The following is a 68,549-nucleotide window of genomic DNA, read 5'->3' as shown; positions in this document are numbered from 1 at the left end:
ACAAGCAGAAAGTGGAATTTATTCATTATTTATAGTTGGGGGATGATATTAATTGCAGAGAATTATCTTGCTTGATCAAGCATGATGTGAGTTTTTCTTTTTTTTTTTGAACATTTCAGTTTATTCATTATTTATTGTCTCATTCTGTCTCATTGTCTCATTTCATAACTCACCCATTTACAAACAGTAATATATATATATGTGTGTGTGTGTGTGTGTCCATATACAGTTCAGTTTCCAATGTTAGGCATACTGAGAAAATGCGCTAAATACATCTGTGATGTGATATGAGCTCTTATAATGATATTTTATTCAGGAAGAGGCATCCATAAGTGATTTCATGTGCAAATGCAATGGGCTTCGGCTTCTTCCCCTGGGCTACGTCTCATTATACTTGTAATTGGCAGAATCCAGAGAAGGGAAATGCTTTGAATCGGGTCATTAAATCCACGATCAAAGAGGTGTGTGTGTTTTTCTCACTGACGTGCTCACAGGTACCTTGGTCACTAAAAACAGGACTATCCTCAAAAATTCAAGGTGCGACCAATGACACAAACTTAAGAAACCATTTTAAGTGCGGCAGTCTCTGCTGAGTAAGCATCGTTTTGTCCAAGAAGAGGCAGAAGTCCCAATTAAATTTTAATTGCATTTGTATCCTAATAGCAGCAGGTATGGTAATTGGCTTTGGAGAAAATTTCATTTCCAATTAAAACTGTGTGTTTGTGTGTGCATGCGTGCGTGTGTGTGTTTGTATATGTGCATCCTTGTGTATGTGTTATTTTGTGTGTGTGTGTGTGTGTACGCGTGTGCATGTGTGTATGTGAATGTATGTTTAGTACACTACAATGTACCGTGCTGTTTTTATACACTCTCCTAACCCTTCAGAGGAACGCCACAGTTAGCTGTTGCTAAACATCCACCAAAAAAGTGAATTTAAATGAGGGCTTGTATTACGGCATGGAGTCATTACATTATATACACATCCCACCCCAGTGGCTGATAATGCAGTTTGACATAAAGCAAGAGACAGCCAAAGTATTTAGTCGAAAAATAAATGAGGATTTGGCCTCTGGTTCTGTATGGTAATACTCTTTCAGTACATGTATGTAAATTGCCAAGAACCTGTCCAATGCATTTAAGAGGATGCATTAATTTTTGTGGACACATTGCCTCAACAAGTTCAGATGCTTTGCAGAGTGCTTCTGCATGATCTGGAAAACCATAAAACATTTAAAAAAATAAAAAACTTACTTTATTGTTTGAGTCCACCACCAGAGGGCAGTGTTTCCAATGTATTAAGTTTAGTCAGGAGGTTGATTTCATGTGATAATGCAGCTCCCTTGTCCAGCTTCAATACAAAGAGAGAAAAAAATATTTGAGCAGTTGTGATATGGCATTAATTTAGAAGGAAATACAAATATGGAAAGAAAATCTGTCAGGATCAGTCCACGTTGGGAATCTAATTTCAAAATAAAATATTCTACATGGGCTCCCAAGGTGCACTTAATGGGCTCACTGAAAATGTGCAGTTTACCTCACCATTAAGGCTTAACTTGTACATCTTGAAAAATGATGTTAATCTTAATCTCAATGCATGTATCTTAATCAAAACTGTACAACATCAACATCATTAATCCAGCCACAAACTTGTGTTCTGTTTTCACACACTGAACCAAGCTAGGTTCGCTTCAGGCCAAATCAATCTAATATGGCAAGATAATTATGATGAACAAGCAGCAAACTGCTAAGATCTCTCTTTTTACTCTTTAGTAAAAAAAAAAGATGCTGGTCATCTGTTATGAACAGGCAGTTTATTGTCTTTCAGTGTCGATGTTTGAGATGTGGAGCATAACCAGTACAGAAAATCCATGCAGAGGTGCAGTGACCGTGCTCTTCAATTGAACATCAATCCTGTTCAAATTTCCCTTTCTATTCCAATAAAGCAGTTCTTGTGAGTTCACTGCGTTCGCCGTGTGTACCAATGGAAATATGCAATTCGTGACAGTTTAACCAGATATCAAATTACAGAGATGAGCACGTGACAATGCTAACGGGCACCAACGTACAGTATTGCGGACAGCGTTAACAGGTGCAAGATTATTGTGGAGAAAATAAACTGAAACTATGGAGCATACTTCATAGCTTAAAATGGCACTGACCCATTCTCTTTTATAATCAACTCACAGTCCCAAATTTTCATGTCGCTTTCTTTATGAGGGGTACGAAGTGGCAAAACCATTTCCGAGTTAGTCAACCAACTAATTATGTGTCTGCTATGTTAACCAATGGGGCCATGTTTATCTGACATTATGTGTGATGCTGTATGGTTTTAGAATGGGCACATGCAAGTTTAAAGCATTATTTGATGACACATAATTTTTCATGGGTGCATTTTAACACATGCTTTGTTAACGTGTTCTTTCTTTATGATATATCTGAGCGTTATGTAAAAATAAAGTTAATGATTTCAAGAGATTCAAATAACTGGTAGAGGAGGGGTGAGTTGACCGTTAATTTTAAAGAGTAATCCTACTCTTTATGATGTATTTTTGGCAAAGAATCAGATCTATTGACATTCTGGAATTTATTATTATTATTTTTTGTTAGCTATTATAATTCAACAGCATTAGCCCAAACACATGGATTTTATGAGGCCACTAGGATGCACTAAACATGGAACTATGCTACTTCCATTCTAAAGAGAGAGACCCCGAAAATACTTTTGATGTGCAATTAGAGAAGGTTAGTAATTTAAACAGAGGTGTGTGTACAAAAATATAAAGATTCTTTTCTGCTAATGTCACACAAGTTCATGGTGAAAATTTCCAAGGACAGCATAATTTTACTTGGTGAGAGATCATATTCAGTTCATAGCATTTTAAAAACATCAAGCCTGTAACAGGCATTGGTAATGAAAACTTCACAGATTTGCACAGTCCACCGGAAATCGAGAATTACAGTATATAAAAATTATTATGTTAACTCGGAAGCCTGTGAAATCATTCCATGTTTTGGTACATAGCCTACAGTATAATTAGATTTTTAACCAAATCTACATGTTTTTTTTTTTTGTTTTTTTTTTTGAGTTTCTATAAAGTTCTAAATTGAAATCCTTTTATGCTCTTCATTAAACTAAGCGGCAGCGAATTGTTCTTGTCAATTTGACAAATCGGCCTGTGTGAGAGTTTGATTCCAGATTAATCATGATGTACATCATATGAAGTCTGCTTAATGGAAGGTTAAATGTGTCTATGTTCCCACAAGGTAGATCAAAAAGGGCCTTTGTTTCACAGAGGAATAGGAACGATTTGCGAGAGTTTTTGGGGTTTAGTTTTGTTCATTTAAGCAAAGCATTAACTGTGACCTTTGATGATGTGGAAATAGTCATTCATGACTCATTTGTGTAACACTTTACGGACCTGCCGTACTGAAAAGAACACAACAACACAGAATGACCCAATGAACAGTCTGGGAAGTTGTGATATACTGTACTCTATAAAAACAAAATCCTGACAAGAAACAGAAGAATGGGCTTGGAATTAAAATACAAGCTTAATCAATTCATTGCTAACTATAAGAAGATCACTTGTTACTTAGCCAACCACCCTCCATCTAATCAAGTACCAAGCATTGTTTTTTTACCTTATACAGGCGCAAGTTGAACAGATGCTGTGAACAGCTACAGGTGCGGATGCGATGGAACCAACATTGACCAGTTTGGGTTCACACACATTGCTGGGGCCGGCATCATGTCGGATGCAGACTGCCCCGTTGGCTATGAGCAATAGCATGTCCTTTAACTAATTAAGAGCTTCCTTCTCCGCATATTTTTAATATAATGTGCAAGACCTACAGAATCTATATGACTGGCATTGGCACCATCTGGACCTTGTGGGCGGCGTGTGTATTATTATTATTATTATTATCATTAATAATAATTTATTTTTGGGAGCATTAAGCAGTGTGTGAACATTATCTTTTTTCTTGGGACTTATCCTTGATCCAGAACCTGCCAAGAGATTTTGTGCAGATGTGTGCTTTCTAAGCTTTTCTTGTGTGTGACAGTGGCCAGTTGTGGAGCCTTGAATGAGCATAGAGCTGCCTTTTTCTGTTCCATCACAAAGCTCAGGTTCATTTATTCCACTGCTCCTTGTGCTGTTGACCGTTCACCCCTCATTAGCCCTCGGCATGTTTGTGTGTGTGTGTGTGCGCATGTGTGTGTGCATGCATGAATGTGAAGGCGTGAGTGTGTGCATGTGTATGCATGAGTATTTCTGTGAGTGTGAGTTCATATATGTGTGTGTGTGTGTGCGAGTACTTATGTGAGTTTGTGTGTGAGTGTGTATAAGTGTGCGTATGTATGTGTGAGTGTGTATGTGTTAGTGGATGAGTGTGTGTGTGTGAGCGTGCATGTGCGTTAGTGAGTGTGTGTGTGAGAGTGTGTGTGTGTGTGTAAGTGAGTGTGTACGTGCGTGAGTTTGAGCGATGTAGACATTGACTGACTGACCATGTTGGTCACCAATCTACACCCTGAGCCAACCAAAGGAGGATGGGTTTCCCCCTTGAGCCTGGTCCCTTCTGAGGTTTCTTCCCATCTGCCACAGGGAGTTTTTCCTTGCCACTGTTGCTTTAGGCTTGCTCCTGTGGGGGTTTAGGCCAGGGTTGTCTGTGAAGCATATTGTGACAATTGCTTTATAAATAAAATTTGATTGATTGATTGATTGATTGAGTGCATGAATGTGTTAGTGTGTGTGTGTGTGTGTGTGTGTGTGTGTGAATGTACGTGAGTTTATGTGCCAGTCTGCTGCCTCAGTGACTTCTCCTGTGCTCATTTATCGTTCATAATCTCCTATCTTCGAATTTCTGTCTGGCACTGGTAACACTCCACCACAGTGCAAAGGACGGGCATACAAACAGCGCATGAAGACACAGGCAGACGGCCACAAATTAACACACCAGCGTTTCGTTTAATGCTTTCTCATCGCAGTCATTCTCATGCAGCATGCGGCGCTCAGTTACGGCCTCCATCGTCATCTCAGGAGGGCGCAGACTGAGACGAGCACCGCGAGCTCTAACCCAGGGCAGACACTGTGCGCCACACTGTGCACCACACTGTGCCACACTGTGCCGCCGCAGGCTGCTCTGGCACGGTACGTATTTGGTGCGGCCAATCCACGTTCTAGAACATTGACTAAACAGTGCCCCCACAGCATTGGCATCACGAGCAGACAGTAAGTCTAGCCCTGCTTTAAAATTTTAATTACATATTTTTTTACACCTTTGTACCTTGCTGCAAGTAGGCCACCCCATCCCTGCGCAATTACCATAAACACATCCAGAATCTAATAATCGACCAATTCGATTGTGAACTGGATTTCACACTTTCATTGATGTTTTATGTGATTGTTATGTACTGTTCAGATCTCATGGCCCGTGTTTCTATTTATTTGGACTGTATTCGTTTTTGAACATGTGCTCCCACATTTCATGTCATACCATGCATATATTGAGCTTCTGCACCAACTCTGAGCATCGATCAGTTTCCAAAGTTAACATTATGAAATGAAATTATGAATTTTGAATATGGATTTCATTTGTGAAGTGTGTTATTCAGTTTAAAAAAAAATTATTATTCAGCCAAGCGCAGGTGACCCTACTGCGTTCATCTTCCTACTTAGAAAAAATCTATAAACTGGGTACCCCTCTAAATGTTAGTTAAAATTCAAAGGCCCACATACGACATTATCTTTTTTAATGATGAGTGCAATTCAGGGAGTTCCACATAATCACAGATGGCTTTTGGATTAAATGAGGCTTGTCTTTCTCTTTGCACTCTATTGTTTGATGAGTCAAACTGGGACAGTCTCACATTGTTTAAATAATGCGGTCATTTTAAATTGGGGGGGTCAGGGGGTTTGGAATTAATCCATTTATAAATAAGGAGTACGCATTTCTGATTTGAAATATGTTCTTTATTTTTTTAATATAATTTGATATAGTCAAATAGTGAAATCCCTTCAAAGGACAATGGGCCTCATTTACAAAACTTTCCTTAAATTATTCTTACTTTTGTTCTTAAAAATGTTCCCACGAAAAACCAATTTAGGATTCATGAAACATGTGCAGACCTTTGTTTTTGTGCATATCCCAGGTGTATGAGATGATGAATGCTGACTGTCTGTAAATTTTAGGCACAATCCTATTCATGTGATTAAGGAAAAAAAAGGAAACAGCCAGGAACAAACACAAATAAGAAAACTAAAATGTCGAATGAATGCTGAAATGTTCCTGGAAAAGTTCTTACACGCAGTTTACGAATGTGATCGTACACATGTTCCCTGATTGTGTGAACTGGGCACTCCAACAGCAATACATTGTAACGTGAAAGCTCATCACTCATTGCAGTTGCTGTATCTCAGAGTTTTGTTCAATTACATTGATTTTCATTTGCTTTCGCCCCGAGATTACATTCAGTGCTTTCTGCTGTGCCTTTTTGCAGAGCTCAAATGATAGGTTGTGGCTTTAAGACACAGAGAGCAGGAACACATCATCAAGTTGTTTGAGCCCTTGTCAAGACCATTTGCTCCATTTTCGGTGGTTGGTGTTGCTTGAAGCTTATGTGAGGTAATTACCTGAACAGGTTTCCGATTTAGAATTTTTGTGCAGCCATCTTTTGGCTATGATTAACGAGCAGAACTGAAATACTTGTAGGTCGCGGTTTACAAAAGCTTCAAATCTAGGATCTTACTGCAGTCTGAAGAGCCTGTTTGGCTTTTTATTAGCACCCTGTAAACATTTAACAATCTTACCTTACACATTTTACAATTCTCCATAATCCAGGTGTGTGCTTTTTGTGAAGATTTGTTCCGTTCATTCAGAGCCATTCACACAAAGTACAAATCAGGTCCCAAGTTTCACACGGTCAGATGTTCCATCAACTTGCCATCAACGTGGTACTTAAAAACTACAACTACAGCCAAACCATCACAATGGAAGTTACTGTCATAATAATAGCTGCTTGTAAAAATATATATAAAAAAAAATATTAAAAAGTTGCTTCCCTATCTAGAGCAGAAGTGTGGGATGCATAGAGTATAGCTGTATGTGCTCTAGAAGTGAAATTGACCATTTGTTAGAATATTACCTTTTAAAGGAAGGTTTTCTTTCTTTCCAAGAATCTTAAAAGATTACAGTAAGAGCAGGAGTCACAAAGAGAGCTTTGGTTTTATGCTTCATTCAAAACTTTTAACATTCATACAGTATTTATTTATTCACGGGGAAAAAATGGAGGACCTCTCTTTCTAAATTAAAGATGGTGATTATAATACTGTACCACCAGAGTAACTCACTGTAAGGACAGAGGAGTACCCGCAATTGACTAAAGCTTTCGATGTGGGCGCACAGCTTCGGCAGAGTGCCACCAAAGGTTCAGTGTTTGCTGGTCTACATGCCTCAGCAGATGAGCAGGATGTTTGGTGTTTGCCGAAATTAGCATGGATACCAGGAGCGCCTCCCCTGTGCAGACGGCCAAAGCAGCCCCAGTAAGGTCAAAAGACGTTTGTTTGAGGTCAAACTACAAGAAGCCTCAAAGTTCTGTTCCTCTTCTGTTCTGTTCTAATAAAGAATATTAGCATCATCCTAAATGGATTCTTAGCATACAAATGATCCACAATGAGCTGATTCCTTGGGGAAAAAAAGTACTACTTTGGCCTTATTTTAAAATTGTTTAATTTATTTTTTTTGTTAAGACCTATGATGTTTTGTTGTATCAACAAACAAGTAAAGCTGTGCAAATTTGCCATGTAGAAGCTGTGAAAATCCTCCAAAACACCCCCAAGGGTGAATTTCACAGGGTCAAAAAACAAAACAAATCATTAATCTCAATTTCCTCACAGACCCTTGATAATCAAATTGATATTTTCGTTTTTTTTATACAGTAGAGCACCGGTTTATACGGCTGAATTATGCTACCGATGATGATTATAACAACAACAACCCCCAGCCTCACGGTTACCACAGCTGTGTGCCACCTGGGATTTGAACCTTTTGGCCTCGGGTCATAAATCCAGAGCTGCAGTCAGTCCTCACACCGCTCGCTTTGAGCTCGAGTGTACAGAGCGCGGCCATATGCTGGCCTGATAAGGTCTAGACCCCTCGGTGAGGTGGGAGCGCACGTGTCTGCGTCGCATGAGGCCCGCGTTTGTTCTCTCCTGGCCGGCCGTACCTTCCCGGCCCCTTGGATACTCCGGGCTCCGCAATCGCATTAGCTTCCCGACCGCACGCGTTCTCACCGAGCCTCACGCTCGCATAGTACTGTAGCTCCTCCTTGCCTTTGTCTGCCCTTCCTTCTGATTCTTCTGCTTGTGACACTAGGAAATTAGGGACACCATACGTCGGGTCATCACTTAAATGGCTGCAAATTTAGCGTAGAAGCAGCACGCTTCTTCGGTAAAGGGCTTAATATAATTTCCGTTATTTCAGATCTTTATTCAGTTAAATGCACGTTAATAGCACACCTGAAAATAGAGGCTCTGATTGGCAGTTCCTCTGTAATTAACTTTTACACCTGTGGTGACATTTTAGAGTTGGAGTATAAAAGGTTGCAATCAGCATATCACACCATTCCCTGCTGAAGGCAATATGGCAAAACCTTTTAATCTTTAGCCCCATATTCAGTTAAAAAAAATATTGGCAGTGGCTCATTTATGAACGTGGCTACTGTAAACCTGTAATAAATGTAAGCTTTGTTTATGTGGCCATCCATGACTGGTCAGCAGGTAAAGTATATTTGATTGAGCTGATGACATGAAATTACTACTTTTCCATTATGCACAAGTTTTGTACAACAAACAACAATTTTACTGCACATACTGTATAACAAATTAGCTTATTTTTAAACTAATTTTATCCTGTTTCCTGAGAACTCAGTTCTCATGCTGCCATTTTTAAATCAAAATGGAGGTAATAGAGGCTTTAGCCTGTTTTTGCAGCCCATCCAAAAAATGGTCTTCCAGATCTCTTGCAGTGAGGCATTTTTGCAGAGGCCAGCAATCAAGAAGACCTTGTAGCCCTGTTCCAGTGACCACCCATCAGTTATCCTGACTGGAGTCCAATTTCGAACCTTATTACAAATGTCAAGTAACAGAGGTCATCAGAACACATTTCAGTCAAATGTGTTTAGCATATAAATGAAGAGCATTCATTGCACGATTGGAATATACCACTTGGAGTGGCCGCTTTATTAGGTACACCTATATAGTATTGGGTAGGACCCCTTTTGCCCCCAGAACAGCCTCACTTCTACACATAATGGATGCAACCAGGTGCTGAAAACCATGCTAACGCATTAGCATCATGCACTTACTGTACATTTTTCGGCAACACGTTCATGCTGCAAACCACCTATTCCACCACATCCCAAAGGAGCTCTATTGTATTGACATTGATTGGATCGAGCTAAAAGTACCTATTTGAAAACTAGAGACTGTGGCCATAAATGGATCCCCATGGACAGCAATGATGCTTAGGCATGCTGTGACATTGAAATGATGCAGAATTGCTCTCAAGAGGCCTAATGTGTTTCGGTGATCACGTGCCCTCAGAAGCCTCATCTTCCTGTTCTTAGCTGTAGGCCATCCGCTTCAAGGTTCGATGTTTTATGCATTCGGAGATGTCCTTGTGCACACTACTGTTGGAAACAGCTGTTATTTGAGCATTTGTGGCCTTTCTGCTAGCTTGAATGATTCTGCCCATTCTCTTCTGAGCTCTCTCATTAACAAAATATATTTGCCCACACACCATTCTCTGTAACTTCTAGAAAATTTAATGTGTAAAGAATTGCATGAGACATACTGAACACATTCCAAAAGGTTGTGATGTTTGTCTAGAAATAGCTATGACCTACATGGTAGGGAACTGTCAATGAGCCAATAATTTTATGACTTGGCTTTATTTGAAATATATCAAAAAGTAAAAATGTCCAAAATGTCTCTGTCACAAGCAAGCAAGTTCTGTTAAACACTTCACAAACATTTAGGCTTGCTTTTAAGATGCTACTGTGGCTAAATCAGACACTAGAACATGTGCAAGCGATTTAGCCTGCTAAAGAGATAAGAATAGGAAGTATGAGAATGTTTTGAGAGGTTGCAGATGGACCAAGCTTTAGATGCAGCAGTTTGGTTACACAAGCAGGGAGGTCAGCCAACAGAAAGCTGCAAGATCGTATTAAAAGAGCCTGGACCAAAGGCTGGGAGGATTAATTGGTGATTGATATAATAATAATTATAATATTAATTGGTGATTGGTATAATAATAATAATAATAATAATAATAATAATAATAATAATAATGATAATAATAAAAATAAAAATAATAAAAATAATAATAATAATAATAATTATTATTATTATTATTATTGTTATTGTTATTATTATTATTATTATTATTGTTATTATTTATTATTTATTATTTATTTTTTATTATTCTTTAGAGGAAGGACTTGAAGGATTACTTGCCTACACATTCTTATCCCTGGACCATTTTCTTTTATCGCTTATCCAGGTTGCATTCAGCAGCAGAATGCTGGGAAAGAGGCATGGGTAGAGTCCCTATCCTAGGCAACATGGTGCAGGTAAGTCCCATCTCTCTCTTTGATCTTGGGTTGCTTCCTGGTGTGGGCGAATCAGAGTTGGTGCTTCGGAGGGAGGTCAAAGAGTCACAGCTGTGTCCTGTTAATCAATCACTGCTACCCAGGTAATTACATGGACGGTGTTCGCAGCAAATATGTCTGAATGCGTTGAATCAATTAGTTGCCGCACAAGACAAACCACAACCCATGCCAAGGGAATATTGCACTGGAAACCACTCGCCTTAACACAATAATTGCAAATGTGCTGATTCTGAACACGGTAATTTCCCCTTTAAAATTAATCAGTGATGTTACATGTGACAATAGCTTTTTGAACCCAAGCCACAACAGTATAGAGTTTCACAGCAATACTTTATTAAGCTATGCCACAATGAAACACCTTCCACACAGCTTTCGCTCATTGGTCTCACATTGGACGCATTCAGCAGACAGGAGCTACAAGTGTATACATGGCATTGGCCATGGCTGTAAGTGCTAATCTATGAATTAGACTGGCCAATACAATCAATGATACCACTCTCCCTATACGTGGTGGCTTCAGATTATCTAAAAACCATTCTTGCATCAGATTCATCACTGTTTCCAGATGTGCACTTTGCCATACTGTACCTCAAATCATCAGCAGGGAAGCCTCGACTCCCCAGTTGTGCATCTTGTGACATTTGTTTTGTTTTAATCCTGGCTGTGCAGTCAGAATGGTCCAGGAGACCACGTAATTATCTGTTATGATGCTATATTACTCCATCTTTAACCATTGTTTTGTCTACCCTACTGTATCTACTCTTACGCTTATGAATTATGGAATGTTCTTGTGGATAGCCATATACGTAAATAGTGCTCTCCGCCAGCAAGGTGTAGGGTATAGCTTATTATTTTTATGTTTATTTTGTATAAATATTAAATTGTACATTTCATTTTATTATTTTATTTTGGGTATATGGGGCAGGACAACAGTAACTAAGCATCACAATCCTTAAAGTACTGCATTCATCCACCCATCAATCCATTTCTTAAACTGCTCATTTTTGGTCAGGGTAATGTGGAGCGGTGGGGGAGTTAGAATCAGTGGGCGAGAGCCAGGAATATACCCTGGACAGATCGCCAATCCATCGCAGGACTCACACACTGTTCTCTCACACATTCATACTAACGGGCAATGTACAGTCTCCAGTTAGCCTACTCCATGTCTTTGGACCGTAGGAGGAAACTGCAATACCTACAGAAACCCATGTGGACTCCACACAGAAAGGCCCTCGGTCGGGATTCAAACTCGGTACCTTCTTGCTGTGAGGCAGCAGTGCTTTTCACTGCACAACCATGCTCCCCTATGTTACAGCACTGCATAAAAGCTTTAATTTCTTTACATGCTGAGTCTTGTGTGTGGGTAATGTTTCCCTCACTTGAGAATTGTGTGTAATATCAGTGAAATATGCACCACTGGCCTGCTGAAGTATAATAACTTGCGAAATGTTTTTTAGAAATTGTTAAAACAGTTGTAAGCATTTCTTATTTGCCCAGTGATGCTGTTATATAAAATTAGCATTTTTAAATTGTTTTTAAGTGAACTATTCAAACATGGATGGGTTTTATAAACTAATGTAAGTAATGGACGGGCAATAAATGGCATTGCATAACACATGATATAATGATATGACTGATATAATTAACTAGAAATTTGATATAACAACTGGAAAGCTTATTTGTTCAGGAAAGAGATTTGTAATGTGCATAGCTTGCTGTCTAAGAGGTTTAGCCAAAGTATATTATTGTGATATCTCAACAAATGACAGCATGATTTTCCATATTGATACTGAAATAAACTTGTTAAACACATTAATTTCAAACTCTGTTTGAGCAGTACTGCAATATTGCATTGCATAATATCACTATCCTATACACAGTACAGTACCTGATTAAGCTGATTACACTATTATTACAGTTCCTTCTTCTCTTTGATTGCTCATAACTATGGCCCGGCTGAAAATAAAGGATGTGCTTCAGAAACTTCTAAAACGTGGAAAAGTAACATGCAGTGCTCACAGTGTACTGCGTACGAACCGTGAAGTCAGCTAAGCAAAGACGTAATTGTTTGTGCTCAGTATACGCTGATGTGTATCTTCGGGGAATCTTTGGGATAGGTTGAGGAGGCTGGCTTCAGGGTTATATCCTGTTCATCATGTTAACTGTGCAAGGTTGACAGGTCCTAGGACTGCACGGACAGAGGGAACAGAGCTGAGAATAGTGTAGTGCATTGTGATCTTGATCATTGTAACTCTCTTTAGAGGTAGATACACCATAAGTGCCAAAGTTGAGCTGGATTCTTTATTATTGCCCACGCTGCGTTAAATACAGAGATCTCGTCTAGCTTCATCGAATGCCTGAGGTGTGCATTCAGAACCTCTTCCCAAGTGTACAATATTTTTCCGTCGTTGAACAGATTTTGTAACAATAACATTTTATTGGAAAAAACTCATATCCTTGCTTGTATACATTCATAAAACCAAAGAGTCTTCGTTGTGGCTTGCATTCTTCAGGGTCAAGGAGATCCCTCACCTTCACCACCACCGTGCACAATGACATGTTACGCAGCATTCATGGGCATTGCTTTTGTATCCTGCTGTCCTCAGACAATAGCAGTTACTTGTGTATAACCTCCTTGGGCCATATAACGCTGAAGACAATTCATGGCATTGGATGTAATCACTGAAGAAGGGATTGAAGAGTATAATTAGTTGACCCACAAGAGATCTATTAGATAAGACATTGATATTGCACCACCTTTTTCCTTCTGATTGGTATCAAATTCTAATTTTGAAAGTTAATCTCTTTTAACTATTCTATACTTAAAATTAGGACAATTATGCATTTTATTCATTTTTTTATAATTACTATTTTATTTCATTTATGTATTTGCTGTTTTCCCCTATCTACAGTGTTTTTTTCATTATAATAAGGTAGCTACATTGATGATAGGATAGGGTATTATTGGTAAATATTTAATTTAAATCTTATACATTACTTTAAAAAAAATATTTACTTAAAAAATATATTTCTATATCTAATATCATAAATCTAAGTTTTCCAAAACCAAGATTTTAGATTTAATTATTTTTTAAATATTTTTGAACGTTAAATATCTAGCAAAACAATACATATTTATTTATATCTGAAACATTGGGTTCCAAATTAAATATTTAGCTTATAAACTCTTGTGTTCTGTAACACTTGTGTTGTGTTACACAGCTTCATTAGAAGACTCTCAAGTGGCCCCATCACTAAAGCCAACCATTTCTCCTCCCCTCTCCATTGGATGCCAGACATCAAGAGGTGGGCCTCATTCTTTTGAAAGATAGTCTGTTCGGCATAGACTATTTAGATACACACAGAGAGTGTCTGTTATAATCTTGCAACATGCCTGATGTGGCTAAGCATGTCGCTATATAGTATCTATGAATGCTGCTGTAGGTTACCAAGCTAGCTAACTAACTAGCTGACATACCGATTTGCATGTATATTTGTCAAATATATTCTAATGTCGACAACAGACAATTATGGCCAGCCTGACACGCCTGGGATGTTTTGGGAATTTGGCTAACTGTTACTTTTAGTGTCCTTGACTTTTGTAGTGAAGTTAATAGTGACAGCCAGCCGAGCCAAATAACACACTGGCTGCTTGATTCAACAGACTGTTAGTGAGCTAGCTAGCTAAGCTACCTGTTGCTAACTTAATAATATAGCATGATTACTGAAACAAACTTGATCCATTAAAACTAGCCCTTTATTTGTTGCTAGGTTATTGAGATAGGAAGCCACCTGGGTACCAGAAGCAGTGGTCTGACGAGATTACTATACTTGCGAGTGTCTGGCTAATAGGGGGTAACCTGCTTATACGTCTACATTACACATAGTCATGGTTATAATGTTGCAAATACAATAATTATTTAGCAAAGTTTGCGTTCTGTCAAGTTAATATGAGACTCCATTTGTTCCGCATTTTTTCTTCTTTGGCAGTGTCTCAACATGGGCACTACCAGGCACTGATGGACTAGGGAGGTAAGAGGGGGGCATTTCATTCCAAACTTCAACTGAATACAAGATCTGGGGAATGACTGTCAATGTCAATGTGTAATGCAGATGTATAAGCAGGCTTGTCAGACTGCTGCATCCGGTCCTCAGGTTGTTAATGTTAGCTGGCTTCCTATCCCAATGAGCTAGCAACAAACAAATAGCTAGTTTTAATTGATCAAGTTTATTTCAATAACCATGCTATCTTATGAAGTTAACGACAGTTTAGCTAGCTAGTCCGCTGACCATCTATTGAATCAAGCAGCCCTCTTGTTGTTTGGTTTGGCTGGCTATCAATATAGAATTTCAGAACAAAATGAGTCAATGATACCTGATGTAACAGTAGCCGATATGCCCAAAAATTCATTCATCCATTCATGGATGTGGATTATATCTGTCCAGTGTAAATCAGTATGCTAGTTAATTAGCTAGATATGTGGCATGCGGCTATATAATATCTATGAATGTCAGTCACCTAGCCAGCTAGCTTTGTGGTGTGATAAAATAAGTATCAAATTAAATGTTAAATCTTGGTTTTAACAAAAATAACATAAATAAATATACATGTTTGCTAAATATTTCTCTTTTAAACAGTTTTGTGCAACACAAATACATTAATTAAATCTTAAATTGTGGTTTGAAAATCTTAAGATTTAAGATATAAGCTAAATGCATGTTTTTAAATATATTTGTTTTTTGAAACAAAGGTTTATATAACTTAAATATTTTAATTTGACTAAATATTTGCTTCAGAAACAGAGATATTACATATTAGGTAAATATTTACTTTTTATTACATTTTTGTATTTAGCCTATATATTTTGAGGTTTGGCAATTAAATCTGAAAATATGAGTTTGTATAGCATCACTGTTAAACCTGAGGAAAAAAATGTTTTTTTTTAGCCAAAATCTTGAAGAAAATTCCATATTAAGGCTAAATCTGAAAAGAAAAACAGGACACACTTAAGCTCATGCATTTGTTTACACACACAACATGCATACACACAATATGCAAATTCAAGTACAGTAAAGTAAAAACACAGGAACATGCATGCAAGCAAACACATATAAATACATGCGCACATGCCCACACATACATACACACACAGACCGACACACACACACACCCACATGCATATGCACACACATGCGCGCACACACACACACACATCAGATGGACTCCATCAGTGTGCCCATACCACCCAGCCCCCTTGCGCATGTGCCTCATGACCTTACTCTCCCCAAAGATCTTATTTCCATCGTCAGATTGGCTTCACTTCCATCTGCCACAGTGGTTATTAATTACTCCTTGGAGTTCAGTTAAAATCCGGAGAGAGGGGGGAAAGGGAGCAGGGAAGAGGCACGCAGCCAGAAACAAAGGCAGTTGTGCGGGGCCAGTTCTGGGCACTTTCTGCAATGCATACTCCCGCAGCTTGCCAAGGAGGTTAAAGACCACCTAGGTGGATTTCCCAGGAGGGACGGATGCCCATGCGATAAAACGTTTTTCGTTCGGTGAAGCTTACCCAGTTCCCCAATGTGCAAATGCACAGTGTCTGACACTGCAGGCAAAATGTGCATGGAGGCAACACAGCGCCAACACGTCCATCCCTCTTGCCTGTGAATTAACTGAGAATAAATTGTTTCCCCCAGAGATTCTTTCACCATCTCTCTCTCTCTCTCTCTCTCTCTCCCTCTCTCTCTCTCTCTCTAATATAATTACACAAATGGTAATACTGTAGGTTGGCTTTTGCAGAATGTCTCATCAGGGCCACAATCTTTAAAATAATAATAATAATAATTACATGCACAGTAAAATACATCATTAATGACTTTTCCCCATCAAAATACTTCACTGGGGAAAGCAAAATACTAGCTTTTTGGTACAAAACAACCATTTACAAAGGAGTATTTATTGTTTAGTGCACACTGAAGCATCAATCAGTCATTTATTACCGTAATAACAAACCTCCTTCATTCAATAACTTTTTCTGATATGCCTACTGTAAACTCGATAATAGCATTAACCTATTTAATGCCTGTCACCTTGAACACTGTAAGACCATGATGCAGTTCTGTTCGACATTACTTACAGTTTAACAAACTATTAAAATTATCTTGTCATTCCTACTAGGGAGATGATAATGCACAAGTATTCCTACAATGTACAGACATACATTATAAGAAATTGTGTGATAGCTTGTTTATAGTAGGTACTGTTCTAAGAACAGTTCTTGATAAACATCTGAATCCGCATTGAGGTTTGTTTTTAAGGCCAGGTTTATTTCAAATATTAATGCATTTATTAATCTTGCTTCGTTTAGGAGGTTAGTATTACACAGATCGCCGCAGCTATTGTGTTTTGGACACATTAAACTACATCTTGCGTGTTTAGGCTTGGGACAATGCGTACAAAAAATAACTTTGGCTATTTGTAACGCATATGCTATGTCCTTTTTAAAGCTTGTGTCTTTTTACAGAACAGATATATTTAAAATATTGTTTCTGATTTTTAAAAATGTATAGTTCTGTAAATCCACACGACATATACATCACAAATATCTAGATTCGAGCCTACAGACATGCCTGGCCATCGGGAAGAATTTATAATAATGATGAATCCCCGCGGTCGTGCACGCAGGTCTCCGTAATTATGGCTGTCTTTCTCCTGAAAAAAAGAGCACACCACCCTGGTTGGAGCGTTTTATCTTAATCACCGCTTGCTTCAATTCTAATTAATTTTGCAAGTTTTTTTCTCAACGAACCACAAAACCCCTATTAGGAGACGTATCCTTAAAATGCCAAGCCTCTCTAAATGCTTCGTCATGTGTCCGAATTAAAAAAAAAAAAAAAATAGCTAGAGAAAGAAACGGGGAAAAAGGTTAAGACGCAGCTTCCTATTGCTATTTCCCATCAGAGAGCCCTAAGCCATCCCCCTCCCAAGTGCTCCTCATGTTTCTATAGTAATTTCCAGCCAATGATCAGTAGGTGTCCACATCCCAGCTTCCTCACCTCAGCACCAATCAGCCACACACAGCGACAGGAGACACGGACCGAGCTAACACTCGGCTGCGACACAATACACCCCGGACCAAGAGGAAACACCTAACCTTCCATATTTCACCTTCGCTTCCGAGGTATATTGCTAGCCGCTCTTTATCCCCCTTTCGTTCCACTTCTCTTCTTTTCCTACTTTTCTTTAGAGAGAAGTCGGTAAAATGCGCCCTTTGTTTTGAACGCGAACTGTGTGTTCTTCAATCTTGCGTTATTTTCCACATCTCGCCGTGCAGTAATGCGCTGCTATATATTGGCAGACTGGTAGCGTCTGGAATCTCTTCTCATCAGGAACCTGGTAGGTGATGTGTTGCTCTTCCATTTTCCTTCCTGACATCATATTTGCATGCTTTCTAACAACCCGATTTTAGCTTGGTTATGCTGGTGCCAAAGTCGTTCAGGCGCGTGCGAATTAATTCCTTAGTTTAATTGCGCCGTTCAGACCCCTCCTCGGATTTTCTATGCATGACCTTTGATCTGAGTGTCTCCGACAGACCAGACGGCGAGTAATTAATGACACAGTACTGCAGCGGCAGAATGCTCGGAATCGGACGTACTTTACTTTCCCCCTCTCTCACTAAGTATTGAGTATTTCTGTTTCACTAAACTTTGTTTACAGGTTGAAAATCAATAGCCGTGACTTGATTGCCTTTGGCTTCGGGTTTTTTAAAATTTATTTTCCCCCCCAGGGATGGATTGATTAAGTAATTATGACACTAAAAAGGCTGATTAGTTAAAAAAAATATTTTTTTAGTTGTTTGTCTTTATGTTATATTTGCGCAATAGCGTCAGTATATCTTTTCATTCATGTGTTTTCCATATTTGAATAATGCATGTGTAAGCTGTCTTGGTTACCTAGTTTTGTGACAACAAAAGACACAAAGCAAAGGGTATATTGTGTACTGTCCTGCTTTGCTGTAGGTTTAAAAATGCATAATTAATTTGCCTAGCTGACTGCTTAATTTGGGGCAGCTTACGTTGGTTGCGTCTGACCTATTATCCAATTATATAGTTAAATAATTAGGTTAAATGCTTTTATTAAAGGGTAGGCCAGGAGTGCATTCAGTGGGACTTGAACCTGAAACCACTTGGTTACTAGTCCCATACCTTCATAATGTACATTAAAATTCACTGAAACTGGATTAAGTAAGGGTAGCCTATGCGGCACCATACAGAGAGACAGGTAGCTATTACAGATATTGTTATAAATGCATTCTTCTAAGTGGTACAAAGTACACTTGTGGAGTTTAAGCAGAAAAAAGCTAATTACTTCTCAGAAAGTAAGCAATCATACCGGTTCATTTACAATACATTATTTAGAAGGTAGATAAAGGCCACGGAATATTGTGTATCTGGTCCTTGTGTCCATGGTTGGTATCCAAGGTTTAAAATTCCTTTTTTTCCCCCCAGTATGCTTCAAGGTTTTATTCTCGAAATGATTGGGAATGCATTCGTGCTCGTGAAACGTTATCGGGTTTGGCAATTAAAAAGGCTAGCCCATAACAGGTAATGGAGTCAGAGATGTGTCTAATGGGCTTTTATCTGTGGAAACAAAATCCAGACGGACTTGAGAGAGGAAATGGAGTCCCCCAAGGCAGCTGACACTACAGCTGTTGGGTCTGTGGATTGGCTGGGTTGAAGCTCACCAGTGGCTATCTTACTGTCATTGAGTAAATGTAATGAGGCTGGAAATGAATGAGTACCAGGTGCTCTTAAAAGGCTGGACCGAGGTGCATTGTGTGAAACTACTTATGGCATTAGGATTGTATCATTTATTGAAAATACCCACCTTGCCCTTGCTAATGCACATACGCAGTGCATATTGTGTTTGTAGCCATTGTACGCACATGGACTCAAGCATGTTTTTAAATGGTTAATTAAATAAAACAACAATGTTTTTCTTATGCTGTGAAGAAGATATTGTGCTTTAACCTTGGTATTCGTGGTCATTTCATTGTAGGCCTGGTTTGTCTGTTGTTGTTTTTTTTTTTTTTTAAATGTGCAACATAATAATACACACGTGACAATACTTTTTTCACTCTTATCTGGACAAGAGAAAATAGGTAATGGAAAAATTAATTTGTCTGAATCTCCTTTGATATTTTTTATTGCTGCTAATATCATTTCCTATCAAAATACTGACAGTGAAATCTGTGTCGAACATAGTTGGTTGTTTTGTAATTATCTGTCTTTTAAAATGTTGATTTAGAGTTCCTGCAGCCTGTCTTGTCAGGCATGTTAATGTTTGTTTCCTATTATAATGACATGTAAGTGTGTCATACCTATCATATAATTGTCAACAGACAGGAATCAGCTCTGAAAATGTGAGATAAGTTTCATTAGAAAGCTGTCAGATAGTAAATGAAATGCCAGCCGGTTTCTCAAATGCTGTGGTTTTATCTTTTTATATAAGTTGGTAGGGGGAAATTGATTACGAAGTGGATGTTTGCCCATTGTATCAGTAATTGTTGTTTTCTTGTTTTAGCGCTTGAGAAGATAAACCAGGATGGTAACATATTGTTTGTAACCAACTTGATCTTGACAAAGGCGATTCCAACCCCAGACTTTTTTGTGAAACCTCAAGACGATTGCAGCCATGTCTAATATAAACAATGCTCTTTGTATTGAGAACGGACAGAATGCTGATGTGTCTCTCTTGCAAAAGGATAATCTTCAGGAAAGTGGATTAAGTCAGATTTTGGATTATAATGCAGAAATGGAAAGGTACAGGTCTTTTGCAAACTTTTACAAAACGAACGGGGCATTTCCACAGACTGCGAAGATTGCTCGCATAACGACGCCGATTTTTCCCAGCGCCAGAATCGGCGTGTCCCCTTGGAACTGCGATAACGCCATGCTCTGGGGAAGGAAATCAGCGGCAATGAACCCTAATAGGACCAGCATGCATAGAAATGACTCCCAGAGGCCGGGGAAGCCTGGCGTGCCGCCAGAGACGTTGCAAATGGCAAATAATAATTTCCTCACTACCTTATCCCCCGAACACTGCAGACCTTTAGCAGGAGAATGCATGAACAAGCTGAAATGCGGCTCTGCTGAAGCAGAGATAATGAATCTCCCGGAACGCGTTGGAACTTTTTCCGCTATTCCGGCTTTAGGGGGCATCTCATTACCTCCCGGGGTCATCGTCATGACAGCCCTTCACTCCCCCGCAGCCTCGGCAGCCGTTACAGACAGTGCGTTTCAAATTGCCAATCTGGCAGACTGCCCGCAGAATAATTCTTCGGCGTCCAGCGGAAACCCGGCGAAGAAGAAGAGGAAAAGGTGCGGGGTCTGCGCGCCCTGCAGGAGGCTAATCAACTGCGGGGTGTGCAGCAGTTGTCGGAACCGCAAAACCGGGCACCAGATCTGCAAATTTAGGAAATGCGAGGAGTTGAAGAAAAAGCCAGGCACGTCGCTCGAGGTGAGAATGCCCCCGCCCCTGCCCCCCCCCCCCCCCCAACAACCGCCCCCCCACACACACACACACACACACACACACATTCTCCCCCCCTCCCCTCCCCATCTCTCTTTTTATTATTATCTCTGCACTCCAAAGCATTAACCTTTTCATTTAGTCATGTTTAAGCCCTTGAAAATTGTTTCCATGCCCACCCATGCCTGAACATCCCCGGCTTCTCAAATCTGCCTACCCGCCTAGCCTAATTGGCAGTAATTAGGGGTGTTTGCGCGGAGCACAAGCTGAGCTTGGCTCAGACACCCCTAATTGCTGCCAGTCAGGCTGGGGCTGGAACACATCCGAACAACCCCGGGCTTGGCTGGGCTCCAAGCTGAGCTGGGAAAAGGTTTTCAGCAGTGAGCCATCCCTCTCTACACTTGGTCATTTTAACCAATTACGTGAACTGGCTCTGGATGGCGAATCAATACCCCACAAGTTCCAGCCTCTGCAAAATGCAGAGTGATGCAGATGCCTTTTCAGAAGCGCCACCAAGTTATGGGTCAGAAGCAGTCGGCTTTCCTGTTGGTGATTTTGTTTGAATTGATTGTTGTTAAACCCCAGGGTTGTATTTTTTAAATTATTATTCTTGTTTAACCCATTATGGAATAATTCCCTCCCACCCTGGCAAACAATAATGTATTGCCTTCTACCCTTGTAGAACTCTCTGATTCCCTGAGAATTTTTGTGCCAGCCTTGCAGTGTTTCCATGTGATTATAGTCATTTGGCTGTAATGCAATGAAGAATTGAACTGGAGGGCCAATGGCTTGATGCAATCGTGTTTGGATGGTTTCACAGCTATACAAGGAGTGGCACATGATAAACAGGGGGTTTTAGTATAACCCTTTAGCTAAGTAAAAGAACTCCAGGAAAGCGACTTAGTGGTTTTTGTCTTAACTGAATTGTGCTGGATGTGATGTTTTTCACATATCAACATCGACCAGGAGGAAAAGGAGGCATGTTTATGAATTTTACTTTTCTTCTTGAAGATTCTTCGGGAAGCCTGCTTTAAGGGGTCACATAAATACAAAGGTGGATAATTAGTTTGAAAAAGAGAGACCTGATGGTACTTTGGAGGTAGCAGGCCCATTGGGTTAATTTTGCACAACAATCCCTTTTTTTAAATGGAATGCTGGTGGATTCTGCATTAGTTAAAGTAATGCAAAAATGGTGCTAGTAGGGACCAACAGAAAGGACAGAGAATTAACACACCATTTAAATATTTCTTCCTGTCACATAGGCACAGAGGTTGGCATTCATTGACATGACATGAGTTTTTATGTCTAAAATGCTGTATCTTCGATATGTGTTTTTTTTTTTTTTTAATGTATCTGACTATCCGTAATTTTAACTGTACAGATTATCGTCTTTTTAAAAAAATGAGAAAATGCCTGTCCAATCAGCTTTCAAGAGTTGTGGCACTAAAGGGCAAACATCAAATAAATGTTCCCTGTGATTGTGATCCAACTGTTTTCATCATGGTGTTTCTCATTAAGAGATTCCTGTTAAAGAGCACATTCTAATATTAGCAAATATCCCAGACCAGGAAGTATGATAAGTGGGTGTGCCTAAATGGAATATGACATTGCGTGGCTTCCAACGCAATGATAAGTGTGCAGCTGAGATTGCAATGCAATTAAGCAACCGTAGTTTTGCATTTATTCAGTCAGTGCCAGTGGTGGCCATATTTTGAGGATTGATTGTATTTCTCTTTTTTGACTGTTCTGTTCAACTGAGCACCTGTTCAGTTAAGATATGCCCCCCTCCACCATAAGTGTGTCATGGCAGTTGAATCAAACATTCAAATTTTCCCTGCCCAATAATTTGATATTTGCCAAAATGACTGTGGTTACTGTAGTCATTTAGTCAAGTCTGTTGTAGGAAGCCCTCTCTCTCGACATTATTTCGCTATATGGACTTTGGTGTGTTTCATTACACTCTGGAGAGCTGAAGACTGCCAGTGCCACAGACAACAATTTCTATTCTGTCTTTCATAGAAATATGAAGAATATGTTTGCATAGTAACAGTAGTCAAGTCGAGCATTGTAGCTGAGACCTCTGCATGAAGTTGGAGTCAGTTCTAGGTCATCAGTGAGTCCAGACCAGCCATACATTTGCATTTATAAATATTTGTATGTATATGGCACTCACACATGTTCATGTTTAGAATTGTCTGAAGTAGTAATTATGAATATTATTTAATTATTATTTTCAAATTGATATTTTATTTTACTTTACTTTCTCCCTTATTTGTCTATTCTAATCAATGTGTTTTTGTGCAGGGTTTCTAATACAAAAAGAACAGCTTACAGCATAAGACAATGGATCAAAGTAAAATATCCCATGCACATGGTTGGATCTAAGTTATGAATGTGGTCATGCATATTTAAATAACAGTCATGAAAATCAGGCTTCAAGTCTTGATTTGAAACCCAGGACATGATCTTAGGTTTGTAGTTTTAATTTAATTTCACAAACGACTTCCTGTAAACTTATAGCCTATGCCGTAGCATTGGAGATCTGTTCGTTTCAGGCTTATCATTTGAAACGTTGCTATCGTGTGCGATGTAAAAGTTACAGGTGGTCTACTCTAGTTAATGGAATTCTTGCCAGGGGGACTAATGGGGAACTCATTTGAGCCCCCACCCCCTCCCGTCCAACCCGTGTGTCTTCTGCTAACAGGTGTCTCAAGCAGGTGTCCAGGAAGGACCGTGCGCTGTATTCGTAATGTTTCCCTGGCTCATTTTTGTAAAACCTTAATCTTGCAAGACAGTTGAAATCACCTGAAAACAAAACTAAAGTTACTTTAAAGAAAGAGGTGCCTGAAAAAGTCCTGTAATTTATATTTTACAGGTCACTCAGCCTTTCATTTTTTCCCCTACTGCGCAGAGACGTCTCTGCTTCTGTAATTTAATGAATTATGGATAGCTTTGCGGCTTTAGTGCTAAGGAAGCGTGAATGTATGTCGCATTTGTGCGGCATACGTGAAAACGTCCATTCTGATTGAAGTTTGATTGTCTGCGACAAAAAATGGGTGTGCTTTGTCACAGATATATGATATGATGTTAAAAGACATGAATCCACCTATGCTTTCCCAAGTGTGCCATTTTTGTGCCCCCCCCCCCTTACATACACACACGCACACGTGTGCACACACACACACACACACACAAACAAACATTCAGTTATATACCTCCAGGAACGATAAGCCACTGTCAGCCAGTTAGATTTGGCTGTCACTGTTTTCACATGGGAATCACCCTGAACTAATTATATCTTAAGCAGCGGTAGGAAATGCAAATCAAAATTTTACTCACACCCCTGAAATCGGAGAGCCAATTTAATCTAATACCCCCTTTAATTTAGCGCGCTAATTCAAGACCCCAGAGGATTGGCCAATGTCATCGCAGTGCTGAGCCCTTACCAGTCTCATTTCTCCCTCTTATTGACCCCGGAATGGATTAGTCTAGCAGAGGCGTCTCATCTGCTCTGACATTCCCCAAGCCGGCCTCTTTGCCTGTTTTGGGTCACAAGGTGCTGGGTCAAATGCCATTATAAAAATACGAAAAAAAAAAAAAAACTAATGCCAGCCGATCTCTTAGCGATGTCTAGACCACAGTAGCAGAGCCGTTAGCTGTTTTGCAATGTCTGTTTGTAATGAGCTATCAAGCTGTACTAGCTGGCTCTTTTTCAGTCATTGTTCTTTTATGGTTATCTTATTTCATACACCTGAAATGTAGGAAAAACATTTTCTTCTTTCTTTTTTTTTTTTTTTAGCTGTGACATTACCAAGCGTTAAGTTCAAGCGTTGCAGTTTACTTTTCTTGAACCCATACGTTTATTTGATGGGTTCCCCGGATATATGGAGGCGCCCAATGGAAAGTTCACATCCTGCTAATAAATTCTGTACCATTAATCACAGGGCTTTCTTACTGTCCTTTTTCCTAATGGGGGAACTTGCAGGAGGACTGGAGTATATAATGGAATGGGACTGAAATCGTACTAGCGACAGTAGCTCACCGTTCACAATTTTGTGCTTAAAATCTGCTGCAGGCAAGTGATATGCGAAACTATATTCTCTCATGCAAGAGATAATTTTCTGAAGTAGAAATATGTTAAAATACATCTTTTTACTATCATGGTATTTGAGTATTTAAATGACATAAGAATACAGTGAAACACCGCAATATAGGACAGTGTATAACATTCATTTGCTACTAATTACATAGGTGCCTACAATCTAAAATTATCAGAACTGAATGGGTTTATCAGAGGTCAAAGGTTGAATCTTGAATTTAATGTCCTGCTGTAGTAATCAGAGGTTAGCCACAATGTCAAAGTGATATTCAGAGGTTTATGGAAAATGCTATTAGACATTCCCACAAGCAGAAAACTTGGAGCGGTATCTATTGTTTCACTAGACTGCAAGTCAGCAACGGTAAATGTTGTCAGCGACTGCAAGTTATAAAGGAGCACAATTTGAGAAGGTTAGGAAATTAATAAGTGGTGTTTGCAGGGGTGGGTGCAGCTCATAGCGAATTACACGGCGCTTCGCATGCAAGTCATGAGAGAGAAGTGGTTTACTGGTATGAGGGGGATGTTTGATTGAGGTTTCTATTTAAGATGAAGAGTCCTAGATGAGAAAACACTGCTGCATTAATAGGCTTCATAAAGACTCTGAAGCACGGGATTTTGTGCGGAGCTGGAAAAGCTGTGATTATGAAGATTCCGATTTCTGGTAGGAGAAAAAGAACCATGAAAGACTACCATGTAACAAAAGAAATACGTGTCATAGTTAGCGGAGGTCAGACTTGCCATTTGCAGGAAAGCACGATCGTGAAAAGTCTGGGGAAAGGGTTTTAGGTTACGTTCTCCTGAAATGAATCTGTCGTTACGGGGTAGCGATGTCTTTGGAATCCTGTTTTGCACGATAAAATAGACGGCAGATACCGAGGCCCGGCTGAAAATATAAGAGCCTGTCCCTAATGAGAGGCAGGGAGCTAAGTAAGCGGCAGAAGCCAGGTCTAATTTGTTTTAGGTGTGCTCGGAATAGATAAGAATGATTTGGTGGCCTTTTTCTCCCCTCCCCCAACCTTTGCTTCCCTGGAGATAACGCAGCAAAGTGCTCCCAGCCAATCTCCGTGGGGCGAGGGTGGCGGTCCTGTGTGTGTGTGTGTGTGTGTGTGTCTGTCTGTGTGTGTGTGGGGGTGGGGGGGGTGGGGGGTGGTTTAGCACGCGCGCAAAGCCTAAGGGACAGACCGCCTTTAGATCTGCAGATCTCTAGGTTACCGAATTTATTCAAGCTTTAAAACTGCAGATTAATTTGACTGGGTCTGAAGAAAGGCCTCGCCTCACGGTGTATCTCAACCTAAAGGGCAACCTTAAGCTCCTGTCAAGACAATAGGATTTTGCCACCCGAGCCGCGCGCCGACCACTTAATTATGCACATCTCCCAGCGTGGAACCCCGGGCTACTTAGAAGAGCAGGTCCTGTTTTTTGCCGCGCGCTGTGGATTTCCTGTCAGCTTCCATTTGCACGGATAGTTGTATTCCCTGGGCTTGGAGGGGGGGTGGTGGGGGGGGGAGAGAAGGCAGGCCTGCTTGCAGGCACAGCAGCCCTGCTAAAGAATTTATAGTTTTTGCCACCGCCACCAATTACGACCGAGGTGTAATCGGAGGCCCCCCAGACCGCGCCCTTACACTGTGGAGGCTGTCGCCTCCACCGCCCCGGTTTGATTGAACATCCTCCAGCTCGGAGGCGGAGGGGAGCCCATTGTTATGGCCCATATTGCAGGAGGTGGGGTTTGGTTGGGGGTTGGGGGTTGGGGGCGGGTGGGGTGGGGGCGGGTGCCCAGTGGAGGGTGGACAGTGTGAAAGTGCAGGTGCGGAGGACGCTAATGTGTGGCGCTTTAAATTTTAAACAGATCGCCGTTAATAATTTATGGCCGCTCTGGCTGAGAAGTTAAAAGGTATCTCTTCATTACAGTCAACCTGTAAAATGAGAAGTATCAGTGCAGGGTGATGGTAGCGGTTTTGTAATGTTTTGATTTTGATATTGGATTTTAAGGGCAGGACATATGATGATTGGGTAATGGTTAAAAAAAGAATTGTTTTTTTTGGCTGTGGGGATTAATAAATTAATACTCTGAATCAATTTTTTTCCACACTGTTAATCCACAATGTTTTCCTAGTGCCCATGGTTCTTCATTTCAGTTGCAGGCATTTGGGATAATAGCATGCTTCTGATTTAATATATTTTATGAATTGGACTGTTAGTACCAAGCTTCAAATAATCATTTTATATTTTCACAAGTATCTTCACTATTAAATTAATAACATTTATACAGAATTTCATTTTGCACAACATGTTGTGAGTGAAATGGAACAGGGTTTACCATCTCATTGGCATGAATGTCCAAATGTACATTAAGCTTCTCTTTGTGGTTCCCATTCAGATATGAATTTTTCATGGCAAACATCTGATACTATGGAGACAGAAATATGTTAATGTTTTTAATGGCGATTCCAAGGTTTCAGGGGATTCTGATTTGAGGGAAGAAAACCTTCACCCTCTGACTTTTGATAGAATGTCCAGTATGTTCCTTGATGACATCATTCTGTGTATTCTTTTTAAAAAATAGAGTCTGCACTATAGGTCACGTTTGTTAATCATATTCATGTTTGTGTGAGAACAGATTGTCGGTGGAATTCTTTATGAAGTGAAAAATCTCAGACCCACAGAGGAAGCGATTAGATTTGACAGTGACCCTTATCTTTGCCCAATCAGTGGAAGGCTAGGAGAGGAGAGCAAGAGGTTGTCTGGTTAGATTATCCCAGTTTCCAACACAGCCGTTGCCATATTAAAGTGCACTGTTGCTTGACATATATTTCTTGTTCTTGGCTCAGTGTAATTCTACATTTGTTTTTTGGTATCAGCATCAAAAAGTCAAATTTCAGTAGCATGCAGCCTGTTAGGCACTACTCATTAATGACTAATCAGCCAGATTGTGTGATTGTATGTGCATGGTGTGTTTTGTTGAAAAATATTGGTTTTTACCACTGCATTAATGTATATATTACTATATAGTATTTCAGACACTGGAGAGAGACATACAGTACATTAAACAGCGAATCACCAACCTGTCATCTGTCAACAAAACCAATGTGTTTATGAACATATGCAAGCTTCAATGTTGTTTGTACTTCAAATTTATAATCCTTAATATTCGCTAGTCATGAACATTTGCAGAAAGTTCCATACCTCTGTATCTTGCCATATATTTGTTAAATGTGTTAAAATATTTGTTCATGTTATTAAAATGATTTTGCATAAAATTACATAATATTAACATAACATTACATAAAATTGGCAAAATTAGCTAAAATCATATGGCTCTTGCCAGGCATGACTTTTTATGTGCTGCCAAAGTGTGTACTTGCCAGATTTTGCTGGGGTGCTGTGATGAAAACATTTATTTAGCTCTTCCCATGGGCGTGTGTGTGTGTGTGTGTGTGTGTATGTCGTGGATGGTTATGCTTATGTTATCTCTGGTTTTCAAGACAAAGACTTCTGTTGAACACACTTTGAACTAACTACAGTACAGAGATTCTGCTCACTGAGTTTCACAGTTTGGCCTAATAAGTCATTTAGTTGTTTTTAACTGATTCTAAAATGAAAGAAAGCCATCATGGTGGTAGTCAAGATTAAATCACTCTGTATATTCATATATTTGTGAATCTGTTACTCATGGTGGTCACTTTCATTACGTTTCCAGTGAAAAGGCTTTATAAAGGGTATTTGTCGTGTTGATGTTTGTCGTGTCTAAGTGCAAATTTAATGCCAAAGTTTTATCTACAAAAAAAGATTAGCAGGATAGGCATGATTTGTGTCCAGTGTGTAAATGTTTTTGTTTACAGCATCCAAGCTCTGTACAGATAAATCATTGTTCTTGCGTATTGTATTTGAGGGTAAAATTGCTTGCACCAAATATAATGCCAGTTGTGATAAGTGGTTCCTTGAGAATATCTCATTAAATCAAATTCTCAAAATAAAAATGGTGGACAGTCCATTGTAATGTGAAGAGAAACCTCAGTGTTACTCACAAAGATGTTTGTTTTGAGGTGATAAATATATGTACCAAGTGAATATACCATGGCACTGTAATACAAGGCAGCCATTTTGTGACCAAATGGTCCGTAAACACAAGCCAAAGTTGAGGGGATAGGGTGTTTAAGCCAATGAAAATGGAAGCCGATTAGCGGGACAAATTGTGGGAGCCAGTCGGGGATTATAGTTTTGGCCAGGGACACCCCTGTTCTTTGTGGTAAGCACAATGGGATCTTTAATGAATGCAGTGAATTGTGACCTCAGTTTAACATTGTATGCGAAAGAGTCCAACCCTAAATCTGAAAGAAATAATGAAATGTAATGAAATTATGGAATTTGAGTGTTATGATTTGTTAAATCGAGAGGTCTACGGTTTACAATGCACAGCTGTTTCAGTGGCCATCTGAAGAGTCTGTCATTGAGAAAAGGTGTTCATGTTATCTTGTGTCTTATAGCTACTGGATGCCTCTGTATGCTATGGCAATCAGATTCTCCAAGCAACTCAGTTTTAGTCTTTGCGGCCTATTGTGATCAACAGATAGATTACCTCAGGGGTTCCCAAATTTTCTCATCACAAGACCTGCTTAATGAGCAAAAACATTTTCAGCAGCATACCTCTCATTTAAAATGTAGCCTGGCGTATGTTCAGATATGGAATTAAATGTCTTTAACATGTCAAAACAATGGCACGCACACTGTAACTGCTGCATGCAAGACGTGCAGTTTTTAATTAGACCGATGTGAATGCCAATGGAATGTGAATCATAAAATAATATTTTTCATGTGTCATTTCACATCTCCACAGTTCCCACAACACACCAGTGGGTCCCGACCCACAGTTTTAGATAAACAACAGTAATTACTTTTTAACGACCGGTTGAATTGACGGTGACCACTGGTGTTCAGCGCAAAAGAAATCAATGTCAAATCCGTTTCCCTTACTTTTCCATGCTGAAGTATTGTCTTCAGCACGCTTTCAATAAACCGTTCAGATCAGAAAGTGCTCATTCAGTTTGGATATCTTTAGACCTAAAACAATCGGGGGAATGTGGAATCATGGTTGTGGATTTGGTGAAAGATACAGTGCATATGTCCGTAAGTATTTGGACAGTGCCACAATTTGTCTTGTGTCTTTGGGTCTGTACTCCAGCACATTGGATTTAAAATTAAACACTGAATATGAGTTTAAAGTGCAGACAGTGGGCTTTAATTTCTGGATATTTATATATAATGGGTGAACCTTGTAGGAATTGCAGCCCTTTTTTACACATAGTTTCCCCTATTTTAGTGTGGGTGGGGCCGAAAGTAACAAATTAACATAATCTTAGATAAATTGGCCATATTTAGTACTTTGTTGCAAATCCTTTGCATTCGATGACTGCCTGAATTCTGACACATACACATCAGCAGACGCTGGGTATCTTCCCTGGTGATGCTTTGCCAAGTCTGTACTGCAGACAATTCCCATTTGTTTTGTTTTTGCCTTCAGTCTTGTCTTCAGCAAGTGAAATGCATTGGATTAATTTTGGCCTTGAAAAACTCCTTGGTTACTTTAGCAGTATGTCTGGTGTCATTGTTCTGTTGCAAGGTGAGGCACCATTCAATGAGTTTTGAAGCATTTGTTTGGATCTGAGCAGATGAGATGTTGCTGTATACAGAATTCACCCTGTTGCTGTCGCGTCATCAATTAAGACAAGTGAGCCAGTTCCAGTGGCAGCCATACATGACGAAGCCAAAACACCACATGTTTCACAGATGAGAAGGGAGCTTTGGATCATGAGCAGTTCCTTTCTCCAAAGTTTCGTCTTTCCATCACTTTGGTACAGGTTAATACTCGTCTCATCTGTCCATAAGTCTTTGTTCCAGAATTTTAATGTTTTAATGTCCTTTTTTAAATTTTAATTTGACATCTCTAATCCCAACCGAATTTGGAATGTGCAATTCATGAACTGCAGTGCGCTCCATAATGTTTCGGATGCATAAATTTTTTTGTCTTAATTTGGCACTGTCTGATTTTATATTTGTAATTAAACAATTCACATGTGGTCAATTCAAGTGCAGATTGTCAGCTGTTATTAAAGGATATTTTAATATATTTTGGTTTCACCATGTAGAAATTACAGCACTTTTATACATTGTACCCCCATTTCAGGGCACAATAATGTTTAGGACAAATGGCTTCACAGGTGTTTCTGATTAGTCAAGTGGGTTCAATTGCTTCCTTAGTGCAGGTATAAGAGAGCTTTCAGTATCTTGTCTTCATTCTAGGCTTTTGATTGTCTTTGGCATCTGCCAATGGAAGTCAAGGAAGCCATTATGAGGCTGAGAAATAAGAAAAGAACAGTCCGATGCATAGGCTAAACCTTAGGCTTACCATGATAAACTGTTTGGAATATTAAGAAGAAACTGGTGAACTCAGTTATTGCAAAGGGCCTGGTAGACCAAGGAAGACCTCTACAGTTGATGACCAAGTAATTCTCACCATAATGAAGAAAAACCCCCAAATGTCTGACAGATCAGAAACACTCTTCAGGAGGCAGGCATTACATTACATTAATTTGGCAGACGCTTTTATCCAAAGCGATGTACAAAAAGTGCATATCATGTTCATAGACAACTGCTAAACACAGGTTCAGTAAGGTTCAGCATTGATGTGACAATGACTACTATCTGCAGAAGACTTCTCAAACAGAACTACAGTGGCTGCACTGTAACATGCAAACCACTAGTTAGTTGCCAAAACAGGATGGCCAGGATACAGTTTGCTACGAAGGTCTTGTGGACAGATGAGACTAAGGAGAAGTTTGGAGGCCAAAGGGAACTGCAAAAGATCCAAAGAAGGTATATGTATAAAATATGCTGAAATTTCTGTAACCAAAATGCATAAAATACTCTTTAATATAAGCTGAGAATCTCCACTTTAACCACACATGAATTGTTTGATCACAAATTAAAAATTGTGTAGTACAGAGTCCAAAACATTATGGAGCTCACTGTATGTACAGGCACACTCGTATACGGCCCCTGCTGCCAGCACGGGAGAGTGAAAGCAATCCCCGGCTCTCCTCTGAAACATGCGCCTTCCAGCCAGCTGGCTCTTTTCTCAACCGTGACCGCAAGCCGCACGCATGAAGATTAGGGGTGGAGGAGACCCATTCATACGCGTGCTCAGCAGGAGTTTCTCGTGCAATGAAAAATGCTATATTCCTACCGACTGTATACCTCCCATATCCCTGATTGTCTGCCACCCTTGTGGGGCTGTCGGCTACAGTCGGCACTGGCCAGTGCTGGATTCGATTTGAGACTGTGGTGCGCAACTCATGCACCACAAGCAGCCCTTTTACCGAGTGACCTAACCAGCAGCCCTTTCAGTATACTCTAACCTAGCCATTCTGTTCTTGAGGCTTACCAGCGGGTTGCATCTTGCGGTGAACCCTCTGAGGTTATGCTGCCGCTATATTCTCTTTATGGTTATCTTTGACACTTCTATGACTACATCCTGGAGAGCAGTCTTGATCTGTTCGACGGTAGAAAAGGGGTTTTTCTTCACATTTTAAAGTATTTTCGGTCATCCATAACAATGGTCTTCCATGGTCTACCAGGTTATTTTCTATTGCTGAGCTAAGATGTTCTTGAATCCTAACATATTAAACAGTTGATTTTGCCTCATCCATTTTTTTGCTGTGTCTCTGATCGGTTTATTTTGATGTTTCAGCCTCATGATGGCCTGCTTTACTGGCATTGACACTTTGTTGGTCCTCGTGTTGAGGGACAACAGTAAATATAGAATCAACTCTAGACCTTTTGTTAGTTTTTGTGTGCATGAACAAATGATGCCTTGACACATAACTGGCCAAGAAACAGCTGAGCAGCCAATTTTCGTATTACTTTTGGTGCCCTAAGATGGGGAACCATGTATAAAAAGGGCTGTAATTCCTACAAGGTTCACCTGATATGGATGTATGTTGCACTGTATATTCTGCAGAAGAATGCATACAGTTTTTATTGTCAGAAATAAATGTTTCCCATTGTATGTATATTTGATAACAGATTTACATGCCACATTCGGAAGTAGTGAAAAAGCGATTGAAGATACTCTCACATGATAGGTGGTAAATCTACCTTGAATTCTGCCTTGATAAGTAATTGCCTCAGAGGACATCTCTGGAATGTTTTTCGTAGTTTTCATTGATAACATGGTATTCACATCTAAAAAAATTAACATCTTAATTTATAGTAGCATTACGTGTGGATAAGTGTTGGCTACTGCTTTCTTCTCTACATCAGAATCCTGGTAGATTAATGATGTAAAGATCCATTCATCTGTTTGGTGCATCTTGAGAAAAGCCTTTGGGGAAAAAAGTGAAAAAAGTTTGCTTGCTATCTTTGAACACAATATTTTGTACAGAAACATATAACAGATTCTGATTTCGCGAGAAGAAATGCTTTGCATAGGTGTAGCTGAAATGCAGTTGAGTTGTATGTCAATGGACTAGGTTAGCTCCAATATAGCTAGATGTTTTAGACGTTCAAGTGAAAACCCAGCTACATTTGGTTGGAAAGTGAAAGGTTTGTAGCTGACGAGGACATATCCAGGCTATATCCACATAAATTGGAGCTAATCTGAGCTAACTTAGTCCATTTTTGTCAAAACATTTCTTAACCTAGATTTCCACCCCTATAGAAGTCTAAATTTGGGCTTTTGCTCACTGGGATATTGACGACAGGATCTGGCAAGTCTCCAGCATGCAGTATTGGTAACAATTTTATGGTAAACAAATCAAATATGTTGAGGAACTGGTAGAATTTGTTTTCTAAAACTTGTCTTTGTTTCTTTGTATAAACAATTAAGTCTGAAAAATCTTCAGTAACACTGTACTGTGAGGGACGTATGATATGACAAGCTTATTAAAAGTAGCATATTGATCAAAAGCAGTCACATTTTTGTGTTTTAGAGGTATTCTCACAAAGAGGCGGGGCCTCATTTATAAACTGCAGGTTCTATGCTAAAAAGTTACATAGACAGAAAAGAAGAAAACTCTGCATACGTGCCCGAGCCTAGCACCCGCCCTGTTCACTCCCACAATTAACCATAAATGGCTAATGGAACGCCTGACGTGAATATAATATGCACATGAATCAGCTTGTCATTCCGATTTATAGTCAGGGAAAATGGAGAAGTCAGACCACAAAGCAAAGAAGAGAAACTTCACGGAGTGTGAAATCGAGACGCTCGTTACGGAGGTATGGGGCCAGACGGGCTGTACTGTTTGGTGGAAATAGTTCCGGCATAACCAATAAAATAAAATTTGTGGAGTGGCAGCATGTCAGAGCGGCCGAGCCATTTCGGAAATTAAAAAGAAGTGGTTGGATATTAAAGTGGATGCAAAGAAGTGCATTGCTGTGCACTGGCAAAGTGCAAGTGCCTGATACCGGTGTCATTGGCAGACAATGCCACCCCATATAGGCACTTGTCCCCCCAAATTGTTGTCGGTTACACTACCATAGCCTGGAATTAATAATAATTGTTGCTATTAATTGAGTCACAACATTTGTCAGCCCATGACATTATTCAAAATGTGATAATACTTCATTGTCTGATTTTCATCTTAAAGCGGCACAATTTCACATACAACAAGAAATGCAGATACATCCACACAAAACATACAGATATTAATTACATTCACCTAAATGTCTACCTGATTAAACCCCTCAACATCAAATGGGTGGATAAACGAACACTTGAATCTTAAACATTTGTACAGAGTGACTATACCGCCTCCCTGATGCCATAAGGTAAATCTTGGAAAGAAACACATGGGAGGTGTCCCCGGTGCTGGTGTCATTTAAAAAAAAAATGTTTTTTTGATGAGTAAATATGGGTAATAAAATATGGACTTTTAGACTAACACAAAAAAGACAGAAACTACTTACAGGCCTGGAAATTCCTTTAATATGAAATAAGAGGAATTGAGTGTAATGGGTCTGTAGGATATATCTGTATTTCACTGCCTTGCCATTGGAGTCGCCAGTTCCAACAGTCTCCAGAATGTGCGTACGCATGGGTCACTGTTTATGTAAATGTGTGCATGTTTTCACATCGTGTTTGTTTTTATAAATCCCCTATCCATGGGGAAGGTGGTGTATGCATATTTTTTGTGCGCACACACCGTTTATAAATGAGGCTCCTGGACGCCGTATGTTTTCTGGAGGGATAAGAAACCAGAACATTGGCAGGGTGCAGAGAATTGTGGGCTTATTCGAATTAACTGGAACATTAGTGCACTGGAGTGCTCAACCTAGGGCCTTGGACCAGCTGTAGCGTGGAGGGGCTTCAAACAAACGCCAAGGAATGTGCTCAGGAGGGAGAGGCCCACTCCCTCTCTACCCTTTTTTTTACGCATGTTGCTGCTCAGAGAGCTGGAGGTACACTGGGGTATTTACCCTTTGCTACAGCGAAAACCCACATGACTCCTCATCACACGCCGTTGGGCCTCCTCTGGTTTTAACGGGTGGTGAGTGGGGGAGGGTATTAGCTGAAGAATTTAACATGTCCACGTGAGCTCTCCCCCCTCCCCCCGCCCCCCAGGTAACGGGACCGTGTGTGTGCCGTTACCGTCTTCTTCGCCCTGTTGTTTTTCCACGTCTTAGAGCTTCGCTGGCCACGCATCTCTGTCTCTCCATTTATTATTCATCTCCGTAGAGTAGAGGTGGCCCCGAACTATGGCTCAGCGGCCAGCCTTGGCCAGCGGCCCCTGCACCCCCCCTCCCGAGAGCCCTCCTGAGTGTTTAAAGATGCAACGGTTTCTACGACGCGATTTCTAAATGTGCGCTGACCTCATTCCTTGAAAGAGGTAGGTGTAGATGTGTGCAGTTAGGCACAGTGCACCGTGGGTATGCATATGCATTTCACTGGAACAGGGAAGAGCGTGCAGTGCTTTATTCTGCAGTGCACCTGCATGGGCCTGATTAACGCCGAGGCTTTTGGAATTGATATGAGCAGCGGGGGTGGTAGGATGGTTACAGCAGGGCGAGCAATGGGGGGTAGCTCCCTATTCCCGGCAGGGGGCTGTGTTCAATTGCCTGGGGCAGGGCTGGGGGACTAAGGGGCGGACGTGCCCCGACTATGTGGAAATGGGCAAGGTGTACAGGCCTCAGCTACCACAAGAAATGCAATGGTTGTCCTTTACTTAATTACCTTTGCAAATGCGCAGCATTGCAGCCACCGCGTTTTGAATTTTATGCGTTTACACACTTACGCGGTTTGCTGTGGTGATTTCGTTTTTACAAGGGGAATGAATTGCCTGTTTTGGGAAGAAATTGTACTTTTACAGGGAGCTACAAGAGGTTTGGTTTTCAATAAAAAAGAAAAGCGCCTAAGAGGTGAAGGCTTCGTTTTAGTGCACATTCATAAAACTCATTGTAGCTGAGTGAGATTATAATAAGGCTGGAACTGTTCTAATGTATAGTTTTAGCCTTTGCAGGTCTGTCTGTGTTGTGTGTCTAGAGGTTTTTACAGATCTGACTCCATAAAGGAAGTTACAATGGTACTGATCCTTAAAGCATGCTTTATGAAATGTTTTTTTTGGAAAACAGCTATGTATACTATGTCAAACTCACAATATGATTATTGGAATTAAGTAGTGAGAGGGTCAAGACAGGTGAACTATCTCTCTCTCCCTCTCTCTCTTTCTCTTTCTCTCTCTCTCTCTCTTTCACACACACACTTACACTTAATTATGATCATCATTTATTTTTGCAAAGTTTCTTTTGCCTCTAACGTTCATGGAGAACCTTGTTTATGCTGTGGCTTTTAACTGGAGGTTAAAACTTACTGTGTGTCACAGAAGATTGTGCCAAAAGACAAACCATAGGTCATTTCTAAACCTATTTTTACCTTAGTATGAAAAAATGACTGCAGTGCTGGGTCAAAATCTTTTCCTCAGGTGGGTGCAAGTTTCACATCCAGTAGGAGGACCATAAAGTAATTACATTCGCTGCCATTTTTAAACAAGACCTTTAGAGGCTCGTGATAGCCTGCTCGGCCATGCAGTGGTTTCTGTTTAGTCTTACTATGGAACTTTCTAAATTGAAGTTGAAATATCATGGCAGGTGACAGTAACAGGTATTGCACTGAGGCTAAGTGCCCTCTCTAGAAGGTAATGCGCTATAGAATGTTTCAAAGGAGATAGATTCACTTTTTCTCCATGCCTTTCTCCTCTGTCTAATCTCACATTTAACCACACCTATTTCATATTGTGTCTGCTGGAGCTTATCAACAGGAAATTATTCTCTTTTTTGCCAAGTCAGCGAAAATCGCAAATTCCTCATTACTCTAGAGCAACTGCGGTACACTTACCTTGATTTGTTCAAATATGCCCTGTATACACTGCACAGCAGGGGTAGGTTATTGTCTGTGAACTTGTCTATGTGATGAACTCGGTATTCTCTAAAAGGAAGAGGTGCATTTAGGATTTGTCGTATCTTGTGTAGTTGGCCTTTTTGTTTTTGAAGCAGCTCATGGATACGCATTATGGATAGGGCATGCATTACCCTGGTGCACAGTAGGTAAGTGGTTTTGAGATAGCGAGGTTTGTCCCCAGGTACAAAGCGGTAGTGGCTCGGCTCGTTAGATTCACCCAAATGTCACACTCTGATAATGAAGAATTATTATTGTTAAGAGCTAATTAATAATACAGGGCAGGCAGTGAACTCCTGGGATCGTATTGTCGATCAGCTCTAAGTGGGATGATTAGGTGGCTTGATTGAGAGAGGCATTTGGGGAATTTGACCGGGTTACACTTTTTGATAACTGTGTCAGGATCTCAAGTTAATATCTTATGCTGAAGACAGAGTCTCCTGCTGCACAGTCCCACTGTCACTGGACTGGGGCTTGGGTTTTCCGCTTGGTCCAGAGGTATGAGTGCCCCATATTTGCCACAGACTACTTCCAGCAATTATCAGGTGGCCCAAGAAGGTCCATAGTGCTAGTAGTAGCCAATCCCTGCTCCTCTTAGCTTTAGCCATATCACCCTGCCCTCCACTACCAAGTTACATGATGGTACGACTGCAGGCAATTATTTTGTGAGAAATTTGGAGCATTCCCTTGACTGGCTTTGAACGTTGATGACCCCACAATTTGAGTCGTTTGCTTCACATCGCCTCCCGACTTCATGGTTGGTATTGCTGGAATTATATTATCTTGTTTAAGAGCTACTGCTTCCAAAACTGTTTTTTTTCCATTTTATTATGGGATACTATTGCTCTGGGAAATCAGCCAGTATCTTACAGACCAATTTCCAACTGAAAATATTGAAGTTAATTACACCATTAACTACCATTAACATTAACTACACTACTGTTAACATAAAACCTCAAAAGTACCTAAAAGTACCTCAGAAGTATAAGTTTTTTGATAGTTTTTCTTTAAAAACTTAATAAACTTGTATTATACTGGCAAGTTCTTAATGGGCTTGCTCTGTTTTGTTGTTTAAGTGTTTTTCTGTGTTGCGGCTTAAACTCCCTATAAATTACTTTTCTGGAATATTCTAGAGCTTAACTTCGTCATTTTCAGTTCCACTTCAGCGAACACTTTCCAACTGAGAAATAATTTATTTAAGGTTAACAATTTTGACCTTTATGAGGTTTACAAATTTGACCTTTTTTATGAGGTCTACAGCTTTCCTCATAAGGAGCTAGATCTCAGGGGTGGATTCACAGGATTGGGCTTCCTTAGAAACCATTAAATGACCACAAACACCTGGAAAATGCAAAGTGGGATTCATAAAGCACTCTTAATGGCTTAAAAATCACAATTAACAACCGTTCTCTCCCCATATCGATTTGCTTTTTTTTTTCTCCAAATTTTCTGTTCAACATATAGCCTATTGTTTAGTGATTTGCACATCCTTTTTTTGCAGACTGAAAAATGAGTTAAGTCACAAAAATGTCAAGCAAAAATGAATTAAAAGCTTCTTAGTGAAACCACTTCCTGTGTTTTGAAAAGAAAGTTGAAAATAGCAGTGGACATAATGGTGTGCCACATCAACACTATATACATATCCCCAGTGAAATATTCAGACAGTGAAGCTCCTTAGCTCAAAGATATGGGATCCATTTTGCAATTCCTTCATCTAGTTAAATGCTGTATACTAATGGTTGTGTTTCTGCATGTTAACATGTAAAATTGTTAAAATCATAGCAAAGCACATACCTTTGAATGCAAGCAGGACATGTGCAAGATTCTACGTTTCATATAACTTCTCAAGTTAAAGTAATATTTTGTGATTTTAACACAGTGAACACAAATTTAATCTGTATCCTGATTTAGCAATGCATATCTGCTGGACCCCCGGTTGTCTTGGTATTTTACATAAACTCAGTTGTATTATCCTCATGTCTAAAGTTACACAACTAGAATTGTGCAACTTTAGAAATCAGGGTAGTGCACTGAGGTTTTATGGAATTTGAATTTAAATTCAATTGTGAACACACTATTTGACCCTGAAATTATTTCTAACCAAAGTTTGATGCTTTGGGATATTTATTTGACTGAATACAACTTCTCTGGGTTGGTTGAATGGACTCCTTCATTTGATCAACGGTAATTAAGTGAAACTCTTAATTGTGGATGAAAGTAGCTGGGTTTTATCCCAAAATGACCCACTTTATCTGTGGAAAATCTGTCCCTAAAATTCACAGGCAGTTTTATGGATGTGGTTGTTTAATAAACGTGTCATTCTCTTCGTATGCTTCTTTTTCAATTAACTGAATTGGGTTGTGGTTGTTAATATCGTGGATCTCAATGATTTTCATTTAAGGTTTGTAGCAGCTGAAGCATTCCTACTAATCTTCAGATGAGTTTTTACTTGTGCTGTCACAGGTAGAAACATGAGCGATCTAAAGACAGGCATGTCTGTAGATAGTGAGAGTAGCTATGCTGCCATGTGGCCACTGAAATTGCTGAGGAATTTGGAAAGGAAGGGTCTTGCTTAACTTGTAATTTATTTGCGCCAGTGACATCCTCCATCTGGGGTACCAAGGGCAACGAAACCTGACATCCTGTTTTGTGAACAAATGTGCTTACAAGGAGGGATCCTAGTATTTTACAAAAGATTGCATATTTATTTCACAGTAAAACACTAATAATGATGGACAATTAATGTTGAAGACCAGTATCTCCAATATTTCCTAAATTCTTTTGAAGTGATTCATATTTTGTAGGGAACAGGGGGTTTGGGGGGGGGGGGGAGTGCATTTTTAAACCTTGCTCGTCGCCAGTGTGCATTTAAGTGGATTCACAACAAGATGGAAAAAAGTAATAATGTGCATAATATTTTCAATCCAGACCAAAGCAATCAAGCTCAGATGAGCAGATGAGCATGCCGTCCATGGCGACGGCCTTGAGCGGGTGCTTCAGTATAAAGCAGTGCTGGTGGCTGGAATATTGGCTACAGGCTGGGAGATGAGATCTCCCCTTCAGAGTGCCAGTGATTGATTGTTATACCTTCCAGGTTTGAGCTCGGCAACGCCCCAATATTCCCGCAGAATAAAGTGACAGGCAATATATAACACATCAGTTAAGGCTGGCTGCTCCCTGGAAACTTTTCAGTCTGGGGAATGACCCTGAGTCTCCCACTGCTCGCATAGTTTAAGCTGCCTGATATTATAGCTGTTTTTTTCCTTCTTTTTGTATGTGTGTTTGTGTATGTATCTGTGTGTGTGTGTGTGTGTGTGTGTGTAGGGTGGGGGGGGGGGTGGCGGAGGGGGCGGTTGTCCCTTTCATTTCTGCCTTTTCTTTGTCCGTCATAGAAAAGATTCACCAAGGTTATAATTTCATATGTACTTATATCAGGGGGTGTACCATTGTGGGGAGAAAGGAGGACTAACGTCGTTTCAGGAAAAAATGCATCTTCCATGCTGGTCAAGGCCAAAAGGGTGCTTGATGAGCATTTCATTTAGGCGCACAATGTACGTTTTCCAAAAAATAATTTTGACCTTAGCGCGTACTTGAGTCTTGGGCTCAGCTGCAGCCCGGGCGGCGTTTTGAAATGTGTTTGTAATTACGGCGGCGAGCCAGAGCGCGCGCGCGGAGAGAGAGCGGGAGCCTCTGCGTCAGCGGCGCGGGGATTATTATTTATTTATTTCCAAAAGCTGTCAGAATCGCCTCCAAAGGGCCGGCGTTGCGGAAGGTGGCCTGGTTCCCAGTCCATACGTTAATAAATAATGGGCATGTCAGAGTAACGTATGGACCGTGCGTTATAATGAGCGTTCTGGAGCACATCAGCACAGTCCCCAGCCCGCTATTCATCCTCCCCCAGTGAGGAAGTGAAGGTCTGCCCGCTGACAATGAGCCATTGTCTCTGAGAATCGCCTCTGCCTTCGCCCTGGAAGATTTTTTTTCTTTTTTTCACGCGCAGCAAACGTTGCTCTAATTCTCTCGGCACAGATATTTTTATGACGATGATGATGAAGACGATGATGGTGATAAAGATGATATTTATTATTATTATTATTATTAATTATTATTCTGATGCAGGCTGTTTTTTTTGTTTTTTTTTTGTTGTTTTTTTTAAGCAGAAGGCCACGTGCATTGCAGAACAGTTTATACGAGGAGGGGGGAAAATCAAATGTGGGTTTCTGGGAAATCGTCTGCTTGATTGAAGCGAATTGCAAATTTGGTGAAAGGAGAGGAAGAATGGAGCGGAGGCGAAGCCAACGGAGAGCCAGACACCTCCCCGTGCACACGAGCACATTTGCAATCACCCGAGGTTCAAAAGGGTAATTTATTCGCAGTCTGTGGTTAAAATAGTGCTGCTTTAAATGCAAGTGGGATTTCACTCGGAAAACGAGCCTCGCGAGCGGGTTTTTTTCCCCTCTCTCTCTCTCTCTCTCTCTCTCTCCCCTCCTCCTCCTTCTTCCCGAGCTCTCTGTGGCGTCTTTAACGTTCCTCGGCGAGCATATTTCACTTTTACGCTCATCCGCATCGACGCGCCCGCGCTGATTGAATTTGAGGCGCTGCGGTGTCGCCCATTATCGTCCTCGCCGTCTCGAGTGCTTTATCTCTGGCCTGCCCTCCGGGCGCGCGGACACACGGGGGTGCGCCGCTGCGGCGACGGGGGGAGGGGCGGTGGGGGGAGGAGGGGTGGGTGGAGGACTCATGGGGTGGGGGAGGGAAGGGGGTGGGGTGCCTCTGTGTCTCTGACAGTTCGCTGGATTAGCATTTGATTATGAGTCAGCAGCCCCCCCCCCCCACAACCCCCTCTCCCCCCTGGCAGAACGGGACGCACAGGCCCATCATTAAACGCACCTGACCTCTCATTTTGACGTGGGTGGCAATCAGGATAGAGCTGCTTGCTCCACACCCCTGGATTAAACAGCATCTCAGGTGTCTTATACTGAGCAGGGGCCACTGTGAATATGTGCTGTGCTCTCTACAGAAGCCTTGCTAAATGAAGGGTTTTAACTTGTCTATAAAAATGTGCATATAGTAGCATATACCCCAGACCCCCTACGCACACATATACTCACACATGCACACACACATAGTGAGGAAACACAGGTTGTCAGTAGGTCTCGGCCTGGGTCTTGGTCCCAGCTGAGTGAAATCCGTGCCACAGAGACACAGGGGTTAAACTGAGGTTGAGAGGCTGTCATACCCTGTGTTGATTGGAGGTGAAGCCTCAGGGCTGATCCTCTGTCTGTGGCATCTCTCTCTCTCTCTCTCTCTCTCTCTCCCTGTCTTTCTCTCTGTCTCTCTCTCGCTCCCTGTCTCTCTCTCCCTGTCTCTCTCTCTGTCTCTCTCTCTCCCTGTCTCTCTCTCTGTCTCTCTCTTGCTCCCTGTCTCTCTCTCTCTCTCTCTCCCCCCCCCTCTTTCTCTTGTTGTTGACAGAGTGAGTTTGATGGCGGAGCGCACGTGGGGCGGGAGAGCGTAGCCGGGCCGTGCTAATTGAGCCTTCTTTGTGTCCCGGCGACTGCGCCATGCCAGTAGCGAGGCCCAGTAGAGGCTCTGAGCGGCGCTCAGAATCCTCCCCCTGCAGATCAATACAACAGGACTTAACAAAACAGAGACATTGGGACCGCAGATCTGGATCATTATTGCGGCCAGTGAATCACACCAAGGCCAGCCAGTGCCAGGATATATAGATCAATATGGATGTTTTCGGAGGGCGGTGGGGGGAGGGTTAATTTTCTTTTTTTTTCACTTCCTTTATTCGTTTTTCATTTTTAGCGGAGAAAAGGAGCTTTAGTTTCTGCAGTTATGATGGTTGGCAGTGTTCTGCTTTCCACAAGCCAAAGCATCGCGCTGGACCTTAGGATGGGGTTGTGCTCCTTTCTCTCTCAGCTGTGAGACGAGAGAGAGAGAGCCTCTTTCCTTTCCCGAAACCTGCTCTTAATTACTGGTGAAGATGGGAGATGTGTCCACACGGCAGATGAAGTCCTGACTGAGCCGTGCTATATTATGACACACATTCTCCCATTTTGTGGTCCCAGTTCTAGGTGTCTGAGATAATTAAACAACTCAGGATTTTGGTTGTTACTACTATTGCTACCAACTGCATTTCATTGCTCTCTTTTTAGAGGAATATTATTACACGCTTACTTTGGCTTGTTGTGATAAAATTTCTCTGAAAAGATAATAATGCACTGACTTTTGTTTTTTTTTTCTCAGTGATGAGGATGACTGTCGTGTTATTGTTCACTCAAAGACCGTGGAGAGTTAAATGTTCCAATAAAATATATATATATATATATATATTTTTTTTTTTTTTTTTTAATGCATATTAAGACCTTGACTATAACCCATATCTCTATCTAAGTTAGCATAAAGTAATAAATTAATATACAACCTTTCTTGCACGAAAGCTACAATCAAACACCACAACTGCATTTCAATCAGGGAACTTTTAAATGATGAGTGTGGGGGGGGGGGGAAGCCATGGACTGTGGATCACGTAACTGCACCAAAAATATAATAAAAATAATAATAATAAAAAAGATTTGTAATTATAGTGCAGCGAGAGAGACGAAATGTAGCAAACAACACCATGGAAGTAATTGAATTCCCTTCATTAGACGACTGGTCCCCTGCTGCCGCCGCTAACTAGCTGTGCATTATGAGGCATTGGCAAGTCTGATGGGTACGATTTGTGAGCTCAGCTTCTCAGTGATATAATCACTGTAATGCAGTTCTGTCTACAGTTAGTATTTGTATGAATGTATTCCTCAAACAGAGATACACTGTGCAAACCTTATTCAACTTTTTTTGCACCCTGTTTTTTTTTTTTTTTGCGCGACAGCTACCATATGTGTAATCAAGCCTTTTTTCCCTTTTTATCTTCAAAAAAGTGATGAGATTTTCAATGGGAAAATAATTGAATGACATTGCAAAGAAAAAGTCCTATGAGAGATGATATGTGTTTATTTTGGAATATATTATATTGGTGGAATTGGAATTTGGAATTAATTCTGTTATTGCATATGTGTCATAGCTCAACCACAAACTGGTTGCACTAGCAGTAAACACTTGCTGTAGACTACTGTTATAACGATTGTAAATTTGAACTGTATGATGTCTGAGTTTCGGCTTTGGTACAGTACAGTATTCTCATTTGAAACAGTCAGCCTAGTTACCTAATGTTATTAAGAAGCCTGCTTTTCGTGCTACAAAGCAGCTGAAGTTTTCATTAAAATGTCACAGTCTTTCTTTCACACAAAGTCCTTCGGAGTGCCATCAGCAAGTCCACGTCCCTGCCTAGAGAAGCACATGACGGGCCCACATTGAGTCAAAGGATACGTTAGCGAAAGTACAAAATTACAGTTGTTTAAAACGGAACTGTTCTGGCGAGACATGTGACACAGTTCGCCGGGCGGCCGACTGAGTGCCCCCCCCCAACCCCCCCTTGCAGGCGGGGCTTAGATCCCTGCCATGGCACCTTCTAAGCTGTCAGCCCTTCTCTGTCTGTCACCCTCTCTGCTTTCTTCCTGACTGAATAAAAGCAAAAGCAGACCTGTTCACAAAAAAAAATGGGAACTGTTCAAAACTTCCGGACTGGCCAGCAGAGTTGCTTTAAGGGAAGTGAACTTAAATCAGGCAGCGCTATGGCAAAATATGTATCCCTGAAAAACACCTGCCAACACTGGTATGGTCATGATTTGGTTTGATGATTTTATGTTCCGGATTGCCCCATTACTGCATAAACAAGTGTTTTTTGCTGGATAGACCGTCCAAAAGCCCAACATTTTCTTCATTTTAGCATTGTCGTGACAATCCATACTCTACAACGACCTGCTTGCACATGCTATCACAGCAGAGAGCTCCGATTCAGAGAGGACACGCTACTCTCAGGTCTTTATCCTCAGAAACTATTAAGATAAGGTAACATCTTTATCTCTCCTACATGAGAGTGTATGGTGCTAGTTCATACGTATTTCACAGGAAATATGGCAAACCTTTTTTCAGAATGTGATAAGTGGGAGCACCCTTTGGGTTTTTTTTTTCTTTTTTGTGTACCTCACAGTTGACTCAGTAAATGCTATCCTTGACTTATTTATGCTGAGTCATCCCTGCCTGCTATACTTACTTCGAGGCCATTCGCTCATCCATTTAGCTTTCGGATTCATAATTTTCCCTTTTGCAATCCACTCCACACTCAGGAGATGGCTTTATTGGAGCGGGGGTAGTCCAGCCAACATGTTGGTAAGGCCACACGGGATTATTATGGGGTGTGGGGAGACCAGAGAGAGTATTTATTGGATGGTAGTCAAATGGGGGGGTATCCACCTACAAAACAAAAACATCACGTGAAAACACAAGCTTATTTCCTCTTTTTTTTTTTTTTTTGGAGTCGCTAAATTACTAGGCTCACACATCAACAATTGCCATCCACAGCCACACAGCCTGACTCTTTTACACAGCACATGCCAAATTCTGCAGGAGCGGCTGTGTGAATTAAAGGAGAGATGGATATTGCTCATTCAAGGCAACTATAAAGCTAGTTGTTACCTGGTGAGTAACTAGTGAGTCTCTATCCAGTAGAATATGAATGACATAGCCAACTAGTCTTGCAGCCTGAGGGTTAACAACACAGGCCTACTTCCACATAGCTATGTCTGAGCTGTAGGGCTCAGTCCACACTCAAAACAAGTGCGACACAGACTGAATCACTCAGAAGGCTATCCACCTGTGGACCTGCACTGTCATTCATTGCGTAAAAATAAAGTAGCGGACACCACAATTACTGCACACTTTCAGAGGAAGAAAATGCACATTACAGGAATACATCCGATGATGTAAGTGTGGAGGGACACGCCGCTTTCAGATTGAGCTATTTGACCTGCGGCATGGGGTCAATGTGGAGAATGTGACTGGTCAGATTAATCTCTCTCTGTACCAGAATCACTCACCCAGAGAGAAATGTATTTCTCCATTAGAGAAACGTTAAGTGTTCCCATCTCCCTGTAAGGAGGATCTGTGGTGGCCAATCGTTAGCTTTATTTGCCATGATTATGGGAGAGAGCAGGGGTCTCCAACCCTGGTCCTGGAGAGCTGCGGCATCTGCTGGATTCCGTCTTAACTCAAGGCTTCATCGATCAATCAAGGCACTTGGTGACGTAGTCAACTTGCCTCAACTGGATTTTCTGGGTCTGAATTGGTTATTTTAAGAATACAGATACAGGGCCTCTCTTGGACCAGGGTCGAGGGCCCCTGAGGTAGGGCTAAGCACTTAAAAATGATGTGTCAGAAGAGCAACAGAGACAGTGGCCCTGGAGAAAGCTGGGGGAGAGGACAAGCAGAGCGGGGGATGCTGGGATACCTCTCACCGCTTCACACTGCTTTCCCCAACCACAAATAAGAAGAGCTGCCAATTGGGGAATAGCAAAACTGTTAATCGCAAAACCACAAATGCTAGGGGAATACAATAATGGATCTTGAGCCAATTCTTAAGGCAATGGGCAATGCTTCTTGCTGTATTGCTGCACAGCACCACTTGTGGTAAGCTCAGGGGACACCCGGGCCAGCTTTTTGGAAAAATCGCAGGAGGACGCGGCCACTAATTCTCACTAACAACTCTAGGTTCTTGGACATGGTCAGTGTGAGCAGCTGTTGCTTGAACAAATTTCATCATTCTGTAGTTTCAGCATGCTGTTAAATGCTTTATTCAATTATTGTGTGCGCCTTTAAGAATTACAACTGTTGCAGGTTTTCTTTTCCCTGGCTTTCAGTGGCACATTTTAAAAATATTTCCAAGAACATATAGCTTTGCAGTTATGAATACTACTACAGTTGTTAGCTATTAAAATAAGGAGAACCAATGCTTGAAAGAAAGCATGAAAGAACGAGAATGATTGTTTAGTGGGTAACTTTTTGAATCAAGACAAACTGAATCCTTGAACCCGGGAATTTTAGCCATAGTTTTGTATATATGAAATTAGTCTGCTACTTCTGTTCTGTGAACACTGTGGCACCCATCACACTCACAACATAATTTTCTTATTGACAGTAGAGTAATACTAATGTGATTCGTTGTATATTAATATTTTCATAATTGTTTGTGTGATGGGAAAAGGCTTTCAATACAGTGGCTGGTCAGAAAGAAGACAGGTATATACAATGCACAGCCAGAAAATAAACAAAATTGTATTTCTGAAAATTCCTGGGGAAAAAAAGTAATTATTGACCAGTGCTGTCTCTGTTCTGTAGTCCCCTCTCTCTCTGCTAATCCCCATCTATGTACATGTATTATATTGTTATGTTTATTATACGCATTTGGTTGAAATAGTGTAGAGGCTTATTTCTTCCCCAGTAGCTGTTTTTGTGCCCCTATGCATGAGTGTAAGGTATTTAGGTAAATCATACTGTCTTTTTTCAGGTTGATACACTGTGACCTGTCACGTATGTTGTCCTGATGTAGCTTAAAAAATCTTGAAAGCAGGGCCTTGAAAAAACAGCTTTTTTGTTGTGTACGGAGCGAAATGGATACAAAACATTAGAGCACTTCTGTACCATTTCGACTCATTCCTATGTGGTGGCTGGGTAAGAATTTTTGCTGGTGTAATAGTCAGGCTGGTGTGACATATCTTACAATACAATTTGGAATGAGTTAAATTTGCTGAGCCACAAAAAAACTCCACAATACGTACTTACTGCTTACTACCAATGTCACTTCTGCATTGCAACCAACATGTTACATGAAGTAGGTAACTCAGTCAATTTTGCATAAGAAACCCAAGGGATTTAAAAAAAAGTTTTAATAGCAAAAATGTATGGAATGAAACAAAGATATTGGTGTGCACCCATCCAACCACCAACCCCCTGATTTTCAAATAAGTGCGTTGCAGCAAGATGAATATGAATCGTGTGCTGACGAGGCTCTCTGTGGCGTGCTGCTTCGCTGTCTGGCACTGCACTGTTCAAACAGTGTCTGAAACTGCCACATGGATGGCCTTGTGGAGATTTCATATCCCGAGATCAAGATTTAATAAACCTGTATGCAAGATAATTCATATCGCAGATTCCAATCTTGATAGCTGGTCACCAATATTCTGTCAAACTCAAAATTAAACCAAAGATCCTGTTTTTTTTTAATCATGGTTTTAATAATGTCATTAATTTTATTAAAAAGTGCTTGAAACATTCTACTGACAGGTTATGTGCTTGAATGCCATACAGTTTAGAAGATAGTTTTCTAGCAACACTGTTTTCCAGTAAATCATATACATTTTATTCTACATGCAATACATGTAATAGTGTGTGTGCCCTGCGATAGGTTGGCGGCCTGTCCAGGGTATATCCCAGCCTCTCGGCCAATGCACTCTGGGATAGGGTTCAGAACCCCCCGCAACCCTGCCCAGGATAAGTGGGTATCTGCTGTTTAAGATAGTTCTCAAGTTTTTTCAATCTTAGAGATTTGTAATAACTTATTTTTTAATTAAATGAGCTTAAAACGCATGTTCTTATCCATTCATCTATTATCTAGCTCACTTATTCCTGGTTTCGGGGGGGGGGGCTATCCCAGCCTTTTTCCAGCATGCAGTGGGTGAGAGGCCGGAATGCACCCTGGATAGGTCACCAATCCATCACAGGGCCCACACACCATTCACTCACATTAGCCTACGGCATGTCTTTGGACTGTGGGAGGAAACCGGAGCACCTGGCAGAAACCCACGTGCACGTGACGAGAATGTGCAAACTCCACAATGAAAGGCCCTCGACTGGGATTCAAACTCAGTACCTTCTGGCTGTGAGACTTCACCACTGCTAGAGACTTTGTGTACATGTATTACTTTATTTTAAGTAGAATTTGACAGATGATTACAAACTCAGTTCTGTTTGAGTCCATTGCTGTGCCACCTGCAAAGCTTGGACCTGACCTGAGTCACCTTAGAATGAATGAAGTAGTTTCTCTGAATAATTATCCATCCATCTATACAATTATATACCAGCGTATCCTGGTCAGGGTGGCAGGGGTGCTGGAGCCTATCCTACCATGCATTGGGCAAGAGGCAGGAATACACCCTGGATAGGTCGCTAATCTATCCAGGTCGCCAATCTTTCGCAGGACACACACCATTCACTCACACACTCATACCTATGGGCAATTTATAGTCTCCAATTAGCCTAACCTGCATGTCTTTGGACTGTGGGTGGAAACCGGAGTACCCGGAGGAAACCCACACAGAGAACATACACTTTCTTCTGCCCAATGTGATACATACTTAATAAGTGTAATGTGTACATGCAAATGTCTTCCTTGGTAATGGAAGGGCAAAGATATGGATGATGACATACCAGCCCTTGGTTCTATTGTTTTAAATACCCATTGAGGTATCGCAATGGTTGCTTTCCACACTTAGTTTAAAACATGACCCTTTCACACCTTTCTCCCCTGAATATTGCATTCTTAACACTTGCTGCCGCATCAAACGTAGATTAAAGTTACCTTTATTCAGACCAACTATCAAATGCCCCCGTTAACATGGGTTCATTATGGAACTAGTGCTAACTGTGGTTTGTGTTCAAAGCCACAGTATTTCTTTAAGATACATTACTGCAAAATTAAGTATGAGACAGAATAACTTGTGTCATGCTTTTCAACAATTAATTAGAATGTGGTAAGGAAACAATCACAAATGTACAGTTTTGTGCTTCCATCTTCAGAAGAGTTTATTTTAAGGGCAATGGCATCCTGTCACATTACTGGTTAGAAAATAGTGAGTTCTTATTCATTTATGCAATGAAGAGGACCCTCAATAGAGTCTTTAAAGGAATCAGTAAAACTCCCATTTTGTTCTGGTCTCACAACTCTTGCAATAACATCTTATGCTCGCGGCTGTTAATGGTAAATGGCACAAAACTTTGCAGGAACATATCTTTTTGCAGCGTAGGCACCTATATCTAAGCCCTATGTCCTTTAGGCAGTTTGACAAAACAGTCATTTTATGGGTGGTCCGGGACAAAAGTTAAAACCTTGCTTTTACACACAATCACTGGCACCATGTTAACACAACTGCCAACAGAACTGTAGCAACTCTGCTAAGTTAAAGTTGTTCTGTTTAACTTGGTTAGCATTCAACTAGATACAGGTGTCAATTTAACCCTCCTGCAACAAGAGCAGCTATGTTACACTTTAGCACATGTTACAGAAGACCTTCATTTTGAAATGAACTGCCATCTCATTTAGTTGATCTCCCCCTATTTCTGTTGAAAAGCTCAGACAAATATTATTTTCTCAGTAGGAGAAAATAGGACCATCTACCATTAATTACTAGACTTAATTACTCTATTATGCTTTTTTTTAATACCTTTCCTAGAAATATTCTTTTTGGTTTTACTCCTTTTTTGTATGTTTTCACATATGCTATAAATGCGTATTCCATCGTATCAACATGGGTATTTACAAGTTATTTAGATGACTATTAATTTAATCCTGCAACACTAGGAGTCCTGCAACCAGGCCTAACTGGGTGTTTATAGACATCCCTGCATATGGAATGAAGCTATTGAGACCTTTAAAAATTTCTTTATGTGTAAATAAAAAGAAAATTCAAATTACATTTTTTTTTTCTGTTTTGTGTGCTCCGCAGAGGACGCCGGTCACCAGCGGCGAAGCATTCCGGTGGTTCTTCTAGCGCGCTGGCTCTAGGCCCCCTCAACCTGACGTCAGGTAACACGCAGGCTCATCGCAGAAAGCACTTGTGGGGTTTGCCGACCCAAAAAACCCAGCTTTGGAGAAGAAGGAGAGAAAAAAAGAAAAGAAAAACATTATGGTGTTGGTTTAACTCTGTAATTTCCTTTCATGTGTAATAATGTACCTTTTGACAGTATCATAATGTATATTTTTGGTGTCTATGAATGTGCTTCAGTGTTGTGACTGTACAAATAACAGTCATTCTTATGTAAAGGACTCAAAAGACAATCATAACAAATTAAATAAATAAAAGGCCACAAGGATTAAAATGTAATTGCAACACTATACACTTTTTAGATCTGGAGCAATAATCATTGAGGTGATTACCCTTCGCCTGTTAATTTACATCCATTTAAATTTTTTTCTTACATTTTATCCCATTTAGTTAATTTGCGTATCATGGATGCGAGTGGCCCGAGCTTTGAGAGTACTGCTAGGCCATCTTCTTTCATTAATGAACTGTTTCATGATTGACACAGAGTGAGAAGACAGCTATGGTGACTCGGTTTGTTTATTTTTCTAGCTCCTCAGCACGTTGCAGAACAGGGCACATTGTCTTGCGCAACGTGTTGCACTTTTGTAGAAGAAATGTAATTATTCCCTTTTCTTAGCACAAGACTTCTAGTCTGGCAGGAAGACATAGTCTATTGTTTTGTCTACATCTTGCTGTGAAATATTAAAAAATGTGTTGTGTAAATTCAAAAGGCATGTGTTGGGGGAAAAGGACTTCAGAAAAATGTCGCAAGTACATTTTAGATGGTTTTAATGAGCTTGAAAAAAAATCGTAATGAGCATTTTGCATAACTGGTGGGCCTTTTTAGCTTTTTTGTTTTAAATACAAAAGGTTCATGAAAAAACAAGTTTGACGGAAAGGTAGGAATACCAGTAAAGGAATTCTAGTTTACATTAAAGTATTCGAATTTAGCATTCTGTAACAGTGCAGTACGGTACAGTATAAATATCTGACGAGTTATCCTGGGGGGAAAAAGGGATCATATGTATCTTCTCACTGCAGAGATAAACTTGGCCAGCAGTCATGTGTTGAAGTGAAGCAGATGTACACATTCCAAATAAATGATTCAATAAGTTACTCATTGTCTTAAACCCTACTGTTGCATGTGTAAATGTGTTTTGGTTTTAAAGATGACTAAGAATTTGTATATTGTTGTTGTGATGCTTTTACGTGTTAAAATAAAATAAGAAAAAAAAAAGCCTACAAAAAAGAAAACATGAAAAATAATTTGATGTCAAAGAAATAATGGAAATTTTTATTCTCACATGTACAATTAAACATCAACTATGATCACCATTACATTTTCCTCTTTGTTATCTCTTGTGTGAATCAGCCCGCCCTGGAAAATAAAATAAAAAAACAGCGAAATGGAGAAAGGAATGGAAGCCGCTACATCCGCGCGGCTCTGCCTTGCTCTGAATACTAAAACGCAGCGGGAAAGAAAGCGGCTCCCGGAGGCGTTGGGCTTTAAAGGCCTGATGAAATCCCAGGTGGTTTGTCGTGGAGGAATGTGTGGGGAGGAGGGGTTTTCGGGGGGCGGGGGGGAGTTGACCCACCTGCAATGCTTGCCTTCTGCAGCCCAGTGATTTTGGGGGCTTGGGGAGGGGGGGGGGGGCAGACAGAGGCACACGGTAGGAGGGGTTGGTAGAGGAGGAGGGTTAGGGTGGGGGGTGGGGGTGGTGGGAGGGAAGTGCGGGGGGGCGCATTTGGCGGGTCGGAACAGCGGCACGCGAAGGGGGAAATCGACTGGGGCCGACTTTGCGTCAGATGAGTGCACATTCGTAACCCCGTGTGAGCGGCGGGCTGGATAAGGCTCGGGAACGACCATGTCTGAGCCAAATCCCCCCCTCTGCCGCTGATCGGGGGGGGATGATAACGTGCATCTGAAACTCACTGGACAGTGAGATTAAATAACATCAGAAAAACCCTAATCCCTCTCCTCCGCTCTGCGCATTCCACAGCACAGATTTACTGTAATAAGGGCCTGGAAATTCTTATTTCTGCACCGGGGGGAAAAAAAGGTAATGCAGATAAATGGTAGCCGTGTGTGCAGGAACAGTTTTTTTTTTTTAACGTAAATCATAAATCATTGTGGACGCTCGCGTTGTCTTAACTACCAAAACAATAATTTTATCAGCATTACGAAGCCCATTAACCACAAAATTGATAACTATCTATCTATAGTGATGGGAAAGACGCTTATTTTTTTTTCCAGGAAATGCCTGGTATACTGTACAGTAGATTAAACCGACAAATATGCAGCCAGCCTTCTATTCTGCCATTTCTGTTGTTTTGGGTTAAGGGATAAAGGGATGTTTGGGAGGGGGGGGGGGCAAAGAAGTCAAATATCCAAGAAGATATTCCGGAAGGTTCTTATCAGGTCCGTAACACCTGTTAAACGTTAAACAACGCCTCTAGACGTCTAAACAATCAGGACCCTCCACCGTAGTGCCTCCTCGGCTGTGGTTCCCGGTCCTCGGGAGTCCTTGTTTGGATTTCTGCAAAGGGGGACGCTTGCCTGTAGCCGGCCTCATCCCTTCCCGGGCTCGTGGCGCAGGTGTCGCCAGCCCAGGAAAGTGCTTCTCGACAGCGCCGGGAAGGAATGCAGAGCACGAACTGGAAGCTGGAATAAGAAGATTGAATCTCCGCTCCGTGCGTGCAGGCGGCGCGCTGGCGCTGCATGTGTTTCCTTCCACTTGTGAGGTAAGTCATTTGAAGAGTAAGCGTGATTAACAGAGCGGGGGTGGGGTGCTGGGCTAGTGGGGGTGGGGGGGGGGGGGGGGGTAATGCGTGTCTGCGACACGCTGGAAGCTGCATCCTCAAAAAATGGTAGTTTCCATTTTATTAGGTTGTGTCGTGACATATGCGGATTAAACTGAGGCCCAGTAGTCTCGCTTAATTGCATCAACACAAAATACAGGCAGGATTTTCTTGCATGTTTTGAACGATTTGCATCCCTGCTTCATCTCTCTCCCCCCTTTGGTCCGATTCTCTTCTCTTCAAGGCCACTGAATTTTTTGTGCTTGTTTGTTTTTCAGTTAAAAAAATAAAAGTTAAATCCCACTCGATCCACGCATGCGTCTACCTGTCCCAGAAGGCAGGGCTACTCCAGAGTCGCCATGGTGTAGAAGCAGCCCAGTGCCACACACTTTTCTCCTCCCCTTTCATTATTTATTTACCGTCTGCAGGTTTTTTTTTTTCATGGCACACATATTGATGTGGGAGAAGGCCGGGTGTGAGTACGTGTCAGAATCATTTGCTGATGAAGGAGACAAGGTGGAAGTAATCAGCTCGCCGCTGATTCGCTGTGACAGCTGAAGAAGGGCTGGTTCACATTTAAGAGCAGGTAGGGTGGAAAAGAGCTGCCCTCCAAAGTAGGTTATGAGAATTACATGTGAAGCACTGCAGAGGAGAGAGTGAGAGAGAGGGAGAGAGAGAGAGAGAGAGGGGGAGAGAGAAAACTTTAAAGTGGTGTGAGTTTGAGGACTGCGAGATGGATTATGGGAAAGCCCTGCACTCTGCCACATGACCAAAATCTAGAACAACAAGAAAAATAAAACAGTCATTTAGAGTCTCCTTAAAATTGGTCAGAAAATGGCCGCTTGGAGTTCAGCACATCAAAACATTAATTTTCACCATACACCTATCATTATCTTGAAGAAAAACATCATTCATCCGGTGTGCACAACTGAAATTACACAAACTGATGTCCATTACTAGTGTATATGTGCAGCCAGAGCTATGTTATATGATATATGTATGATATATGTACATCAAGAAATCACATTGCATAGTCTGATAAAAATGTACATATATATATTTTTTAATTGTCTTGTAATTTTTGTTCTGAACTTTGCATGGCAGAGCATGACACAGCTAACGCTGTGGACGTAGGATCAGGCGTTTAGCGATACTGACATTAGAGATCAGCTGTGACTGCGAGTGTTGTGATTAGGCAACGTTACTAACTCAAAAAAGAGCTTATGAGGAAAAGAGAAAAGAGGAAAAAAATTCAAAGAAGAGTAGATGCAACAGGACAAATGTATTGTCTCCAGTTTTACCTTGTTTGCTAAATAATAACAAGCAATGTGATAGTTAGAACAAGATAGCGTATTAGGTAACGCTGGCTCACCGAAGAACAAGCTAGTATTGAAAGTATCTGATTTAGGTGGTTATTTTATTCACTGACCTGGGGTCAAAAATACCAGTGTCCTGCATTGTTCTATCTGTGTTCAATGTCTTGAGAACATCATAGTACAACCACAGTGTTATCTTAAGTTTGTGAATGATGAGTTATGCCTACCTCATAACAATTTAAAATACATATTCAGACAGCGCTTTCCAAGTATATAATATATATATATATATATATATATATATATATATATAACAAAAGGCACTTAAAAGTGATCATTCATAAATACGGCGTAAGGGGTTGATCCAGGGATACACATAAAAACCATAAAAGAGATATTAAAATGTATTGTGGCTGTAAACTGGTCCCTCTTTAGTTTTGCTTACTTGTGAACTGTATGCGTGTTATGTTCATAAAAATGTTTATAAGACAGTAGGTGAGCCAAGTGTAGGTGTGTTCAGGAGAGGGTGGGTGGTTGGTGGGTTATGGGGCCCACAAATGCGATCCTGCTTGGGGCCCCTCAAAGGCTAGGGCTAAAACCGTTATTGAAAAAACAACTGCACGATGATACCACATTAAAGTTGACACAATGTAATTAGGGATAGTCATTTGCATTGTACAAAATAAAAATAAAAACATTTTGGGATTCATATTATGATGTGTACTCATAATTTGAAAAGCTTTAGCAAATATAATTTTAGCATTTAAAGACCCCCCCCCCCATCTATTAAATCATAAAAATGTATCTATTAATTTGTGTATTTAATGCACATAACAGTTTCCTCAACCCAAATGCAGTTCTTCACGTTTTACGATTTGTTTTCCTCCTCAGTTGTCGCACAGCCATTTTGATACATGGCGCTGAAAATCATGAAATGCAGACCAGGGTTTTGTGACCGTGCGTGTCTGTATCAAATTTGGGACAGATTCAACATACGCCGCGCCGACGTGTCGATGGGCACAGGCTGCAGCGGTCCTGCAGGGTCCCCTGAATGTGATTCTGGCAGTGATTCTGGGCGTCTGTCTGGGGGGGCGGGGGGGTGTGCTGACTCCTCGCACCTCCTCCCCGGGCTCTCCGGTTTCCTCCCCGTCTCCCACAGGCAGGCAGGTTAGATTGATTAGTTATCCTGGATCCGTCGCCATGGCGTCCAGAGTGTGTGCTCCTCTTGTGCCGAGGCCCGTCCATAAGACTCCCCCCACACCCCCCCTCCACCACCCCTACCCCTCCTCCCCCTCTGGTGACAGGCTCCGGCTCTCCGGTAATTGATGAATGGAGAGATTTACACATTTAGGGTCCCACCGTCCCACGCGCTCCCGGCACCAGAGGGGCATCAACTCTCCCTGATTGATGGGTGCGTGTGTCTCCAGACGTGCCGCTGAAATTTCTACACATTATTCAGCCCCTCAGTACCGGACACGGCCATGGACGAGGGAAAAAAAGGCCTGGCTGCACACATTTCAGGCCTTCATGACATGAAGGAGCATGTGCATGTGCGTTAGAAACCGCCAGCAGGTTGAAAATCCATATATACAGTGCATGCAGACCTCTGCTTAGCACATTAATGTGCTGTTGGCTTTCAGCATGTTAGCTATGATGCTATCCTCTTTCCCCGCTCCCTCTTGCTTTTTCGCACAGAACCCGGATATAAAACAGAGCTGGATTGACCTGTACATGAAAAAAAAAAATATATATATATATATATATATATATTATTATGAATTAACACAATGATTGGGGTTGTGCTATAACAAACTCACATACAAAAAGTGGGGAAATGTTATGCAGCAGTGACACTGACCTAACACGAAATAGCCAGTGTTTTAAACTCAGTTGCCTTTTGTTGTTTCATATTACAATGTTCCATTGAAGCTATATGTTTGAACTATTGGGATCATTGTATACTGATGGGAAGCAAAATTTCAGATGGTAAATATAAAATGAAAAGGTGAGAGCAGTGGGTGAGTCTGTGGTTTTATCCACTCCACAGTGACTGGTAAACACATATATTGATGGAGTTGAATTACATTATATTTGAGGCACTTATAAGATGCTTTTATTCTGAATGACTTACACAGCATTTTTATCCTTATTTTTTGCTTACATAAAATGATTTTTTCAGCTGAATAAAAAGTGAAGCAATTTAGGTTGAATACCTTGTTCAGGTTCAAAATGACACAAATATTCCCTATCTGGGAATCAAACTCACTGGGTTACAATCCCATTTTCCTAAAAGCATTGTACTACACTGCTGCCCAGGGCATTTTCTTCTAAGTGAAATACAGTGACATGAAGAAGTATTTACCCCCTTCCTGATTTCCTCTATTATTGCATTTTTGCCACACTGAATTATTTCTAATAGTTGTAATTTCCTTTGACTGTGGCATAATGTGCTTGTAGAAATTTTGTGGTGACTACCTAACTTTGATGGTAAGGTCGAGTGTGGTTAAGATTCAACAGGGCTGGCTGCAATCAAACTTGGCTGTTTTCAGTCATCTGAATCTAATTACCAATTGAATTTGGTTAATTGGTTGATTGAATAACTTAGGGGGCAACTTTTTCACATGGGTGATATGGGTGTTTGATAACTTTTTTGAATGTGTAAAATGTGTTTTGTGTTTACGCAGGTTCCCTTTGTCTAACGCAGCAAATTTTTCCCAACACTTGTGGAAGACCACATATCTGTTTTCGCACTTGGCTCGTTTCAGCCTCTCAAGTGGACACTGTCCGGTGACTTACCATTTTTCACATATGAGAACACGCCAAACAAACTCAGATCCCTCTGAAACGAGCCAAACTCAGACCAGGTCAGGAGGCGGTCTCAGCATGGTTAATTTGTGGTTCTTTTCTAGGCCCACTTAGTTTACGGTATGCCAGTGGCCTCCAACCCTGGTCCTGGAGAGCTACAGGGTCTGCTGGTTTTTGTTTTCACATTAAAATCAGCACTCAAATGAGACGCAAGACACCAGGTGAGTTGAGTTAACTGTGTAATCAACTGCTCCAATTGAGTCATGAAGTGCAGAGTCATCATGAAAACCAGCAGACCCCGTAGCTCTCCAGGACCAGGGTTGGAGACCACTGGTTTATGCACTGCGATCACAAAGCAGCCACTTTGCATTTTGCAGTTCTCTTTAATACATCAAGACTCAATAACTCAAGAATGTCATACATTCATTCTACACAGCTGCAGTGACTTCTGAGTGCACCCAGCTAAAAAAGAAATTGCAGAACGGCTGGTGGTGGTGTTCGGTGGATTGTGTGGTCAGAAGAAACCTGTGCTCTTCTTGCATCAGGTTCCGCAAAATGTATAGGACAGCCAAAAGATAAATACATCTGCAGAGGCCATCTTGAGGAAAATTACCTATAATCAGAGGTTGGCATAAGTGGTATACAAGTATGCATTAATGGCAAAAAATATTTCAATGCACAGCAATGTTATATCATAACAGTGCTTATTTTTTAGGTACTATTTCATTAGGACATAAAATTGCCATGCATTTTAATCTCTTTGCCATTAATACATACTTGTATACCATTTATGTCAGCCCCTGTTGATAATCCAATGTTACGGCAGTGAGGTCCAAGTTCTAAAAGAGCTGTTGTGTGAGCAACAAGTGGTCTGAGATCTCATCAATGCTAAAGTGGACCAGAAATAGTCCTCTTTCAAGTCCACTTACAATGTGAACACAAAAAGGACTGAGTTAATTTCCAACTGCTTCACCCTTTTGGTTCACCTTAAAAGAACTCTATGTGCAAATACCCTTATGCGCTTCTGTTATATACAGGAGAAATAAAAAATCTGACTGTTCTCCATATTTCAATGTCACTGCAAAGGCAGTTTCTTAACTGAAAATCCCATTATGTCGAACTTCAGTCCAGATACCTTGTACAGACCACGAATACAGACCACATGTATTTTTTTAATTTGAGAGATGGTCTCTGAGTATGGAAAGACTAAATTTCAGTGGGACCTGAATTGAAAGGCTGTAGCCATTTTTAATTATCAGACACAGTAGAGAGAATGTTTCTTCTTTCTGCTGTCCTTTACAAACAGGAACACACAGTACAACAGTAAAAACAGGCTCAATGATATCTGATTGTGATACAGTATATGTGTCACAAATAATTTCATTTTCCTCTTGTGGGATGGTAGGCTCTTCTGCCCATGATGCTTGGTGGTTACACCATCAGTGTCACATGACCCACCTGATCTGTTTTTGGCCACTTGATCTCATTTCTATGGCAACTCAGCGTTAGTCTAGTTGCCACATCGTTCCAGGAGGTATTCTTCACACTTCTGAGATCTTTGACCATTCCAGCATCCATCTTCTTCCCAGGGTCCAACAAGGCATCATTGTAAGATGCGTATTTCAATCAGCAAGCGCAACAAGAGGGTCTGTTATCAGGAGAACCATCCACAGCAGCACCCATCAAATATGGTTGCATTCTGGCTGGGAGACAAATCTTGAAATTGAGAGATTAAAATTCATAAAGCTGAAACGGACAGGTGCACTTAGCGACCGTGCTGAAAGCAGCATGTCCGTGGTGAACAACAGTTTTATGTAATGTGAAAACATCCCCTATCATCGGTATTTAACCTAATGCAGAATATACAGTAAAGTGTGTGAGTGTATCACTAGCCACCTGCTCTAAAATACTGTGTCATAAGTAAATGTGATTCAGGTGATTTTTCATCATAAAGGTAAACCTCTTTTCCCAAAGGAAAAAAAAGTGCTTTTCCTGTTAAAATATGCAATACTTGGGATTTTTCCGCTGCTCCATGTTTACAGTTGTTGCTCCCATATTCAATCACGGCTGGCAATTCAAAATTCACTAAAGTGAGGAATATTGAATTCCAAATTGATTTAAATGTAAAGTTAAAAAAAAAAGATTTTTTTTAAGGAGCTCTATTTGATTGAGACAGATGATAGTTGACTGGGAAGACTGCCACTGAGTGCTCTTCATTCTCCATGACAGACACATGGCACAGCCTGAAGGATGTGAACGGAGAACAGCTCAAACAAAGGCCCAACCCAAGAAGGTATTAAGGTGCTTACAAGCGCCATCGTGATTAATGATGCAAAGTTGTGTAATCACTCTGTCACCCGTGTAAATGATCCAGTCTTCTGCGGTTTGACTGATGCACGTTCTGGATAAACGTACCTCGCAGTGTGATCTAGATAGCTTTCTGGAATTGGCTCAACATCCCACTGAGACATTTTTAGTTTTAACTGCTGAAATATTACTCAGGCCAGAACGATGATGTTAAATTAAGGGACTTTTATTTATAAATCCTGTTGTCTCCAGGGTATTAAAAATATTTTATTTTAAAAATATTTAAAATATAAATTTCTTGTTGTAAAAGGTGAGTCCATTGCGTAGGAGTATCTCGGAAGGCTTTGGGGATGACAGTGATTCTCAATAGCTTTTTGGATAGCGAAGTGCAGTTTTCTCTGTTTTCTGTACGTAGCTGTAAATTAGCCACAACCGACCTTAGAGAAACACTGACTATATCACTAAGCATAAAATTAGCAAAATGTGTTGAATCAACAGTGACTGAATGCATTAGCAGTTCACACGTAATATCTGACTGCACTAATGCTTGCGTAAGCCTCCTTCACAAAAAATGACTGTCCTTGGTGAACTTACTCAGAGGAAGACTCCCATTTCTCATTCTCTTTTACATGACAGTTGGCAGCTTTTGGATCACAACCGATTAAACGTAATTTCAGCTCACAAATTAAAAAATGCCCCTTTCCAGATGAACGCTTGTAAAATAATGATTGATACCTCAGTGGTTTTGTTTTATTTGTGTCGTGGAATAAAAATCAACGGGTCATTTTCCTTTTATCAACATTTACCACCAATTGAAATTGACCGTCAACAAAAAATTAATTTAGCCAGTTACTTTGCAATGTCAACAGACTGTACATGTATTGTGCATATGTTAAAATATGCATTACTTGGGCTAAAGTTGCTTTCCATGTTGATTGCGCTGTTAAAACATTAAGATTGAAAGCTGGACTTTTAAACCCATTTCTTACTCATGTAAATCAAATCCTATCAAACCCACTCCCATGGTATAAACAGATGAATTTCATGAGACTATTTCATTATAGAGTGCCAAACCTTTTTTTACAAATAATTTTTTCAACTAATCTCCACTATAAACAGACTGTATACTGTAAGCGCTATACAGGGCTGCTGGAGTTACAGTATATTCTATTCCTTGAGTTACTGTAAGTTCATTTCAAGTCTTCACAATCCTGATATTTTCGTATCAGTGGTTGACAGATTGACGTAATGATAATTGTTGTGCTTGATTAGACAGACGACAGTCGCGCGGCCGTATTTTTGTGTTGAGAAACGAACGGTAACGATGGTGCCGGCGACGTAGCCGCATGCTTTGAATTTGTGTCAAAAGCGTTCCCCGCAGTGCGCGCATATCTTCACATCCTGAGAAAACCCTGCTCTCCACGCAGCTTCACAGAGGTTCTCTAAAGCCTGTTTCTGTGGGAGCTGCGCTGTTAATTATTAATACGCTGGCTGGAGGCAGCGAGAGGCTAAACTTCCCTCACAAGTGGTTGAGTGACAGTGGGGACTTGAGTTTCGTTTTCCAACGGTGACTTTTGTAGTTCATCCGCATCCAGCGTATTGCCCTCGCAATTCACAGTGTTATTTGTTGGTTTTGAAAGGGGCCGAAGACATGTTCACTGCCATGTAAAAGCCTATATAACCGAATAGAGCGCTGTACGTACCACAATGATGTCACTCGGTAACCTCTGTGACTCCCGACTCCTGAAAAGAAGTTTGATCCAACACACTGTTGGGCGACATTGTTTTGTTGGCTTGCAGAGGTGATATGAGCATCCAGTAGAGTAGATGATAATTGTGTGGGCCCCAGACCAAAATTCTGAAGTACCCTCAGGCCTTTTGGCTGCCTCCATTTTGTTTTCATCTTGAAGAATGATTGCTGTGCTCTATTCATATGACACCTCTGATTCAGGAGTATCATTTTAGTGCAAAACGGATGCCAAAGTCTATGGGGAAGTCTCATATCTAAACACATGTGCCAGGAGTAAAATCCAACTCTGCCGCCCCTTACCCCCACCCCCTGTCAACACATACCTTTTTAGGTTATCTTAATTGCCAGCAAATAGATGTGTGACCCATCCACCCTACTGCTCCCTGAAACCCATAAGACAGAGTGCCAGTGAGACATGGAGGAAACTATCAGTCTGCTGTTGTCACGTTAGACCCATAAATAATGAGCGATAATGAATTAGGGAAAGCAGTTGAGGTGCATTGGGCTAGCCCACGTGGGGCAGTCAGTGATGTGTGATTAGGAACAAATAAATGGTTTGAAGGTGGGGTGTGTGTGAGTGTGTGTGTGTGTGTGTGTGGGGGGGGGGGGGGATTACCGTCCAATTAAGAAAATTCTTTAATGTCCATTCAAAACCTTCCCTGCCTATTGTTACACTGTAAAGAATTATGCAGTTTGAGTAACACTTAGAATGAATCTATTTTATAAATGGTTTTGATGAGATTTTAATAGGATGGTCTGCTCTACCAGCAGAAATTCATTCATTTTTAGTGCCACATTAAATTTATGGAAGTTTTTTCAGTCCATGATGTCATCGGGCAAAAATAAAGGTTTTTTTTTGTTGCTGTTGTTTTCGGAATACCTATTTTTTTTAGGATGAAAAACAAATTGATGCTGATGCTGTTAGACCTTGGCTGGGGAGCAAGCTAAACAGTGCTTTTCCAGAAAGCATTTAAAATCAATTTCTCTGCCATGGATACCATTTCCCACCCAGTAATGCATGTGCAGCTAGCCTGCGAAGAACATCCCAAGTGGTAAGGAAAGCAAAGCGTTGAATCTGATCCGAAAGACAAACTTTGGTTAGATTTAAGAGGAGCGGTCTTGCTTCAGTTGGACAATAGTAATAGATGCTCCCTTTTGGCAGACAGCTCATTAGATGGATCTTACCTTTCCTTTCCAGCTAAACTGTCATCAAGTTGCTTTTACTTTAATATGAAGGCCTTTTAGCTTTATAAAATAAAGATCATTCTTAAGCGCAACAGAAGATCTGCAATGAAAATGATGGTTACAAAGGCAGCATCCTTTAAAAGGAGAGCTTTGTGTGAAAGGGCACCACTGTCACTATTTTTCTCATTTGCTACTTGAAAGTGTACATGTTTTCATAATTTAAAGGGTACTCTTTTGTTTGGGTGAACAGTAAACGAAAATGCGATGGATAATCTTTGAATACATTTCAAAAGCATCAGGGGGAAAGTGGACAAATTGATGACAACAGATTATACAAATACTTATCCTCAAATAGTCCTGGGTGAACAGGCCAGATTTTTTATTTGCTAATTAGACATACATGTTTTTTAAAACATTAACTCTTAGTTGGAATATGTCTAAATTTTTTGATCTAGTGGTACACAAATAATGTAAGCTTTATAAATGATTATTAAGTTAAATAGTTAAATTAGTGACAGTTTCTTGATTGATTGATGCTGATCATATTGTAATCTGCAATAGAAAAGGCACACTAAGATTATTATACTGTAGCATAATACCCCAACCAATCTGTCCTTATCGTCATGAAAATTAATAACCGAACACTGCTTCTGACCAGCTATGTTTGGTGCCGTTGAGGCTGTCGAAATCTGACCCGTCTAACGGTAATGAACCTGAGCGACAGTAACAGAACCTGGCATGAACAGGCACCCTCCAAGCCTTGTGAGGGTGCAGCGCGTGCTTTTCAACACACGTCCCTGCGCACCTCATTCAATTACCAGCTGGGGGGGAGGAGCCAGGGCTTGTCCGCAGACCAATGCCGCGCGTCGCGTTCTCCGTATCCACAAAATGGGTCCTGTGACGGGGTTTTTTTTTCTTTTCTTTTCTTTTTTTCGGAGGGAGCCGATAAACTAATTGGAAAGTGTCGCAGGCCGCCGAGCGGGGGCCCTCTCAAGACAGACAGAGGGCGTGCTGCAACAAAGCCTGACCTATCAAATCACATTAGGGGGGGCAGGGGGTTAAAACGCTGACGCCTTCAATGTCTGCCAAAGGGGATGAGAGGCGTAAATCATAGGTTAGGCACACACTCCACTCCTGCCTCTCTAAGTAATTACTCCTGAGTAAAAAAATAAAAAAATAAAAAATAAAAAATAGGACTGGGAAGCTGCGTGGCTAACGGGCATTCGCGCACCTTCCTGAAATGAAAATTGGCCTCGCTTATCGACCGCGGGAGGAAGAGGAGGCTGGCATCCAAAGGCTGGCAAAAGCTTTGAGCTGTTAGGCATCTCTGCCAGCATCCGCATTACATAGGCAGGGGGAGGGGGGGGGTGGGCTTGACAGAAACAACCATCAAAGGGGAGAGTGTTTCATGCGGTCGACAGAAGCTGCGGCAAGGCATAGCTTTCATAGTTCACGCAAAGGCCTTATACCCCCAGGCCCTTCATGAGTGAGGCGACAGCTCTGACGTTCAGACCAATACCCAGCTGCTGGAGATAATCCCGGTCTTCGCACTGTCAACCATGGTTGAAACAAAAAAAAAAAAAACACAGGCAGGGAGTCAGGTCAGCCGGTTAAAACAATAATGTATTTTCTGTTTCGTTCATCTATGAATGTTTCCTTTTATTCAGGTATGAAATCTACAGAAAGAGTCCCCGAATTTAATATCCTGGTCAGGACTGTTTCATGTATGCCCCTTTTCCATTGCAGAAAACAGTTGAGGAGCCATCTGTACCTAGAAATATCTGGAACCTTGGTAGTTTCTGGAATGTTCTCCTGTTTCCAACGAACTTTGAGAACCATGACGATGAGAATTTGGGAGGGAATGACAAAAAAAGAAAATGTGTTACATAGCCTAACCATACCTTAGTAAGCGGTGTTTAGAGAAAGCCTCTCGACTGTGAACCACTTTGTAAAATACACTAAGTTACTCCCGAACATGAGGGGTGAAATAGAAGGCTGAGCGAGGCTCACAGGTAGGCTTGGTCAGCCAATGTTCCACACATGGAGGACGGAGGGAACATGAAATTCAGCACTGATGACCAGTTTAGCAGCGTTTTCGGAATAACAAGCCGTCACAGTAACAGCGAATTGCAAAGCACTAAAATCTGATTTAATATAAGTTACAGCTACGTGTTTGTGTTTTATTTCCTGTAATTCTACAGCTGTGGTTATTATCGGCATAACTAATGCACCACTTTAACTAATGTGTCACATGTTAACGTTGGCTAGCTGCTAAGAAATGTGTGTACACTCTGCCTACCAAAACAGCATCTGACTGACAGAATGATCACAAACAGAAGACGGTTGTTCTCCTTACTATTGTTTGCAATTTTGATTTAGTAGCTAGGCCTATTGGTAACAAAAATGTAGCAAGGTAAGTATGCGCATGCTATACAAAAATGTTTTAACTTTGGTAGAATATTTTTTAGCCAGACATAGCATAATGACTGAATATATACATAGACCTTTGGTTTGCTCAGTGTGTGATGATTTACAGGAGGTTTGCATTTGACCAATCAAAGATGTACAGGACTGCTAGCTCCACCCCATCGTGCCTTCCATTCGATTAGCTAAATTTAGTTTCAAGAACCATACACTATATACATCTTTTTGCAATGGAAGTGCATCCAGAAGCCGTGATCTCAGTTTCACGGTACGGTACGGTGCAATACGGCTGGAAAAGGATGGAAAAGGGCCAATCCTCTGATACTCAGTTGGATGATACTTTTTTTTTTTTTACTGTAATATTATATTGAGATGACCTTTAAATACAGAATGAAAATGACGTATGGTGAACCCATTACTGGGTCTTCATTAATCCCAGAAAAAAAAATATTCCTGGGAAGGCCAGGTCGAAGTAGAAAGGGATGCTTGCTTATATCACTGCATGCAGACACATTGTTAAATGAAGATGCAGATGCAATAGCCGTGCACCCTAGCTAAATGTTTTCTTCAAATGTCCATGAAATATGGCATTCTTTGTTCACTTTAAAGGGGAAGGCTTTCTTCATGGATGGTTTCCGCTCACTTCGTGTTGCTCGGTGAAGAATGTCGTTACCAGGCAACAGGCATAACAATGGCACAGGTGCTCTCTCTCTCTCTCTCTCTCTCTCCCTCTTTTCCTCTCTGTCGTGGGAGGGCTTTCGTCTGCTTGTGTCTTGGAGGTTAATGGCAGCTATTTTTGTTCAACTTTTCAGAATCATTAAAAAAAGTACTCATTTCGTGACATTTAGGACTAACGCCACAATGCATAATGTCATTTTTGGGGAGAAGGAGGTCCCCCGCTGTTGATATAATTGAAAAATCTAAGTACAAAACCTAATTATTTAATCCTGAATTTCCACAGCAAATAAGCTACCTTTAGCCATATGCATCAAAGATGGGAGAAACTATTTTGATTCTGAAAGAAAATGAAAAGAACATTTTTTTCCCACTGAAGTAGAGGTGAGGTTATATTTCCTTGCTTACCTAAAGCCATACGCTTCCAAAATCCAAAAACAAACAGAGAAAATAAAAAAAAACCTTGTGTACAATGAGGCCGCTGATGTAGCATGGCAGAATTTTCACCGCTGAATCTCATCGGTCAGTTTTCTGCTATGGCAGAGGCTTTGGGTCTGTGTTAAATTGTCCTCTCCCCTCCCCCCTCCACTGCACCCCCCCCCCCCCCCCTTCCCAGGAAGTCTCTCGCCCTTAATCAGAAGGCTGCACCACCACCCTCTCCCCCCCTCCTCCCCCTGCCGGCCCCCCACCAGCAGCTCGCTCGCTCCCTTTCGCTCCCTGTCCAATCCCCCAACGACACCCCTGCAGTTAGCGTCTGCCAAAGGCCGCTTCTGTTCATCAGTCAGCCATGCACTTAGCAACAAAAGATGTGTGGTAATTTCCCCGCTCGCCGTCCCGGGGGGCAGCGCGCTCACCTCCCTGCCGAGGCGACTGACCCTCGTGTCACGCGTGATCGCGGCGTGGGAGCACGCGCCGAGCCTCAGCCTGAGTGGCGGGCCAGGAGCGGAGGGGGCGCCCGCGGACCCCGACGGCTGCCGCTCACCCCGGACGCCGACTTCCTGCCGCGGTGCCAGGCTCCCCGGCTGCACCTGCTCTCCCGCCTGCCTCTGACGGATGCACGCGTGCATGCACGGGCGCACACAAACGCGCACGTGCCCACAAGCGTGCGGACATGCATACATGCATGCGCACCCACACGGACGCACATGTGAAAACATGCACACACATGACGACATGTACGTGCGTACATGCACACATACGCGCACGTGCGGACATGCATACATGCATGCGCAACCACACAGGCACACGCATGCAAACACGCAACCGCAAGACTACACGTACGTGCGTACATGCACACATACGTACACATGTGCGCACATGCGTGTGCCCTGGTAGCCACATGCACAATTCCCACACTCATGTATGTGCACACAAACTCACAGACACAAATGTATGCATGCATGAACATTTGTACCCAAAGATACGAACAGTGGAACTTGAGGGAGATCCGGTTTACTGGAATTCTCTCAGAGAGGCAAATCCCGGGTATGAGGACACCTCCATCCAATTTGATCAATTGCAATATTAATCTCAACGGGTCAGCCCCGCCGACCCAGGCATTTGATTAAAAGAGAGAAGAAATATGACGTAAGCAATAAATCTGTTTGTCAACATGCTTCATTGCATGAAGGAAGGAAATAAAAGGAGTGCGCGTGTGTGTGTGTATGTGTGCGTGTGCGTGTGCATATGCGTGCGTGTGTGTTTGCGTTTGTGTGTGTGTGTGTGTGAGACAGAAAGAGAGAGAGAGAGAGAGAGCCGTTATACCCTGACCTCCACTAGGTCCTGAACCACCCATTACT

General features: G+C 41.1%; 1 protein-coding gene across 2 annotated transcripts; it reads left to right on the top strand.

Moving 5' to 3' along the window:
• Positions 1 to 17,615: 17,615 nt before the first annotated feature.
• cxxc4 (CXXC finger 4) lies at positions 17,616 to 52,827 on the top strand. Of its 2 annotated transcripts, none has more exons than XM_035417216.1 (3): positions 17,616 to 17,847; positions 20,250 to 21,185; positions 51,412 to 52,827. In XM_035417216.1, the coding sequence occupies exons 2-3, from the start codon at positions 20,361 to 20,363 to the stop codon at positions 51,454 to 51,456; spliced, it is 870 nt and encodes a 289-aa protein (XP_035273107.1). In that variant the 5' UTR covers positions 17,616 to 17,847; positions 20,250 to 20,360; the 3' UTR covers positions 51,457 to 52,827. The 2 variants fall into 2 exon arrangements, with proteins under 2 accessions (XP_035273107.1, XP_035273106.1); XM_035417215.1 differs by having other exon boundaries at positions 17,616 to 18,062.
• Positions 52,828 to 68,549: the final 15,722 nt, after the last annotated feature.

Source organism: Anguilla anguilla, chromosome 5 (assembly GCF_013347855.1).
Source record: "Anguilla anguilla isolate fAngAng1 chromosome 5, fAngAng1.pri, whole genome shotgun sequence".
Lineage (NCBI taxonomy): Eukaryota > Metazoa > Chordata > Actinopteri > Anguilliformes > Anguillidae > Anguilla > Anguilla anguilla.
Note: the sequence above shows the minus strand (reverse complement) of the source record. Positions and strands in the feature narration are given on the sequence as shown.

Bases quoted from the DNA above. Each gene is read 5' to 3' on its own strand.
- cxxc4 (XM_035417216.1), top strand. From the start codon at position 20,361: ATGTCTAATATAAACAATGCTCTTTGTATTGAGAACGGACAGAATGCT. The intron at 21,186-51,411 runs GTGAGAATGCCC...TGTGCTCCGCAG, and splicing joins AGCCAGGCACGTCGCTCGAG to AGGACGCCGGTCACCAGCGG.